The sequence below is a fragment of the Populus nigra genome, chromosome 6 (genome assembly GCF_951802175.1).
Source record: "Populus nigra chromosome 6, ddPopNigr1.1, whole genome shotgun sequence".
Taxonomy (NCBI): Eukaryota; Viridiplantae; Streptophyta; class Magnoliopsida; order Malpighiales; family Salicaceae; genus Populus; species Populus nigra.
In genome coordinates this window covers 20342662-20414750 of record NC_084857.1, presented here as the reverse complement: position 1 = coordinate 20414750, position 72089 = coordinate 20342662, and the positions used below count along the sequence as shown (strand labels likewise).

Here is a 72089-nt window from a genome sequence, read left to right as displayed (position 1 = left end):
TATTTTTTTGTAAACAAACTTTATAGTAAGAGAAATATATTTATTATTAAGAATATTAGACATCAAAACCAAATCACTAGGTGTGTGTGATTCAGGAATGAAAACTATTTCCAACTTTCTTTTTTATCATCAAGTTGAACAATTAGGACCTCAAGATGCTTCTCCTCTACTTTATAGGTTTTGGTTCTATGTTCAAAGGTACAAATGTATCATTCACATCATTCTTATTAATTTATATAAATTATCTCTACCTAAGTATGTAGCATTTACATCATACTGCCAAGTCTTATCAATATCAAATTATATGCATCTATATCTACCTCATCATAATAAATCTCATACATGTACTTTCTAACATAAAAAGATACTTTACAACATTGGGTTTTTTTTTCTCCTCCTTTAATTCATCCAATTTTATATGATTTGGGGTGTGGTTCTAATGATAATTTTAATTTATGAATTGTATGTTTGCCAATAATATTTTTATAACTATCATTATCAATGATCAAATCAAACATATTTTTATTTATGGTTCATCGGATATTAAATAACTTTTTAATTATAAATCCTCGACAATGTTTAGATTTAGCCAACATCTTCCTAAAAACTTAGTTACGTATCTCATCATCATCATTGTTATAACCCAATATATTTTGGTTCATTTGCTTTTAATTTAATTTTAATAGGGTTAAAATTTGAAATCAAAAGATGATTTTGATTAAAGATGTGATTTGTCAACTTGTGGGAAAACTAGGAACTACAGTGTATTTTTATCATTATCTTCTAATCTTCAGGATAATGATAGTTATCCATTTTTAAATTTGATTTTTAGGCCCCATTTGTTTTCTAGAAAGTAGTTTCCTTTTGGAAAGTGAATTCTGGAAAAGTGAATTCCTGAAAAGTGAATTATTTTCCGATGTTTGGTAGTGTAATGGAAAATAAGTTGGAAAATATTTTCCAGTGTTTGATTATGTTATGCAAAATGAGCTGGAAAATAACTTATTAATGTTTTATTTTTTTCAAGTTTATTAAAATAATGAGGAACAAATCTTACAAATTAAAACGTTGAATGAGAATAAATTGGAAAAAAATATAATTTCATAAATTATCTCAAATAAAATAATAATAATAATCAAAATAATAGAGATTAAATTTAAAAATTAAAAAACTGAAAGATGAAGAAATTAAAATAATAATAATTAACATTTCATAAATTATTTCAAATAAAATAAGTAATAATCAAAAGAATGAGTATCAAATTTGATAGATAAAAAATTTCAATTAAAAAATGACAAGGGAAAAGCAAATAAAAATTATAAAAATGAGGACTAAAATTAATATAAAAATTAAATTCTAAGGGATGAAATTGAAAAACAAATATTCAAAACAAAATATATATACCAATCAAAAGTTTGAGGACCAAATTTGATATAATCAGCAAATAATATGACATTTCTAAATTTTTCACAACTTCCGAAAAGTATTTTCCGCCCAAAATAAAAGGAAAATATTTTTCTAGAAATCAAACTAAATTTTCCTTTGATGGAAAACAAATATTCAAAACAAAATATATATACCAATCAAAAGTTTGAGGACCAAATTTGATATAATCAGCAAATAATATGACATTTCTAAATTTTTCACAACTTCCGAAAAGTATTTTCCGCCCAAAATAAAAGGAAAATATTTTCCTAGAAATCAAACTAAATTTTCCTTTGATGGAAAATGTTTTCCATTGACCAACTTTTCTAATAGAAAACAAACATAAGAAAGTTTGGAAAGTGGTTTTCTGAAAACCACTTTACGGAAAACAAACATAACTTTAATCAAATTTAAATTTTAAAAAAATGAGTTTGTTTTATTCCCCATATACTATGAGATTCCTGTATTATAAATACATATCCCGGTATATATATATATATATATATATATATATATATATATATATATATATATATATATACTAGCTTTGATACCCGCGCGATGTCGCGGGTCATTTTTTTTGCATAAAAAATATTAAAAAAAATAAAAATTTAAAAATATTGGGTTTTTCTGCAAAGTTATACCCAAAAATCTTGGGTTTGGCTGCAACGCCTGACCTAAGAGTAATATTTATAATATTAAAATAAAATTAAACTTGTATGACCCAAGTTTAAGTGAGCTTGGCTGTAACGCCGGACCCAAGAATACTGGATGTGGGTTTAGCTATAAGGTCGTGTCATAAAAGTGTGACAATTAAATAGATTAATTAAAAAAAACAAAGAACAAAAATTAACAGGAAGGAAAAAACTAATGAAGAAAAAGAAAAAAAATTGAATTAATTGGGTCAACCTTTTAAACCAGGTTATCCCGTAAAACCTGGGATTTGCGTCATGAAAGTTTGATAACTAAATAGAAAAAAAAATGACGGGTTTACCTAGAATTAACCGAGTTAACCCATCAAACCAAGTTAACCCGTCAAGCCCAGGATACGTGTAATGAAAGTATGAAAGTCTGATAATTAAATAGAAAGAAAATTAACTTTAACAAACTAAACTAAATGAAAAAAATAACTCGTCAAATCAGGTTAACCCATCAAACCCGAGATTCGTATCATGAAAATTTGATAACTAAATAAAAAAAAATTAACATTAACAAACTAAATCAAACAAAAAAATTCATAAAAAAAATTAAAACGAAAAAACAAAAGGAAAACACAATTATATAATATAATACAATATAATAATAATAATAATAATAATAATAATAATGAAAAAACGTGGGGAAAATTTCAAAAAATGAAAAAAAAAAGTGGGGAAAGCTAAAGCTAAAGCTAAATTCTCAACCAACTCAATATTGAAAAAATAAATTTAACAAAGATAATTTAAAAAAAAAACATATGGGGAAAAGACTGTAGCCAAACAAAAACCATGTAAGGGAAACACTGTAGTAATCCATAGTGTTTTTTTTAAAAAAAAAAGCTACAAAGCTAATATCTCAACCGGCTTAATATAAAAAAAAAAACTGACAAAGGCTATCTAAAAAAAAAACAAAGAAGTCAATTTTGGGTAAAAGAAATGAAAAACAAATGTACGAAAAAGGAAACAAAAGCGAAAAAAAACATGTGGGGAAAGCTACAGTGTTTTAAAGAAAAAGACAAAAAAACTAAATTTTCAACCAGCTTAATAGTAAAAAAATAAAATCGACAAAAATAATTCTGAAAAAAACAAAACAATAAAAAGAGAAAATATGTAAAAAATGACAATTTTGGAAAAAAGAAAAATAAAAAAAATATGGGGAAAGCTAAAGCTAGATTATCAGCCACCTCAATATTAAAAAAATAAATTCGATAAAGATAATTTTTAAAAAAAATATATGGGGAAACACTGCAGCAAAACAAAAACTATGTAGGGGAAACACTATAGCAATTCATATTGTTTTTTTTATAAAAAAAAATACAAAGCTAAATTCTCAACCAACTTAATATAAAAAAAATAAAATCTACAAAGACCATTTTGAAAAAAAAATAAAAAAGAAATAAAAAAAACATTGTATGAGAATATTATAGCAATCCACAATGTTTTAGAGAAAAAAATTACATAGTTAAATTTTCAACCAGCTCAATATTTAAAAAAATTAGCAAAGATAATTTTGAAACAAAACTTTTTTAAAAAAAAAAACAGAAACAAAAAAAAGAAGAAGAAATCAATTTTGGGTAAAAAAAAAGCAAAAAAAACATGTAAAAAAATCAAAAGCACAAAAAAAAAACTTCTGCTACAGTGAATATCCCACGCGTTTAAAATTTCTATGAGGCAAATGTAGATCAACTTATTAATATCGCAAAATGGATAATTTACCCGGTTGTGTTTAATGAATTTGTTTGTCAAAATAAATTTATAATAGAAATCGACACACACCTAAAATTTATTGAATAAAATAAACGAAAAAAATATCATGCAAGGCTGCACATATTAAAAATCTTATAAAAAAATTACAAAATCAAACTGGTTAAAATTTTTCTTTTTAAACTTCGACTTGAACACCAATATTAACCATTTCAGTGGTCAAAATTGATGTCAACGATGACTTTCTGTCTTTACGCTGAAATCTAGTGATGCTCTCTTTCTTTCTCACCTCTCACAAACCATGAACTAAAAAACAATAGAAATAAAATTGTATGCCAAAATTTAATTTTAAAAAATTTAAAGGACCAAAAAGATATGATTTGAAAAATTGAACTAAATTGAACTTTTCATGCCAAGTTTGAACCCACCACCTACTTTTGACACCTTTTCTACCTTGGTCCCCCATTTTTCAATATTGCCACTCATTAAGAAATAGGAAGCAATTGTCTTTCAATTTTGCAATCGAAGGGCTCCATCAAGGAGAAAAGGACTTTAGAGATCAAAACGAGAAAATAAAAAAAAAATCACCACCTCACGGCTAGGTTGCTTTCTCGACTTTGATTTGTTTTTTAAATTACATTGAGGTTTTAAACAATATCCATTAAACTTTTTTTATCAAACTCCATTAAGGGACTGAAAGGTATAATTTGAAAATTTGGAAGACTAAATTGAGATTTTCACTCTAATTTTTAACCCATCATCTATTTTTTAGTGTCTTTTTCATCTTGATGTCGCGAGTAAATTTTTTTGTATACAATATACCAAGAAAAAGCTAAGATCTAAAAATGTTAGAACTTTCTGCAAAGCTATATCCAAGAATCTTGGGTTTGGCTGTAATGTCTGACCTAAAAGTAATATTTATAATATTAATAATAACAATAAACTTGCGTAACCCAGTAGGTCTCGCTGCAATACCAAACTCAATAGCCTTGGATGCGGGTCTGTCTGCAAGGTCGTGTCATAAAAGTGTGATAATTACATAAATTAATTAAGAAGAAAAAAAATCAATAGAAAGAAAAAAAACTAATGAGGAAAAAAAATCTGAATTAACTAGGTTAACCCTTTAAACCAGGATAACCCGTCAAACCTTGGATTCGTGTCGTGAAAATTTGATAACTAAATAGAAAAAAAATAAACATTAACAACCTAAATTAAACGAAAAAAATTAATTAAAAATAAAAACAAAAACAAAAACAAACAAAAGATATAAGCCTGTTACTAATGAGGATAAAGGAAAAAAATCTGAATCAACTGAGTTAACCCGTCAAATCAGGTTAACCCGTCAAACCTGGGATTTGCGTCATGAAAGTTTGATAACTAAATAAAAAAAAAATCGATGGGTTAAACGAAAAAAAACTAACAAACTAAACTAAATAAAAAAAATTGATTAAAAAGGAAAAAAGCAAAAAACTATTTCGAGTTAACCGATCAAACCCGAGATCCGTGTCATGAAGTCTAATAACTAAATAAAAAAAAATTTCACATTAACAAACTAAATTAAATAAAAAAAATTAATTAAAAGAAAAAATCACAAAGAAAAAAGCAAAATAAACTCATAAAGGCATAAAAAACAAAAAATATAAAAACAGGAAAAAAATGAAAAAAAAACAGTTAAGAGTTTCACTGTGCACTGTGTGCACAGTGAAACACTGATGCATAAAAGGCGTGGGGAAAGTTACATAACCCGCGCGATGCCGCGAGTCAATTTTTTTTGCATAAAAAATATCAAAAAAAACCAAGATTTAAAAGTGTTAGTTTTTTCTGCAAAGCTATACCCAAGAGTCTAGGGTTTGACTCCAACGTCTGACCTAAGAGTAATATTTATAATATTAATAATAACATTAAACTTGCATGACTCAAGTTTAAGTGGGTCTGGCTGCAATACCAAACCCAATAACCTTGGATGTGGGTCTGGCTAAAGTCGTGTCATAAAAGTGTAATAATTAAATAGATTAATTAAAAAAAAAGAAAAAAAAACAAATAGAAAGAAAAAAACTAATGAAGAAAAATTAAAAAAAAAATCTGAATTAACTGGGTTAACTCTTCAAACCAGGTTAACCCGTCAAACCTGGGATCCGCGTCATGAAAGTTTGATAACTAAATAGAAAACATTGACGGGTTTACTTAGAATTAACGGGGTTAACCCGTCAAGTCTGGAATACGTGTCATGCAAGTCTGATAATTAAATAAAAAGAAATTTAACATTAACAAACTAAACTAAACGACATAAATTAATTAAAAAGAAAATCATAAATTCCGGGCTAACTCGTCAAATCAGGTTAACCCATCAAACACAGAAACCGTGTCATGAAAATCTAATAACTAAATAAAAAAAATTTCACATTAACAAAATAAATTAAAAAAAATTATTAAAAAAAATTAAAAAACAAGAAAGCAGTTACAGTATATAATATAATATAATAATAATATAATAATTATAATAATAATATAATATATTAATAATAAGGAAATAATAGGGAAAGTTAAAAAGCGTGGGAAATTACAGTACTTTTCCCACACACACTTTTCAAAGTATTACTTAATTAATTAATTAATAAAAAGAAACATTACAAGAAAACGAGAAGCACAATACAGGAAAAGGAGGAAAAAAAAAAAAAACCCCTACCAGCCCCCATCTTTACCATTGAAGCCGTCAACGCCAGCCAAAGAAAACACAAAACCCATTATCCCTCCACTGTAAAAAGGCCATTGTTGTTTTCAATTCCTACTCCTAAGCTTCCTCAAGAACCCGAACTTTCAAAAAAGGGTAAACAAATCCTCCCAGCACCTAGACAGAGACCGAAACGGGAAAACCTTCAAGCTGCTGGTGTGATAGATATGTTTCCCCAGCTCAAACTTTAATTCCTCTAGTTCTTTTGTCTGATATGGTATGATGGCATAGTACAATAATGCATGTTTTGGGTTTATGGGCTAGATCATTTATTAACAGGTTGGGCTTACGTTTGGACTTTTTTTGGTTGACTTTGTTTGTTTGGACTAAGTGTAATATTTGAACTAATGGGCTTTTGGGCTTTAATGGCATGTTTTATTTGTCAATTTCCTTTTTATTTTATTTTTTAAAAAGATTAATCAATTAGGGTTTTTTTCCATCAAAAGTTCACTTCTATGGCCAAAATAATAAAAAAATCATTGCTTTGCATAATTTAGCATAAAACAAATACCATGAGTAGCGTAGAAAAATATCATATTGTGTTTTAGCATAAAAAATATATATTGTTTTTGCATGTATTTTTTGAGCTTGATAATAAATTTATGAAGCGTATTAAAAGCTTAACCCAAATATAATAGTCCATTGAGACTACATATAAAATATGAAAAACTCATCTCTTTTGAAAGGATTCAAATCACACATTTGTCATTCTCGCGGGTCAAATGACCATTTTAAAAACTCAATTCAAAAGTATTCAAGAGAAGTGGATTCACGACGAGTATAAATCCTAAAATTTAGTGGCGTTAAAGTCAGAAATACCAACTCAATTCAAAATTTATTGATGCCAGAGTAAAAAAATATCAACCACATTATTCGTTGACGTTAAAGTCAGAAATATCATACCTTTTCTTCATATAATATTTATTAATGTCAAAGTTGGAAGTATTTGTAGTCGAATATTCACAGGCGTCAAAGTCAGGAATATTATAAACAGACCATCAAAAACAAAACAAAACAAACCCTTAACAATTTAAGATAAAATTAGCAATGCAGCTTACCTCAGGTAGAACGCTTAAGAGGTGATACTATTTTTCATTTTGCGTAATCAGTCTCGTACCATAGAACCTTTGTTGACTGGTTAGGGTTTCTAGTGACCATAATACTAGGTAGCGACTTCTTAAACAAGACTTTTTTCCTCTAAGAACAAGATGCTAGATATCTATTCTTTTCGCATTGAAAGTTGTAAAGGTCGCTACAATGTCGGGTGCGACAATAATAATAATCATCATCATCATCATAATTATACAAATCTTTTTCATCATCTCCATCAGGTTCGCACATCTCACCCTCATTTTCTAAAGGTTCTTGCTAATACTACCCTTTAATGATGTTGATCGATTTTTGTCTCTCAAGTTGTGATGGTCTATCTTGGTTAGACAAGGCCTTGCGGCCACTATAAATTGGTCCTGTTTGTTTTTGCGTTTCAAAAGTGCTTTTGAAAAAATTTGAAAATTTTTTATTTTTTTCTTTGCTTCAAATTAATATTTTTTGGTGTTTTTAGATCATTTTGATATGCTGATATCAAAAATAATTTAAAAAAAAACATCATTTTAAAGCATTTTCAAGTGAAAAGCACTTTGAAAAGTAACCACAACCACTCTCAAACACGCTCAAAGTTCATCTTCACCAATAACCTCTATATATAAAAATAGTTATCTAGGTGGATCTTCAAGAATTGGTATAGGGTTAGGCTTATCCCAAAATAAGTCTCTAATTACATTTATCTCCTCTTTGTAAAACCTATTTATACCTTTTATTATCTAAACTAAATAGTCCAAGCTATTTAATATTGTTGTCATTGTTAGCTCCAAATAATTTAGCTTATGCTTATGTGCCTGCACAACTCCCCGGATAGCCTCCACTTTTATGTTGTAGGGTGAATTGTTTCTATCATTTTCTTTCATAAAAAAAATAAAAATAAAAAACAACTTGATTTGATACTAATAAATATTGCATATAACATGAATAAAAAATAGGCATCTCAAGCTTTAAGGTTTCAACTCAAAGTCAAAACTATAGAGAAATGGAAAAAAAAATTGATATTTTCTATAAAAAATTATAATTCAATACTTTTATATAAAAATAGTCTACAATGTTGTTTAAATACAATAAAAATATTTTAATTTTGTAAAATTCTAATTAAATTAAAAGTTTTACTCTAAATAAAAAAAAATCCAGAGGGAAGAAATGGAGGCAGTGGCCCTTGTGTCACCCACGGTCAACTCAGCCTCCCTTGCCATCTAGCCGTTAGCCCTAAGTCAAAGAAAAAGAAGAAGAAGCAGGGGATAAAGTGAAGGGAATTTTTTCCTTTCTTTTTCCAAATAATTCACTATTTCCTTTCTTTAGTTATAAGCATAACTAACTTTTTATATAAATCTCTGAAACAAGTGTTTATCTTTAGAATTTCTATTTTCCTATAATTACTAGGTGGTGACTTCAATTTTACATGATATACATTTTGGTTCCTGTCGCGACGTCCATCGAGGTGCAAAAAATAATACACTCAAACATGTGGCTCTTCTACGGTAGTGATTTCACAATGCACTTTCTCACAAATCATTATGAATTGGAATAGTCATTTTTTAAAATTTTCAATTTGGTTCTCGAATATTTTCTTACAAAATTAAGCCTTTATAGCTCAAATTTGCACCTAATTGCATATTTTTTAAGGAGGAAGGGTTGAATTGAAAGTCAGAGGACCAAAGTGAAAAATACAGGTAAAATAGGTGGTAGATTTGGATTTCATACAAAAAGTTTACTTTAGTTCCCCGTCTTTTTCAGTGATTAGTCCTTTTAGTTTTCAGAAATTTGATTTTGGTACCGAATTTGATTTTCCTTATTTTCAATCATTTTTGTAAAAGGAGATAGAGAGACTAGTTGGATTCTGGCTTAGAGAGAAAAAAATCATCGTTTTCACCTATTTTGACCATTAAAATGGTTGAAATTGGTGTCAATGAGTTACACTTAGTAAGGGAAGTCTTATGGCGGTTGTTTTTAAGCATCGATATTGCCTAAAAATAGATCTAAGTCGAGGATGAGAAAACTTATTCAGTTTGATTTTACTATATGAGTTTTGTTTTTGGTTTATCGGGTTGCTAAATTGCTTTCTACATATTCTAGGACTGGTTTTTGGGTGTTTTTCCTTTTAAATGGGTTGAAAAAATTGGTTTGTTAGGTGGCTGGAGTCTAGGCTAAAAGATGACGTATTGTATCTGTATTTCAAAAGAAAAAAATAAAAATATCGTTCGCTCCTTAAAAAAAAGGCCTAGGTGCGCGGGTCTAGGTTTAAAGACCCACACGACTAGGCTATTCCTTCTAGAGGCCTAGTGCACTTGGCCATAGGCCAACCTTACTAGGCTTTTTTATCCTTTTTTTATATACAGAAAAATAAATTTAACACAACTAGTTTCATGACCCGAATTGCAAGTTCGACGAGTTAAACTACAACATCTAGTCTATTGTTTTTTTCTTTTTGTTTAATGCACTTTTGGTACCTCAATTGTTTTTTAATAAAAAAAAGAAATTTCACCCTTTTATTGTCAATGATATATTTTCTTAATTAACTTAAAATTAAAAAAAAAATACAATTTCACCCTTTGTTGCCAACAATTTGTTTTTGTTGTCTTAATCTCAAGCACCTGTCATGTTTTTTTTATTTTTAAAAAATATTTTATTAGAAAATATCGCATTCGCTTTATTGTCATGTAGATCTATTAAATGAAAACTAATTCATGGAATAAAATTTTATTGAATCCGATAGTGTGCATGACTTACATCGAGAGTTTAGTTGGTTGACTTAAGTTCACTTGGTTTTTTTAAGACAAAAATGGGTTTTTTTTTGCCAGTTTTGTCCTTCAACTTTGAATTAATTTGAGGTTTATGTTTCTATTTTGTTTTTTTCAAGACTATCCTGCAATTCTTACATGTCAACTGGAAAGACCTAAGTTGATTCAATATGTTTACTTCTCAATTTTAGATAAAAATCTCATCTAATATACTGCTGATTTTAAATTCATGAATAAAATATTTTTATTTAAAAAAAAAGACATGTTAGGAAACCTATATTTTTTAAGATTAATCATGTTTTGTTTTTTGCGTGGCGCGTGCCAATGAGCTAGCATAGGTGTCATTTTGGTGTTATTGAGTTTCATTTTATAAATGTAGTTTGACCTATGTGTTTTTTTTTTTTTTGGCCTAAGAAAGTAGATCTAACCTCTAGTTTTGGTTTCATGTTGATTTTGGTTTTTTGAGATGTTTTTATGGGTTTTGGTGGCCATGAACAAGTTTATCAAGGTATTTAAGGTGTTTTTGGTAAAAAAAAAAAGTTTTTGAAATATGTTGTCTGTCTTTTTTTGAAAAAAAAAATGGTTTGCCCTTTTAAAAAATAAATAAATAAGATAGACCCAAGTATGCAAGCTGGAAGGCCGACGTTCATAGGATGGGCTGGAAGGCCCACACGCCTAGCCTTTTTTTAAATGCTTAATCAGCTAGGCTCTTTTTTTTTCTTTCATATTTTATACTTGGTTTAAAAAAATCATTCAACTAAATTGAGTCTATTATCCAAGTAACAGTTTGACGGGTTAATCCACGGCATCCAGGGTTTTTTTTTTTGGCTTAATGCCCTTTTTACTCCTCACTTAAAAACAAAGACAATTTCATTTTTTGTTATTGATGATCTATTTTTTTTATTTAACTCAAATCTAAAAGAATACTATTTTATTTTTGTTGTCAATGATCTACATGTACTATATCGGCTCCATGTGTTTATCATGATTTTTTTACTTTTAAATAATATATTGTTTTGCACAAAAAAAAATCATGTGTTGTATTGTTATATAGTTAAATGAAAAATAATCTATAGGATAAAAAAAAATATTTAATCTGGTGACGTGTAGAACTTTCATTACGAGTTTGCTTGGTTGATATAAGTTTACTTTGTTTTTTAATTAATTATTGTTTTTTATCTCTTTTATTTTTTAATATTAAGTTAATTTAGAATTTAACTTTATATATATATCTCGCTAGAAGTTTAAGCATCCCAGCCCAAGTTAACTTAAGTGAATTAAATATTTTTTTATCAGTATTTATTAAAATATTATTTAATTCATAGATAAAATCAGTTAAAAAAAAATTACTATCAATATATTTTTTCTAATCCTAAAACATTTATCATGACCCGTGGTGTGGTTTAAAACTTCGCGATGAACAGTACAATGGGTCAGGACAAAAGTGTCATGTCGTGTTCGAGTGGGCCTCGGTTCCAATTTCTTATAACGAGGCCTCACCTTCTATCATTTTATCATGCGTACGTGGCGCAACGACTGCTCATGATTGAAACCCTTCCAGCAAAAATGGCCACTTCAATTTGGGACCCACGAATAGTGGGAGTGGGATTCAATAGAGTTGTACCTTGTAAGTGGTAAGAAGATATTCCTAACATAAAGATTCTCGTGGACTTCACTTTCGAGGTGCTCATGGGAAGGATTTATTGATTTTTAAAACATTTTATTTAAAAATATATAAAAACATTATTTTTTAAAAAAAATATTATTTTATTAAAACAAGCAAATAACATAAAATAAAAATTAAGCAAAAACTATTTTTTCAAAATTTTCGACTGCAAAAATAAATATGTAATTCAAATAATTTTAAAAAAATTATAATTTATAATTTTTTTAAACTCAAATTTTTATTATAATTTAAGATGATAAACAATTTTAAAGCAATGAAAAAGAAATAATTTATATATATATATATACACCAAAATACCAAAAAGAGTATGAAGGGTTATTGTTTTTTCTTTATTTTCTTAAACAGGTTAATTTTCATTATTTAAAATTATGTATATATAAAAGCATTTCAAACAGAAATTCTACAATGATAAGATGTAAATACTAATATTTATAATATATAAACAATAAAAGTAAAAAAAATGTGATTTTGTCTATATTTTATTTATTAGAAGTGAAAAAAAGTAGGTTTAGACAAATTAAATAAAATACAAGTCACATGCCTGAGATTTAAAACTTTATTATTTTCTGCAAATAACAGATTTAGCTGAAACAAAAAAAGTAGAATCACGAGCTCGCATTAATTGGATCTTCAAGCACAATCATAAAGACGTCTTAAGGAGATCAAACTTTATTTTGCTTTTAATTTTTTTATTAGATTTTATTTTTTTTATTTAATCTCTAATCATTTGATTTTAATTATTTTCTTTGTTGGATTTAATCTTCATTCTTATGATTGCAATTCCTTTTATTTTGAGTTCTCTTTTTTATTAATTTTTCTTTTTGTATTTCATTCCATATTGTTTAATTTCATTGAATTTTCATATCATATTTAACGCTTATTTTTATCATGCTTTTAAAACCTGACCTGAAGGTCAACCCCATCATATCTTGGGTCACGGTTCCGGTCGAATAACCAAGGTTACCGAGGTCAAATGGATTTTTTTATTGTACCGGAAGTAAAAATAACATTATTTTGATAAAAAAAATTAATAGTGAAAACAAAATCAATGGTTATTAACATGAATTTTCTCTAGCCAATTGCTTGATTTTTTATTCAACTAAAAAGTAAAAATGATATTATTTTAATAAAAAAAAACATAATGGAGAAAAACTTCAATTATAATCCTCTTTGTTTTTATTAATCTTTCTTTGTTTTGGATTCTTTTAAAAAACAAATTCAATTTCATCCCTTTCAATTTGATTTTTTTTTATTAAATATGGTAATCATTCTCTTGATTGTTGCTTCTTTTTTTATATATATCTTTTTCTTAGTTTTTTCTTTCAATTTTAACTCTCAACATTTTATTTCATTTCTTTTTTTTTTTAGATTTAGTTCTCATTTTTTTAATTACTTATTTTTTTTTTATCATTTTCTTTACTTGTTTTATTTTCTAAGTTTGTCCCTCAACATTTTATTTCATTTGTTTTTTATCCAATTTTAATTCTCATTCTTTTAATTGCTTTTTTTAATTCTTTTTATTTTTTATTCTATTTTTTTGATTAAGTCCCTCATTATTTTCTTTCATTAGTTTTTATACCAGAATTAGTTTTCATTGTTTTGGTTACTATTCTTCTTTTTTTAATTTTTTGATGGTTAAGAATTTTGTTCAAGATTTTTTTTTCTTCTGTATAGTTATTAGTTTCGAAGATTACCCCGATTTAACTTTGATTCTTTTTTAATTTTTTTAATTTCATCCTTTGACATTAGGATATTAGGCCTTGAGTTTTCTATTTTTTTCCCTTTACTTCTCTAAGGTTATCCCAGATAACAAATTAGTCAAGTTAACCCGAGTTCACTCAAGTTATCATTAGTGGAATATCTTTTTTATTTGAAAAAAATTGACTCGACCCGCAGCGTAGTGCAAGTAAAAAATTCTAGTAAGAATTACTAAAAGAGATTAGGGTTTTGCACAGTACACTCATATTGTGCACTGTGCACTCTAGTTTTTTTCATTTTGATTATCAAATATTTTTCTCTTTGATTGCATTCTTTTATGGCCAATTTAATGGTCAAATTCTTATAATTTTTTATGGACCAAAATAATTAAAAAATAGAGGATCAAAATATAAAAAACATAGTTGAATATAGTCTCTAGGTTTTAAAGAAAAGAGAGAAAGTCACTGAAAAATGATAAAAGAAAGAGTAAGTCATTGGTTAGTCATATTTTGATATCGAAAATATTATTCTTGGTGTCAACAGATTTTATTTAATAAGATAAGTTTCATTGAGATGGGTTTGTTACCTTTATTTTACTAAGGAGAAAAATCAATGTTGAGAGAGAATTTTTTTTCTTTCGGTTTGAATGTGTTTTTAGACATGTTTTTTTGGTGTTTTGAGTTAATTTATTAGTTTAGTGATGTCATAAGGATGTTTATTAAGTGTTTTAGGTGAAAATGAGTTGGAGACTATATTTTTAGGTTAAAAAACACCAACCTAATTTTCTGACCACCTATTCAATATTAAAAATCTGGACAAGTAAGCAACAAGTTGTTCGTCTTTATTAAAAAAATCAAAGGAGGACAAGATATCAGCACCCTTTTTGCCAACAAAAAAAAAAAAAGGTCAAGTGCACAAGCATAGCCTTGCATGCCTATTTATATGGCAATTTCTTTTAAAGAGCCAGATATGTTGGGCCACCTAGGCCCAAACGCTTAGTCTCTTTTTAAGCTTTAATATACTTTTTTTTATTTAAATATAAATTAATTAAATATATGTATGGGATGCTTGACCTATCAAGTATTTGATTTCCATGTAGATTAATTAAACATTTTTTTTTAATTTTTTAATAAAATATCATTTAATTTTTACCTGGTTTACGTATAAGACTACAAATGTTTTTTTATATATATATTAGTAGGCATTCTATATAACTGTTATTTGGAGATATGCTTGTCAAAGTATAATTCTAATCAACTAAAAAATAACCAAGTAAAATTAATGCTAAATTGGGGAAAACAATTCTAAATTTTCCTCTATACTAGTGGGGCTAAGAAAAAAAATACAATTATTAACATAAAGTTTTGTTTCCAAGTAACAAAAAAATAGAAATCCCTTTAATTCGCATTTTTAATTGTCAAGAATTACATAAACAATTTGAAATTTTCAAGATTTACATTGGAAAAATTACAAATACAGAGACCGAATTAAAATAAAGATAAAAAAATAATATTAACAATAATATATGCCAAATTTATATATAAAAAAACTAAATTAGCAATTGAAATTATTGTAGCACAAGAGATAAAATCATTGTGGATTATAATAGTGTTCTAGAGTGATTTCTTTTTTTTTTTAATTTTATTATCCTTTACTCCTTTTTTTTGTTACCTAAATTATTTTTATTTAATATTTTAATATTTCATTGATTTGAAATTGAGTTTGATAATTTTCTTCAGCTGCCTGGGCACGGGGATCTAACAGTCTTAAATATATTAAATAAGGAATAGTTTTAAAAAAACAAACTTATTAAACTCGGTTGAGTCTAGAACTCAGATCATAGATCTTGTTGATTAATCCACATCAATTTAATATATAGTTTAATATATAGATAACTTCTTATTTACAAAATAACATGTTGACATTAAACACTATTTAGTTAGGGTATTATTTTTACCGGTTTATAACGTTGACTTTTAATTTAATAAGTCATCCCAAATTAATCCTACATAAATTAATTTAAAATTTGAATTAAACAAGAGATCAGTTCACGAGACTTGAAGGCAGACCAACATAGCTGAGTTTTATGGCAATTCCTAAGATTTTCATGGGAAAACGCACATAAGTGATATATTATTCTTTTGTTTTTAAATACATTTGCATTGAAATTATTATAGTTTATTTTTATTAAAATTTTCTTTTGAAATTATGACTGATGTTTTTCTTACTACTGGAAACATGCTGATAGTACTTAAATATTTTCTTATTAAAAAAAATTAAATCTAGCAGGCATAATAGTGTAGGCTAGGGGTAAGTAAAAAAAAAATCGATTAAACTAAGAAAATCAGAAAAAATAATTAAAAAAAATAAACCGTGAAAAAAAACCGATTAGAATTTTGAAAAAATTGATCGGTTCGGTTCGGTTTTATAAGCTTGAAACCGAAAAAATCAAATCGAACCGAACCCGAACAAAAAAACCTGAGTCAAACCAAAAAAACCAAACCAAACCGAGAAAAACCTAACCAAACCGGTTTGAACCTTTTTTCCAAAATAACCGAACCAAAACCGGTCAGTTTGAATCAGTTTCGGTTCGGTTTTGGTTTTTTTAAAAAAACCGGTTTTGGTTACTTTTTTTTTATAAAAACCGAACCGAACCGAAAATGATCACCTAATTTATTTCTAGAAGATTCAATATATATATAAAAAAATATTTCTAATTTATTTCTAGTTTGAATCCAAATAGCACATTATTATATATATAAAAAACAGCACACCCCTAAATTATGAGACCAATCTCTCACCAAAGCATCTATTAGTAATAAGTAGCATTTTATTAGTTATTATTATTTTGAAGAAAAAGAAAAAAAAATAAAATTCATGATCCACTTTAAAAGTTTTCTTTTCTATTTGTATTTATTTTTTTTATTTTAAATGATCCAAAAAATTATTAATTATATATTATTAATTACCTTATAAACACCATAAAATTCCTTTATTTTTATGCATGCTTTAATGTTGTCAAAGACAATTATTCATAATAATACTAAATAGTTAATTCATATGAATTGTATCTCTCATAACTTGTTTTAGAGCTAAAAAGGATGGATGTTTTTATAAAAAATAAAAAAAATGAATTTTAACTACTGCCAAGATCACTGGCTTCAATATTAATATTTTTTTAAAATTATTTTGGTTTAAATTTAATTTTTTTATGTTTTAAAATTGTTTTAATGGGTTGATGTTTAAAAATAAAATAAAAATTAATTTAATATATTTTTAAATAAAATGTTTTTAAAATATAATCATTTCTCATTGATTGTGCTGACAGGTGGTACTGCTGGCAAGATCACCGGCTTCAAGAAAAAGAATCTGTGTTGAGCTGTGAAATTGTTGAATCGTAGCAGCAAGGATATCTGCTCTGCCGTCTATGCAGCAACTAGCCAGCCATATAGATGAATGACACGTAACCCTGGAAAAAAGTGATGTCCTTTTTTTCTTGTTTATTAGCTCCATTCTGCGTTGCCGTTTCATCCTTCGTTCATGCCTATCTTTTTATGTGTTTTTTGTTCTTTTCATGGTTTAGGAGGCCACTTGCTCGTGGAAAACATCAATGTCTACTTGCTGTTATCGTTTCTTGTCTTTTTTCTCCATTTAATCCGGATAGGAAAATTAAATCGTTCTTCTTTCTTGCTTTAAAAAATAAAAAGAAAAGATTATTTATCTTTTATTTTTGTTTATAGTATTAACTATGAACTAAAAGATAATGTGGTTTTACTGGATTTCTCCTCGTAAGGTATTATTCATTAGAATAGTGCTTTGTTTTTTTTTTCTTTTAATAAATATTTTTATGTTATTTTTTTAATTAAAATTTTTATAAATTTCATTATTCAACATTAGGTCCGATAAAGATGGTTGAGAATTGAATTTTATCATTTTTTTTTACTTTTTCTCTATGAGGTTATCTCAGTTTCAAGATCAAAGTCGCGGATTTGACAAGTTAACTTAGGTTAAATCATGTTATTTTTTATTTATTTTTTTGTATAAGGTTATCTTAGTCTTATGACCTGGGTCATGAGTTTGATATATTCAATCAAGTTGTTTTTCATGTTCTATTTTTAATTTATTTTTTTTTTAATCTCATCCTTCAAAATTGGATTAGTTAGGGATTGAAATTTGTAATTTATTTTGATTTGTTTTTTATAAGGTTATCTCGGTCTTATGATTCAAGTTGCAAGTTTGACATGTTAACTCAGGTCATTTTTTTAGGTTGTTTTTTAATTGATTTTTTATTCAATTTCATCTTTTAATAATGGGTTAATTGTGAATTAAGCTTAATAATTTATTTTGATTTTCTTTCTTTAGGATTATCATAGTCTCATAACTCGGGTCATGAATTTGACACGTTAACCCAGGTTGTTCAAGGTCAATTCAATATGTTGTTATTTTCATATTAAAAAGAATATCATCTTGAAATTTTGTTTAGTCAAAATTTATTTTCATAAGTTGTATAGGTTGTTTTTAGACTAATAAAGTCAACCAGATTACATTGAATAAACCCTCACAGAATTATTATTTTTCTGATAGAAAAAAAATATTAGCAACATTTAAATATTTTTTTATATTAAAATTTACCCGCAACATAATGCAGTTTAAACATCTATTTCTTAAGTAAAACCCATCTTATAAAAAAAAACTTGCAATTAGAATGAGATATTTTAGAAAAACAATGAATAAAAACTGATCATAAGACAAATATTGATTAATAAAATTCTCAATTGATGTTAAAAGTCAAATACGACTATTAAAAAAAAACAAATAATTGAAAGCATATACTTATGTAAATATTTGATATACATTATTAGTGCATATATAATCATATAAAAATCAGTTTGGCTCAGGATGATTCAGTACTTGACCAACCCAGCCAATAACATAAGTAGAGTTTTTAAAAAAATTAATATAAAGTCAGGGGCAGAGCTAGGATTATTTGTTAGGGATGACCAAAAATAATATAACAAGATATAATATTTGTTTTAATTTATTGTACATGAGTTATAAAAAAAACTTGCATGATTTAGTTTTATTCAAATAACTTATTACAAACATATAATGACCTTTATATAAGGTAAAAGGTTTGGAGCAATACCAAATTGAGTCAAAGCAATGAAGTTAATTTCATCTTCATGATGTATCCATCACTTTAATGTTGTTGGTATTTATACCTATCAAATATAAACATACAAAGTATATAAGAAACATTAGCTAAAGTGAAGCATTATTTATGTTTGATAAACTTTGAAATAAAATAAAACATAATAAAAAATGATTCTTACATATTTATTTTAATTGTACTCGTCGTTCTTTCATAGAATAGAAATCACCGATTATCATATCAATTATGAATCTTTCAGCAATTTCTTTTTCTATGTAGACAATCAAATAATTTGCAAGAAAATCATCCTCCATCCAATTACGAATTCTTGTTTTAACAATCTTCATCGCTGAGAAAGCTCGTTCAGTAGTTGCTGTCGAAACAAAAGGAGTCAAAATAAGCCGAATCAACCTGTCAACTAATGGATAAATTGTTGATTTTTCTGTTTCAACCAATACTTGACATAAATCAGCAATCGATGACATGCTCTATAACTTTGGATGATTGGGTATATCAAGCTCATAATACTGTAAATGAAGTCTCAAATGAATTTTTTCTTGGTCAGAAAAATCTTGAGGATAGAACTTGTCAACAAGTAAGCATACATCTTCAACATTGAATAATTTATAGCTATTTCTAGGATCTAAAGTTATGCTCAACTTAAGAAGCTCGATCGCCTGCTCATTGAATCTATTATTTAACTCTTACAATTGTTGATCAATGATTGCTATAAATATATCAACTCCGTAGTGATGTTCAACTGTTACTGATTTTTGTTTATGGTAAGATCGTCCCACACTAAAGAAGCATCCATATTAGGAACTTCAATGTTTTGATGCTTACAAAATGATGTCACTTCTTCTAAAAAAGTTTTCCAACCATCATCTCTTAACTTCTGAATTAAAGTCTTTGTGGTGGTCACTAAATGCATAGCATTTAAAATGTCTTGAGATTTTTGTTGCAGGGCTTGGCAAAGCACATCAGTAATTTCCATAACATCCTTCATTATATGTAAGATGAATGCAAAATCAAATGACATTAGCAACTTAAATGAAAAGGCCGCATCACATGAGAAAAAGAGACCAACGCCATAGAAAAAGAGATTATCTACTTTTATTTTGTTTTATTCTTTTTTTTTTCGTTTTTCTTTTTTAAGAAAAAGAGATTATCTACTTTTATTTTTCTAGAATATTGACTATAAACTAAAAAAGAAATATTAATTTCATGATTTGATTTGATTTGATTGATAATTAAACTTTTATTTTCTAAAAAAAAATATTAATTTCATGATTTGATTTGATTTGATTTGATTGAGAATTAAACTTTTATTTTCTAGAATATTTTTCTTACAATTTCATCCTTTAATAATGATTTGATTGAGAATTAAACTTCATGTTTTTTTTGTTTACTTTTCATTAGATTATCATGATTTCATGACATGAGAATAATGCTTAACGGATTAGCCCCGGTTAGCTCGGGTTGCTGTTTTGTGTCTTTTATTTAATTGATTTTTTTTCAATCATATCATTAAATATTGAATCGGTTGGGAATTGAGTTTCATAATCTATTTTGATTTGCTTTTTATAAGAATATCTTAGTCTTAAGATCAAGGTCACGAGTTTTGGCATTTTAACCCTAGTTAACTCATGTTGTTTTTTTTTCCTTTCTAAGAGGTTATGTAAACCTTCTGGGTGAAAAATCATAAATTGACTAGTTTTATGTAAAGCAAAAGGACTCATTAAGGGCAAAATGGTTATTTGCCACTAAAAAATAAAACAAATCAGCTCCCCTTTCCTTTTCTATGCTGCCGACTAGGCAGAAGCATAATGGAAAAAGAAAAAGAAGAAAAGGCAAGAAAGAAAGAGAGAAAAGTAAGGGAAAATGACATATAATTGAAGTGCTGTCGATAACTTGGTACCAACAAAAATAGAGGAAACTTTACCGATATTTTCAAAAAAAAATTCTATAATCTTAGACATATTATTCAATATTTGACAATGGTAAAGAAATGTTTGAAATTTTATGACATTATAATTTAAGGATGTTACAGGTTATATTGGTCTAATTACCTAAGTCACGAGTTTTTCAACATTGGACTTGCTTTTTATTAGGTTGTCCATGTCTAATGACCCGGCGTGAGTTAACTTAATTGACTCATTTTTTCTTTTCTTTTGGTCTTGTGACTTGGGTTGTAAGTTTGACATGTTAACCTAGGTCATTTTAGGTCCCTTTTAATTGATTTTTTTTCAATTTCATCCTATAACATTGGGTTGATTGAGAATTAGACTTAATAATTTATTTTTATTTGCTTTCTATAGGGTTATCATAGTCTCATAAATCGGGTTATAAATTCAACACGTTAACCCGGGTTGTCCAAAGTCAATTCAATATGTTCTTATTTTAATATTAAAAAAAGATATCATTTTGGAATTTTGTTTAGTTAAAATGTGTTTTCATAGGTTATATGAGTTGTTTTTGGATCAATAAAGTCAACCAGGTTACATCGGATAAACCTTCACACGATTTCATTTTTTTCTGCTAGGAAAAAAAATATTAGCAGCATTTGAATATTTTTTTTGCATTCAAGAAAATTTGAAGCGCGGGTCAAACATCTAGTTCTTAACTAAAGTCCATCTTATAAAAAACTTGCAATTAGAATGATGTATTTAAAAAAATTTAATAAAAACTTATGATAAGATAAATATTGATTAATAAAATTCTCAATTGATGTTGAAAGTCAAATACGACTATTTTTTTTATAAAAACAATTGAAAGCATGTACTTATGTAAACTAATGGATAGCATTTGATATACATTATTAGTCCAAATGATTCAGTACTCGGCTACCTCGGCTTATAATACATAAATACAATTTAAAAAAAAATCAATTTAAAGTTGACGATAAACCGATTAAAACTTTTTATTTTTATTTTTTAAAATAATATTTTTCTTATTAATTTTTTTAAATAAAATTAAAATATATAAATCTATATACACTATAATTAACATGTCTAACCCGTGACCCGAACCGGGTTTAATTACTTTAGATGGATATAATAACTTCATCTAAGCTAGACTTCTATCTCACTTCCTCCTCTTCTCTTCTCCCTGAGACAATTTTACACTCAAGAAACACATAACCGTATGGATAATTTATATGGGTTTTCTTCTTAATGACGGGTCAAATTTTGTAATTGCCCATAGAAAATGAAACCTTTTTCATTTTTCTGGTAAAACTCTTAATAATTAGGTAAGCGTGTTCTTTCACTTCAAAGAGATTTCATTTTCACGACCATAAAACTGACGTGGCTTCTTGAATTAGGTGGTGATAATCTTTATTCCGGGATTAACAGGCTGAGGACGTGTCATGATTAATGCGGACATTAATCAACTTTCGATAAGCATGAAAATTAATGAAGTAAAAGAACAGCCTCCTACTGCTGTCTTAATGTCGTGTGTGCATGGTTTAGGATTCCTTCATGCAATGCTTTCTCCTGTGTTAATTAGTCTATGATAGCTAGGTTAGGTCTAACAATGGAATAAAAGTCGGAAAAATACACCAAAAGGACTGACCCATCGCTATTAGGGTTCGGTAGCGTGCGCTGCCTCTCCCATGCATGGTCAAGATTAATAATAGAGTATACAATAAAAACAAAAACAAAACTATACTTAATTAATTCATAAAACAAGGATTGAAAACGACATCTTTTTAAAATTAATAATCTCTACGAAGATGCATTAGTGTGATGAAGAAAATTAATAAGCAACGTTACAAGAGAAATATTAGAAATGTATTTAACGAGTTAATGGAGTTAGAGTTCTCTAATTTGATCTTAATTTTCTTGAATAAATTTTCTAATTTTTTTATTGTGAATTCTAATATTTAACCTTCCAGGTTTGCGTTTTGATCATCATCATATTTTTTTAAAATAAAATAAATATTCTTTTTGTGTAATTAATTAATCATATTATGTAGTTTGGAAATCACCCTCTACATGTGTCTTGTCGCTTCCTCTTCATATCTTTTTTTTTAATTAATGTAGGCGTCTTATTCATATCCCGACTAATCTCACGAGCTTAAAAATTAATAATTATATAAATTTTTAATAATAATAAAAGAACTCGAACTCAGAAAATAAATTCAAAATTTAAGCAGGTAAACTACTCTCAAAATTTCCTTTTATCTCTATCATTATTACTAGCTAGTCCCTTTATCATTATTCCTAGTCCCTGCTAGAATTTTATACTACATCATATCATGAACATGAATTGCAATAGAAATCTATGAAAATAGAGATATAATAGTACCCTTCATCCCTATCTCCATGAATTTATCCTAAAAGTAAGTAATGTCAAGCAAAGTTAATGTAGAATATATAGAAGATTATTATTATTATTATTATTATTATTATTATAACACAATTCGGGTACGGAGATCCGTCAAATTGAAGGATACTTTTATCTACTTTCGTGATGAGTCGTCTATCCCGGTCTCAGCCTTTATAGACATAAAAATCATTTTTTTTTACCTACCCTCATTCAAATAAATGAAGGCTAGGCTTATGAACATAATTGCAATCCGTACTCGTGAAGCCTATCTATTTCATTCATAAAAATAAAAAAATTTCATTAATCAATAAATAAAGGTGTTGTGACAGTGATATCTAATTGTTTGTTTCATAATGTGATTGAGGATGATTTTATGAAAGTTTTTTTTTTAATTATTAATATATTAAAATGGTAATTTTGAAAAGAGAAAATATTCTTTATAAAAATACATTAAAAAACAAAAAAAATATTAATTTAATAAATTTTAAAACAATAATTTTAAAAAACAAGCTTAATGACTCAGAAACTGTTTGGGAACACGGTGCAAACCGCGTTCCCAAAAAATTTATTTTTTTACTAAAATTTAATATAGTTTGTATGTTTTGAATCGTTTTGATGTGCGAATATCAAAAATAATATTTAAAAAATAAAAAAATATCATTGACATGCATTTCGGCATGAAAAGTTATTTGAAAAGTAACTGCTACCACACTACCAAACATACTATTAATCGACATCAAAACAAAATAGTTATAATATTTATGAGAGATAATAGGAGTGTTTGAGAATGAATTTTAATTTGTTTTTTTTAATTTTTTAATTAATTATTTTAGTATTTTTGAATTATTATGATTGATGATTTTAAAAAGAAATTTTAAAATATAAAAAATATATATTATTTTAATATTTTTTAATAAAAAATAATTAAAAAAAAAAAAACCTTACTTTAACGTACCCTCGAAAACTGAATGGTGGCAGTAGAAGCAGTAAATTGGAATTCAAAATATATTAAAGTAGGTCCAAAAAAACAGAAAAGGCCAAAAAAACAAACGATAAGAGAAGAGTAATAAAGAAAATGGAAAATGAAACGGAAACTAGAAACAGGTACGTGGCAAATAACAAGCACTACAAGTCAAATCGTCCCTAGTACATCTTCTTCTTCTTCTTCTTCCTGGCTGTGAATGGACCCGCCAATCCATCCCTTTTTTACCATTCCCTTCTATTTATTTCCCTATAATCTCTCCTAAATTAAGAAGGAAAAATGAAAAACACTATCTTGTTCCCTCACCTCCACAAAACCATAATCCTTTTCTGAAGGTTGATTTTATAATGAGATATGGTGGGTTTAAGCATAGTTTTGGAGACCCCAAAGAGTGGCAGTGCCCTGCAAGTTATCAACAAAGTTACCATGATGATCAACAACAAACCTACTTCCCCTCCTAGTCTTTCTTCTCCTAGAAATCATTCTCCACGCTTCTCTTTTCCAGTCCCCACTTTTCTTGATCAGTGCTTCTTTTGTGGACAGAAACTCTTGCCTGGCAAGGATATCTACATGTACAAGTAAGTAATGCGCTGGATCTTACTGATGTGTTTATTAACCTTCAAGCCTTCATCTTTTCTTGTTTTTGTACAGAACCCAGATCTTTATATCGTTTTTTGATTTGAATATATTCTTGATTTGTGGAGTATAGAGGAGACAGGGGGTTTTGCAGTGTGGAGTGCAGGTGCAGGCAGATATTTTTGGATGAAGAAGAGACACTGAGGAAAGAGAACTGCTCATTTGCTGCAATGAAACCAACTGGTGCTTCTGCTTCTGCTTCTGCTAAAAGTACTTCTTCAACTGCTGCTTCCCGTCACCGCAAAGGCACAAGGAACCGAGAGGGTGGTTTTGCATACTGATGAAAGCCTTGACGATACAGGTCTTTTGTTTCCAGTTTTGCCCTTGCTGCTTTTTGTAATGACATTGCTGTCCCCTTGCTCCAACTGGGAAGCACAGGAGGGTATTTAACTATTTAATTATAAGTTCTTAGCCCCCACGTATCTATGGATGGAGCCCATGCGTTCCTTGCCCAAAAAGTAAGGACAGTAATGTATTTATGGCCATCTAAACGTGATTAATTGGTACACCGAGGTCATTGATTGTGGTTTTTGAATCAATTTTTCATAGTTTATTAATTACTTAGGTTAATTAGATTTTTCATTTTCTTCGGACAAAAACAAATATATATATATTAAAAAAAGATAAATAGATTTATCTTTTTAAAATTAATTTTTTTCAAGATCAGTTATGTAGTTGACCTGCTAAAACACAAATGACTCAACAATTCAATATATATCCCGATTAAAACTTGAGTGCTATATGATCGAGTTTTTTTTAATTATTTTTTAAAATGATTTTAGGTTTTTTTTAAAAAAGATATGGTTTTAAATGAAGAATTAAAAAAAATTGACTCCAATCAACTTACTAATTTATATGTTAAGCTCACTCATTATTGATGATATAGACATCAATAATTGTAAAATACGTGATTATCTTACTTACAACCACACCGGACACGAGTGATTGGTCTTGTTCAGAGTTTAAGATGTCTTTCGATTTCTTTCACAAGAGCTAGGATGAGAGAACAATGGAACTTGGTTAAAATGTTGGATTCTTCTGATATGCGCATTTTAGTATAGCTGTGGAGGGGATACGATGGATTACGCACTGAGAGGGGAACACATTTGTACTATTTGAGAACACTGGTGGATCAGGTCTTGAGTTTTCCGAAACACATGTACGCAGATAAAATGTTAAAATTAATTTGTTTTTAGGAGTTACAGGGTTTTTGTTAGATAGATCTAGGGTTTTTGTTAGATAGATCTAGAGTTATTTAAGGTTTATGTAAAGATTACTTGAAGATTGAATATTCTTTCCATCTTTGAATGTTTACTTCAAGGTTGGTTTATTGCAAACCACAAATCGTTCAAATGTTTAGTCTCTAACGGTAATCCACACAAACATCAGTGAAAAATCTCCTAAACTCTTTTAAACCTTCCTGATAAGTTGACCCAAATATAAATCACAATCCTAAATAAAATATGATTAAATAAATTAATTTATTATCAATTCAATGATTGATTGATTTATATTTGAAAATCAAGTAAAATGTCTAGCAGCTTGTCATGATCCCTCAAATATTAAAAAAGTCATGAGAGTTTTGACTTAACTTTTTAGTGACCAGTTTCTCAGTGTAATTATTATCCCTTCATCAACAATATTTTGATTTAGATATTATAGTATAGAGTGCGTCTTCTCTATCAAATCATGTTTGTTCTCAACACCATAGTCATTGATTATTTGAATAAGATTTGAAACTCTTTTCAAATCTCATTCCACATTGCATAAGGATTTCCAATCAATACTATTTGAGAACAAATGAAACATTTTTTCTAATTCACTAAGGGTGATGAATCATCTCTTGATTATTTAAATTCCTTCATATAGTTCATGTTGTACTCAATATCTGTCTATTTGTTACTCTTGATTAGGATAGTATGTAACAAGATCAAAATATAACACTTTTTATATAAGATAATTTAGATATCAAGTTTAAGGATCACTTACACCACCGTCACGCGAGCCTTTTCATAAACACATGTGATCTTCCCATATAGAATTCTCATGCAAGTCAGTTTAGTGTACATGTCATTTAACAAGCACCTACATATTAGTTCTAGGTATCCTTCATATCTCAGTTTATGAGAACAACTGCTTTATTTCGTGGAAAAAAGAATATAATATTTATCAGTCTCAACAGCTCTAATTAATGTCTAGTCTTAATAAAGCATTGACCAGGAACATTTAGGAATAATGCTTTGATGTAATAGGAATATCATAATTATAACAACTTTATAATTTTCTTTACAAAACATTTTTATCTCATGGACTTTGTCTTTACTCTAGATTCATTAATCGAATATTAGATTCATTAATAAAATATTTAATGAATATTAAAGATAAATAAGCTTTTACTAGTAAATTAAATATATATACAAGAAAAAAAATTCATCCCACGTGTAACCAACTGATTGGTTACACAGCATATATACTAACGATCTCCCACTTGCACTAAAGCTAATCAATTATGTATCAAATATCATATCACTCTACTTGATGATAATATTTTTACTGGGACAATGGTTTAGTAAGAAGATTTGCAAAATTCTCTTCACTAGGTACTCATTCTATCTTTACATCTTTTTTTTTCTAAGATTCTCTAATCAAATATAATTATTTAAGTACATCTTTGAATCATTAACGAGACATTGGTTCCTTTACTTGTGCAATGGCTCCATTGTTATCATAGTACAGGGCAACTAGATCAACAATGCTAGTAACCATACCTAGTTCAGTGATGAATTTCTTAATCCAAACAACCTTCTTTGTCCCCTCAGAAGTAAAAGGTATACTTAGCTTTAGTTGTGGAATCTACTTTGGTCTGTTATTTGAAACTTTTCTAACTTACAACACCATTACTTAGAGTAAAATATAACAAGATTGGATTTTATATTTTCAATATCTTATTGAAAACTAACATCTAAATAACCATGAATTACTAGTTCATCTCTTCTATAGATCAAAAAAATATTCTTCAGTATTTAAGAATATTTTTAACTATCTTTCAGCGACTCTCACTTGAATTAGATTGATATCTTCTTGTTATGCTCAAAGCATAAAATACATCTGGTCTTGTATGTCACACCTCGATTGACGTTGCGGTGGGGGCCAAAATATATCATGGAAAATTGAAGTCGCCACCTAGTAATTAAAGGACACTAAGGATCCTAAAATATACACTGGTTCCAAAGATTCAGGTAAGGGGTTGATTATGCTTTAGAAAAGAACGATGCCACCTTAAAGCATCATTTCTTACAAAAGTTTATCTTTACTATATGTTTTCTTCTCTATTTGTCTTTTTTTATTGCCATCAATTATCCTAATTATTATTTTTTATTATTTAAGAACATTGTGATATCAATCCCAAAAAATAAAAGACGCGTTGACTTGATTATTAAAATCTTGCATTGATTTTTTTTATTTTTTTATTAATAAAAATGATTTTGAAATCGTCACTAAAAGAAAAGACTTATCATAACAGACCACATTAAATAAGTATATTTTCAATCTAACGCCTGCACCCTAGGATTTTTCACTAAAAAAAGGCTTGAAATCTATTCCTGTTGGATGAAACTAAGAGAGTGTTTGGCAGTGTGGTTGCGGATGCTTTTCAAATAATTTTTTGTGCTAAAATGTATGCTAATGATGTTTTTTTTATTTTTTAAAAATTATTTTTGACATCAGCACATCAAAACGATCCAAAACATACAAACCATATTAAATTTTAACAAAAAAAAATTCAAATTTTTTGGGAACGCAGCCGCAGCCGCATCCGTGTTCCCAAACGTTCCTTAAGAAAAGGTTGATGTTATGTTTACTCAAGGTTTTAAAAAAAAAAAACCTTTCAAACCTTATCAATTCCTCATTAAATTATTTGAATTTGGTTGGGGGCTTAACAATTAAACAAATATCATCGCGGTAATGATCCATCAATCTTTCACTATTTTTTATGAAACACAAATGAAAAAGTTTTTCTTCAAAGTGGAAGAACTATTAAATCTGTGTAAAATCCGTTTATGCATAAAGAATATGCTAACCCTCATGGGTTGTATATGAAAACATGAAAATGAATGTTTTTTTTGTCAACACCTTAAGCCCAAGTTCATGGAATTATTAATCTTGTAGCAATTATATAAAAAATAGCAGGAATTTCACATGAATGTAGATTTGAAATTCTATTAATTTTATTAAAATAGAATATAAATATAAAAAGAATTCATAATCATCCTTTTAGTATCGATCTAAACCAGCCCATTGCGCATGAATTTAACATACAATGCCCCTGATTGATTACATATTTTTTTGTTGATTCTAACAAAAGTTAAGCTCTAGCACAAGCTCTGTTTAACACACATGTTGGATGTGCTACCTATCAAGTTGTTTGAGTAACAGCCATCTGAAGTACAAAAAAGAAAAAAGAAGATTCACAGTGTGAATCTCTCGAGCATAGATGCATCAGTTTCGCTCTAATGCCAAGTAAATATGAACCGAACAAGAAGACCCATCACATTCAAGATCAAATATCTTTATCTAATAACCATCTAGGTGGTGATCCAGTAGTAAAAATTTAGAACTAAGAGATTTGCTCTTTCTATGATCTCAGGTTCAAAGCTTTATGATTGCTTATATGATGGCTACTGGAGGTTTACATGGTCGTTAACTTCAAGGCCTGTAGGATTAGTTGAGGTGTGCGCAAGCTAACCTGAACACCTACGTTAAACTAAAAAAAAAAAAATCCTTATCTAACTATTGACCGTAATATTTTTGACACATAGTATAGACTCATTTGCCTGATGAGCCATACAAACACTTTAATTTGGCTAAATGTTTAGCAGCCAAAAGATTCTCAAGCAAATGAAACGTCACTCTGACTTCTGCAAATAATGAAGTATTATGTGCAATCTGTTCTAAATTTAACCTTTTTCATGCAAATGAAGTCAAATCACATCATATGCATTCAAGAAATTTATACGCAGGCTTTGAATGGTTTCATTTTATTGATTTAGATCATGTTTGTTTTCTAAAAAGTAATTTTTAAAAAATTAATTTTTAAATTTTTATGTGTTTGTTCGCTATTAGAAAAGTTGATCAATTTTCCAGTCAAAAAAAAATTTGACTTGGTTTCTAGGAAAGTGTTTTCCTGAAAAATTTGGGCGGAAAACATTTTCCGGAAGTTGTGAAAAATTTAAAAATATCATATTATTTGCTGATTATATCAAATTTGGTCCTCAAACTTTTGATTGCTATATGTATTTTTCAATTTCATCTCTTAAAATTTAATTTTTATATTAACTTTGATCCTCATTTTTATAATTGTTATTTGCTTTTCCCTTATCATTTTCTTATTGAAATTTTTTATCTATTAAATTTGATCCTCATTCTTTTGATTATTGCTTATTTTATTTGAAATAATTTATAAAATATTAATTATTATTATTTTAATTTCTTCATCTTTCATTTTTATTTTATTTTTTAGATTTGAGTTCTATTATTTTGATTATTATTTATTTTATTTGAGATAATTTATGAAATTATATTTTTTTTCAATTTCATCCTCATTCAACTTTTTAATTTGTAAGATTCGTTCCAAGTTAAGGGTTGAACGAGTTAACTTGAATTAATCTAAAATATTATTGTTTTAATATTTTTATTAAAAAAATTAAAATGATGTTGTCTTGATTTAAAGAAAAATCAAACAAGATTTTAATTGAAATAACTGAATTTTATATGAATTTACTGAATCAATCGTGTCTCACCTGATTTAATTTGGAAGCTAAACGGAGCTAGAAGCTACATCGGCAAATTACTAGGTTTGCTCACCAAAATTAATAACTTCGTCACGAACAACTATTATAGTCAATATCTAATTCTAATTGTGTGTAGTTGTGTGAGTGAAACATAGTTTATAGCTATGAAATAGTAAAATATTAACTAGCAGTAATGTCAAAAACGACGATGTAGTAGAAATAACACGGTAATTGTTGTCATAGATGACGAATTAGGTTTCAATTGGTAATCAGGATGGCAATATGACTATGGTTAATCTTATAAATATCAATAAAACAGAAAAGGAATTGAATCTGACAAAGCAAGAAATTGAATGAAAATAAAATTCAAATAAAATTTTAATTTCAAATAATATCAAATAAAATAAATAATAATTAAATGAACAAAGACTAGAGTATGTTTGTTTTGTTAGGTAACTTTTGTGTGTGTGGTTTAAAAAAAGGATGGCTAGGTGGATTTAGATACGTGTTTGGTAAAAATTGGTTGGATGAAGTTTATGTGCAGCAAAAAAACATATATAATTGTTTGTGTTTGGAAGTGTAGTTGTGGTTGCTTTTCAAAGTGTTTTTTACTTGTAAATGTATTAAAATAATTTTTTTATTTTTAAAAAATTATTTTTGATATCAGCGCATCAAGATGATTTAAAAACACAAAAAAAATATTAATATGAAGTAAAGAAAAAAATAAAATAAAATTTAAATTTTTTCAAAAGCGTTTTTAAAACGCAAAAACAAACAATTATGAAATTCAATTAAAAAACATATAAAAACTACTTTAAAAAAATTATATTTAAACTCAATTTTTTAATAAATTTTGCAATATAAAATATAGTTTGATTTATTACCCAATAGCTTACTATACTTGTTGCATCGTAAATGTAAAAGCAGTTGTACAGTCTAAATAAAAAAAAGTTTAGTAGCTGATTTAAAAGATTGAAGGGCCGATGTAAATTCCAAGAAAGAAAGAGAAAAGAAAGATAGAAAGAATATCGAGGAATTCAACTATGCGTCACAGAAGGTGATGACACCATTGTAGGTGAACGAGGAATTCAACTGTGGTGGGAAGAAGCAGACAATGGCCGCTAGGGCGGTGGTCGAGAATCCCAAAATTATTTTAACTCGATGAGGCAACGAGGGCGCTGGATGCATGCAGAGTCAGAGCGTATAGTACAAGAAGCATTAGATGGAGTTACTGTGAACAGAACGGCCGTTGTTAATGCTCATCGCCTGCCACAATTAAAGGTTCTTATGCCATTGCTGTAGTGAAGAATGGTGTGATTGCTAAGAAGGGAAAGTGAATACGTGATTTTAGATTATTTTTTTTTTTTGGGGGATTACAATTTAATAAGAATTTATTCTAGATGGATCATATGAATGGCTAAATAGATATATTTATTAATTAATAAGATAAATTTAGATTTTAAAAAAATCTAATTATATCAGATCAGATTAACAATTTAAATTATCATAACTTTTAATTTGATTATTAGATTGCATTTAAATTTTTACAGCAATTTCTGAAAGTTATTTTCTTGGATTTTAAAAATCCCATCCTAAAATTATAGTTTTGATAGTTTTTATGATTTTCTCTATTATTTTAGATTTCATGCTTCTTTTCTTTATAATTTTAGATTTTTAATTTGTTTCTTAGTTTAGATAAGGTTTTTTTTTATCTATTTCAAGCTTAGTAAAAATATCATTCACTTAGAAAATATAAAACCTGCAAACTTGAGTTTCATCTCATTAAAATTTTTGTGTTTTTTTTTTTTTGGTCGTTACTTTTAGCATCCGCAAAGCATGATGTGCTCATGAAAATCGCTGATGGGGCTTTATGCATCCTTAGTCGCACGAAATGGAAAACTTTCTGCTGTTGCGGATGCTCCTACTGGAGAGAGTTGCTTATTAAGACATTGAAACTCGTAACAGTACCAGTTTTTGGATATGAGAACAGGGCTGGATCCCATTTTTGTCAATGTTCTGCATCTCTGATTTACAATAATAATCTGAGTATTTTAGTTGGAGATTCATATAGTTTATGGCTACAATCTGCAATTCTTCCAGGGGGGAAAATATAAAAAATTGTAAATGATGTTCAATATATATTTATCTCAGTTTTTCAACTTAATTTTTTTTTAGTTATTATTAACAACTCTTTTTAATATTTATTTTTATTTTTAATTTTGATTTGTTTTATTAAATATAAGCATAATATGTTTTTAGCTCGCAGTAAAAATGTTTCTTACTTTTACAAAAACACGTTGGCAAAGAACACAACTCCCAGCACCGACAACATAGACGAGCATGCATGTACTAATGAACCACACTTGAATTAGGAAATTCAGGGTTGAGTAAGAAAACATTTAATCTTGAAACTCCCTTAAACTGTACCTATGCCGGCACCAGATACAGTCTCTAAAATAACCACAGAACATATAAAACGTTGCCTATACAGAATTAATAATATCATTATACTACTGTGCCCTGAGCCCTGAGCCCCTGACTATAGAAATCAACTTTTCCATATAATTTGCCAGCATAAAGTAACTTCAAGCCAAGGTTGATTTTGACACAATTTCATTACCATGGATTATACCTGGGCTGCCTGTCATAACATGGATAATGGATGGTTGCTGCAGAAAAGTTTGATCAACTGTACTCTTCAACATTTTGGCATTGGAAAGGGCACCTCACCTGACCAGAAGACTTGAGTTCCTCTTCAACTGCTGAAACGTTTTCTGATTCACTGTCCCCGACTTTGGAAACCTCAGAGGACGTTTTTCTCAGCAGCAGCAGCATCATCGTTGCTAAGTGCATGATTCCAAGCATCTTCTCATACTTTTATTATGTAATTTTACAACTGCTGCAACCCGAATAAAAGATGATTCTCAATGTCAGTGTGGAAGAACGTTCCACGTTCTGATTAAATGAAAGCTTTTTTTCTGGATATCACAGAGATTGTCTTTGACATTGAACGAAGAATTGGTAGCAACTCACTAGAAAATCGCTGTCTGGCCTGGAAGATCGATCATATAATTCATGGCCTGTTCTTGAATTCCCTCCATGTAAAGCTTGCAACTACAACCTAAAGCCATTATCCAGAATATCTATTCTAATATAAGGAACCCTTTTCTGTTAGGTACATCAATTTCCAGCGTTTAACTTTATGCTTCATCATCAGAATCTAGCACAACTCTGTCTCTCTTCACCCTCTTGGCATGAGGAAGGGCACCTCCATTCTCGCCATCAGATGCGGATTCCTCCTCAGACAAAGGACTACCAGACTGAGATGACAAAACCTTGTCTGATTCATTACCTTCATTGTCTCCAGACTCAGGTGATCCATTCTCAGCAGTAGCAGCAGCATGACAGGCAGGCTCGTGATTGGGTTCATCTTCTTCCGTAATAATCTTCCTTGAATCTATTATTTTGAAATCCCTGGAAGTACTACGCTTGGCATGCCTCAATAAATTGATTTTGCTCACCTTGCTCAGCTGGATTAGATATTTTTCACAATCTTCTATCTGGTAGATCAAGTCGGGGATGCACTTATTCTCCCTCTTGATCTTGTTGGCAGTACACTTGCTGTTAGCATTTTCTTGCTCCTGCAAGTCCCATAGAGCCCGTCAACAACCTTTCAAAAGACGACCACAATACAAAACTACATGTGATCAATGTGACAGGATGTGATTGGAAAAAAGATTGACTGTGTACTATAGGACTATACCCTTTGCATCTCTGCAACAAAGTTATAAAGTGGAACGGTTAGCTGCTTGCAAGTTAGTTCAACAAGCTTCTGGAAAGCAAGACTAGGTATGAGCTGCTTGCATCCCTTGGAAGCAATCCTGAGCCTTGACATCTGAGCTAAATGCTTGTAAAATTTTGCAGTCAATCTGAGCAAATGCTCTGCTTGAGGTTCTGCATATATTACAGCGAATGAAATACATAACAAAGACAGGCTAACAGATAATGAGATTAAGTTGTCTGTGTTAATGCATGCTCACCCTTGAGATTCATCGAAACAAAGCAAGACAGTACTTTCACCACCGCTTCAGCCCTTGAGTAAAGGTTGTTTTCGTACTCCAATCCTGTAATATGTTCTTCGTTCTGACTAAAATGAATGCTTTTTTGAGATACCAGAGTAAATATATTAAGTTTTTTGATGGCCCAATCCATATCAACAATAATTGCTTCGATTAGTTTCTGTATACAAGAAATTATGCTACTGCTCGTTGACTGGTTTATGATAGAGTGTGATCCAGACACCTCTTCTGCGTTACTTGTCTCTGATCCAGTGACTTTTAACAGCTCCTTGGCCATGTCTTGAGCTACAATTAAATCACTTGGTGGGGAGCTTAAAGAGATAGCAAGGGCAACCACACTTCTTGCAGCCTTGGAGTTCTTTATGACATTGCTTTTGCAGACATGAATACTCCAGGCTCCATGAGAGTTCCTCTGTTTGCGGGGCAGTTTTTCTCCAATCACCAATAGCATATCAGAGATAATCTGAGAACAAATTGTACATGAAACACTGTTGCTTGAGAACTTGATACAAATTAGATGAAAGCATAAGTTTCCTAAAATAGTGCATATAGAGGCACGATATATCACATTTACCTCAAGTTCATGAAAATACGATTGTGCAAGAAGCTCACTGAACAATGGCTTCAAAACTTTGACAACAAACAATTCTTTGATTCTTATATGCTGATCGTCAATCCTGGAGGCTTCTTCATATTTATCATCCAATTCAGGATACTCTAGTGTGGATACTGACACCAAATCCTCAAGCAACCCAGTCAAATGTGGGTTCTGCAAACTAATTGTGACCAATTCCTTCATGCATAATAAGGCTAGATGTAGATATCCTTTTCTATCTTCATCTTTTATTCTCTTTTCTTTTTTCTTTTCATCTGTCACCAACTTCTTTCCTGATTTGAGCAAAAAAATTAACTTCAGCAAAGGAGGTCCCATCAATTTAATTTCCCCATATATCAAAGTCCTCAAAGGATTTTCTTTCACCACAGTTTGGTAAGATTTTATGTGATGAAGGGAATGGTTCAAGATAAAAGCCATAATCTTATGGCATGTTACTGGCTTGCTCGATGACAACTGGCTATGGTGCTGGGATGCTGCAATAGTTTTAGAGCATTCAGTATTGCATAGCTTAAGTGCTGTTTGCATTAGCTGACAGAGGCTTGAAGTTGTCAAGTAAGGAATTCGTTCTTGAGTCAATCTATTGTTGCCAGGTTCAATATTACTAGCCATACCAGGAGCAGGAGCAGGAGCAGTAGCTCGCACATTCCCCCTTTTGATACCAGTGCTCAATCTTGTACACAAATCCTTTTCCAGTGACTCGTGAAGATTAACAAACCCAACAAGTTCCTTTTCGAGATCCACCTTCTCTATGTCTGTCGCTTTATTCAACCTGGTTGCGATAGTGTTCACTACTACTTCAAGGATGCCTGCTAAAATCAATGCACAGCATTTTCTTTTCTCCTCTTGAACAGATGTCGAGCTATCGCCCTGAATGCGACTCAGAAAGTCTAATCCAATATGAAAAGAGGAAAACCAAAAATCAGAATTTTCCTACTTCGACAGTAAAGCTACTATAGAAGTATAACAACATTGCCAAGTCCACCACAACTATAGGGACTTGATCTGAAACAAAGAAAATATAATGTTGGCCAAAAGCCTTAGAGACCTTCCAAATTTATCTTCTTTAGGAACTTCTGGATCTTTAACAAAGCATTGGAAAATGATTCACGAGAGAGATCACTTCCTAGCTGCAAAATTTAACATTGATGATGTTTTATTAATCATTACTCTCTACAATGATCTCATTTCAAGGAAATAGCTATAACTAGTTCTATTGAGAAAGGACTTACCTCATTTTCTTGAGAAAGGGAAAAACCAAAATATGACCTCGAAGAATCTGGACAATCAGCTTTACCATGTGGCTGAAGGAGTAAAATTGAAGAAACACAAGACATTAGAGCATCTAGAGGCTCTTCAATGACAACATTGCCACTCAGTGATTTAGTGCAACGACTTATTTCAAGTTGAACATCTGCATCCTGCTTATAACATGATTCGTGTCAGGTAAGGAACTCAATATCCGGTAACTTCAAATAATGAAGACCTATGAAGTCAGAGTCTATGAGTTTTCCTTCTCTGAACTTACATAACAAACCAAAAGCTTTATACAGGATAGAAGCTTACATATGGCATTCCACCTTAACATGATTCAAAATAAATCCGATATATACTGACAATAACTACCTCCTTGAAAAAACAACGAAAGTGGGGCAAGAGAAAATCAAGCACAGGTCCCCCACATGATGGGTCTGCCAAGACAAGCTTCAAAAGACCATGATACATGACTTCCTTGATTTCAGCCTGGAGACAGCAATCCAACTTTATTTAGAGGGGAATTTGACGAGAGTAAAATGAAATGAAAAGAAACATGATAGTGGGCACATGAAAATAACCTGTTGATAAAGACATCTCTGCAGCAAACCACGTAGCTCCTGGAAGAGACCTCCATCCAAGGTGCATGGTATTTCAGCATGTTGGCTGCAACTTGCTTGGCTTGATGAGTCTTGAAAAGAAAACGAGCCTTCTCTCTTGGCTTCCTTATCTGCAAGTATAAGATTGAAAATGGCATTTGTTGCAGAAAGGCGAACTGCATCTTCCCGTCTAAACATGGCCTTGCGGACAACCAAAATTGTGTAATCCTGCATTATTGGGAAACAAGAAAACTCAAACTTCAGGGAATTCAATAATGGTGGGTGTTAAATACAAAGCACCTAGAACATGTTCCAAACTTGTACACCTACAAATCCATATTTGGATTTCATGTTCGCAGATGGTTTGGTATGAATCAAAATATAGATATATTATTTCACATGTTTGCCCTAGTTTTTGTGATTGATTGTCTCTCCGCGGGAGAGAAACATAAAAAGTGCTTAATATGAGAAAATATTTACCCGAAGATCACGACTAAGTTTGATGAGAGGCACAAGAGCAGCAACAAGATGAGTGGCAACCTTGCCATGCATAAAAACAAAATAATCCAACAATTCCTTCAGACGGGAAGCGTGTTCCAGCATCAGATAAGGATAACTCTGGACTAGATGACCAAGCAGTCTGCAAGGAAAGCTTAATACCTTATTTTCCACAAAGCAGAAAAGTTTCCCATTAATCTGTATGTAGTTACCTGATGATTGGTATGTTCTTCTCTGGCTTCAAAGAAAGGATGCGAGATTTGCTTTGCTCAATAATCTGAAACACGTTACAAACTAATCACTCATATTGCATTACATTAATAAAATATTGGCTGATGCACAAATAACTAGAAAAAGCTGCTTGATTTTATATTAACTCGATCAGTGAAGAATCGAAATAGCTCATAAGTAATGAACTTAATATGAGATTGGAGGGAAGAAGTAGAATATATTTACAAACCAAAGTAAATTTTCAGTTTCTTTTTACAATCTTCTCAAGCAGAGTATTTTCATAGTAATAAAATCCGTTGGTCACAGTTGTAATAACCTCATTTCTTGCCATCTCATGGACCTCGAATAGAGTTTTCAGCATCTGAATACTAAGCTCCTCGATGCCCAATATAGCATTAGAATCCCAGAGCTCTCTAACATTTCCATCTTCCAATGACTCTAGCAATTGAAAACTGAACTGCACGATAGTAGGCACAATGTGCTCTCTTCCATAGTTGCTCTCATTAACCTATAGACAAAAAGGCAGCAATATGAAAATCAAAATATCTTATTTTTTAAGTACATCAACATGCACAGATTATGAATAGAGAGCAGAAGAAACTAACAGCTCTTAATAAAGCTTTTTCCGCTATTTGGACATTCTGCAGACACTCTTCCTTGAAATCATCTGGCAACCACTTACAGTTTCTGAATGATGAGAAATAAGATGAAAGTAAATTGTTGTTACAATGAACATATCAAGAGAGAACTACATGCTAGGCACAATAAATTACACAGATTGAGATGCATGGAAATCAATCGCCCAATTACGCAAGTCAATGGAGTTGATGTCGACAATCTATTGCACACTGTCCCTCTATCTATCATGCTAAGATCACCTGCCCATCAATGATAAAAATTCAAGCACCTGATGAACATCCTAGAACCTATAAGCACGAGCCTGTAAATTGTCTTGCTGCCCCACAGAGATGCAACAAGACAGCAATTAATCAGCATTTTTCCTTTGAGCTTGCACAATTTGATATACATTCGGCAAAGGAATAAAATCCACACCAAAACATTACAAAAAATCATTGGCATCTCTATTGAGCTTACACACTTTGCTATTTGTACAATAGAGATGTGTAAAATCAAGACCAAAATACCATGTAAGTTCAAATTACCAATATCTTAAAGAATTTAAGCTCCCTCATTTGCCAAGAACAACAGAAGTTGCTATATTTCACCAGAATCAAAATGCTACAGATGGTATTTGATATACATAAGTAGTATTAAACCAATACTCATAATCCAGGAGGTCCATGACGCTTGCAGAAGAGAAATAACCTTAGGAAATATCACACAACTTTCTTTCTTGACTGCCACAGATTAAAATACGAACCATCAAAACAATGCTGAAAATTTTGAAGGCGTTAAATTCTTACTTAGCGAACTTGTGATCACGATAAGCAGTCAGCAAAACAGTTTTCAGTATTCCCAATGAGCTCTCACTAAACCTTCTAACCCTGGCAACAGACAACAAAACAGAAATAGTAAAATGGTTAAGAGCCCTAAAATCCAACTTCACAAGCCCTATAACTTCTTTCCCCAGTGAAGGATCCTGCTTGACCGCAAAATTAACATGAAGCAAAACAGTCCCTTCAACTTGCCTAACAATCGAACTCCCTCTTTTCGGGCCCCCAAATTCAGACCCAAAAAACATAACAATCCCTTCAATCACCTCCCTCTTATTAAACCCTTTTGATGTTAAAACCAGTAATTGATAAACAAGCGAAGGCAAGTCCTGTAAATCCACTCTTCTCATTCCCTTAAACACCTTCTCCAAAAACTCCCTCCCTCTCACTTTATCAATAAAACCTATGAATTCCCTAACTAGAGAAACCATTTTCACCAACAACACCTTTGACCATTCACTCTCAATAACCCTGTCCAAAATCAAGCCTACAAATTCCCTCCCATTCTCATTAATCATCAAATTGAAACAAGCAGGAAGAATATCAAGCATCTGGGTGTCCTCAAAACTCACTAGTTTTGACAAATTAAGCACGATTGACTCGGAAACGGCCTCTAAATCTTTGATTGGGACATTATTCAAGACAGTACTGAAAAAATGGATGGTTTTGAGGGAATTCGAATCGCGGGGAATTTGAAAGGAGAGAAAGAGATTGATGTAATCAGCGAGAAGAGAAGAGAGGAGAGACGAGAGAGAAGGAGTGTGAGGAGAGAGGGAAATGAGAGAGAGAAGAGAGAGTGTGTATTGACAGATTGGAAGAGAAGGTGAAGGGGAGAGAGTGCGATTATGGAGGTAAGAGAGGAGTGTAGGGTGAGATGATGTGGAGAGGAGGTAGGGGTGGAGCTGGTTTTGATTTGCTAGGTTTATGATTTCGGCGTCTGTTAATTGTGGTGGCTGGTGTTTTGAGGTGGCCGTGGCCGTGGCGGTGGTGGTCATGGTGGCTGTGTTCTGTACACGGTTGTGGAGGTGAAGTTTCGTGGGAGTTTTGTTTCTCTGGAGATTGGGTTTTGGAGGGTTTGAATTTTTTCTTTCTTTTTTTCTTTTTTTTGCTTTGCGCGGGAAAACTTTGACAGGCAATTTCCAGGTTAATTATAACCTGAGTCTTCTATTTTTATAAAGTAAATAATTCAGTCCCTTTAGTTTCAAAAATAACTATTTAAATCTTTGCCTATTTTTACCATAGTTATAAAACTCGATGTAATTCAAAATTCAGGTCACGAGTTAGATAAATCAACCTAAATTAATCTGGATTAACATTACATTGCAAGATTTTAAAAAAAAAAAGTCAAATCAATATTGTTGTGAAGAAAAAAATATAAAACACAATTAAAATACATTCCATTCATGTTTTGATGAGTTTGATAAGTTAACTTTCATCTAATTCAATGTAAAACTTGGCCTGAAATCTAACGGCACTGAGTTGACCTGTAAAATCAATCAAGTTTAGGGTGTGTTTGGTATTGTGGTAGCGGTTGTGATTCTGGTTTGAAAAAAATTATTTTATAGAAAGTACTTTTAGTTGAAGTTGGTTTCGAAAAATATATGTTTAGTTAAAACTGTGGTTGAAATTGAAGTTGAACAAAAAGTAGTTTAATGTGTTTGGTTAAAAGAATGCTTTTCAAATTGAAGTTATAAAATAATTAAAAAAATATTTATTAATATTGATGGTTTTTAATTTAAATATTGTAGATTTAACTACTGTTATGACATCATGAAATAAATAATATTGATATAAAATATTTTTTATTGTTCCATTAAACTATGTGCAATTTCATAACGTACAAAATCTATCCAACAAGGAGTATATTTTCTCGCAACAACATCAGGTAAGATATCATCAAGAACAAAATTGAGGTGGAGATCAAATTCTACAAATACTACGTCATCAAGCAATCTACTTCTAATTTTTTTAATAAAACACAAAAATTAAATTAAAATTAATTTTTTTTTAACCAGGTCGGACCCGGCAAAAATAAAATTGGGATTGCCTTCTAATTTTTTAAATAAAACACAATTAAAAAAATAAATTTTGTTTTACTGAGTTAGACCCGGTTTAATGCATTTAACTTTGACCCGGACCCGGACTGGCCGGAACAGTGGAGAGTGACTCCACTGTTCACGTCAACAGTAGAGTTTTACTCTCCACTGTTCACTTAATTAAGTGAGCAGTGGAGAGTTTGCTCTCCACTATACAAAGAGACAGTAGGAAGAAGCATGAAAAAATTGTATCAGTTGAACTTACCGTTGCACCTCATATTTTGTGGGTCTCATGCGTCAAAATACAATCATTATTTATAACCAAACATTGTATTACTGAGGTTGACAAAAAAAACAGCAGATGCTGCAGACCCAAACGCCCTCTTAATAACATTGATTTTGACTATTAAATGGAAGATGAAAATTAAAAAAAAATGACATATATAAAATAAGTTATAATTTACTCTACTAAAATGATTAATCGCCTGAAAATAACCCCGACATGTGCTTATGTGTGTAGCATTATATTTTTTTTTGTAAAAGTACAGTGACAATTTTGAGTATTTTTCACCTTTTGTATGTAATTTTTTTATGTGGTCAAAAAATTAATTTATTATTTAAGAGAAAAAAATAAGAAAATTATGTCATTAGACTTTATCTATTTAGTTTTTATGTAAGTGAGCTGATGGCTACAAGAATATAAATTAATGAGTATTATACTATGTTATGATTAGGAAAAAAAATGTACATTTTATTGCATGTTGTTTTATTTCATATATTGAGGTATAGGTAATTTATCAAGGGTAAAATAGTAAAATAACAATGTAAAGGTATTCAAGTATATTAATAATCAAACATGTATTTAAAAGGTAAATAAATTATTTATTTTTTATTTGAGAATAGTTTATTATTTTATTTATCAAACAAAAAATAATTTAATAAAAAATAGAAAAATAATTCTTTTGTCTATGAAACAAATAATACTAAATTATGTGAAATTAACTCGGTTATTTTTATTTATTACTTGCATTAAGATGATATTGTATGACTTGAATACAATCTATAAAAAAAATATATATATTTAATTTTAATCCAATATAATAAATTTATGTCCCAGTATTAATATAATGCATATTTGCATTGGGTTCTAAATATAGTAAAAATTATATCCATGTATAACTTTTGTCACACTGATTAAAACTAATGAGCTTTTAAAAAAATATAATTCACAACATTACCTCTTTTGTCTATATTTTTATCTACAAAAACCCCAAAAATATTCATTTACTTTTTAATATAACATGAGAAAATAATTATTCATGAAAATAATATAATTTTCAGGAACTTCAATTCCTATTATAAAGAATTTTAAGCCGTGACATTAAAAAGTGTCAGCCCTACAATTAAGACGTCCAAACTCTGTAATCAAGAAGTCCAAGTATGCAATCATGAAGTTCAATCCTTTCCATCATGAACTTTCAGCCTTGTGATCATAAATTTCAAGCCCTATCACCAAGAAGTCTAAACCTTGTAATTAAGAAATTCAATCCTTGTCATCCAGAAAATGTCAGCCCTGCCACTAGGAAGTTGAAGCCCTGCCACTAAGAAATTCGAACCCTATAATTAAAAAGCGTCAACCCTGTCATCAGGAAATTCAGGCCCTGTAATTAAGACTGCTTCATTATGTTTCTTGCCATTTCCCATTACAATTGTAACCATTGATCCAGGCATGTTCTTTATTGAACTATTTTTTCCACTACTACTTCTGATGTTATGATATGCAAATCCATTTCCTAAATTGCATGGGGATAACCAAACAATGCCTGAAATGATGTCATTTTAATGGTTGAATGGTAACTGTAATTATACCACCATTAAGCTTGAGACAACCAATCATACCACCTACTAAGATTATACATTGTAATGCATCTTAGATAAGTCTTTAATGTAAACACCTAAAAGAATATATATATATATATATATATATATATATATATATATATATATATATATATATATATATATATAGAATTGATGACTCAGTTTTAGTTGTCGATTTCTTGATTGGCAGCGACGCAGTTTTTGCTGTCGATTTCTTGATCAGATCGGTAGCGACGCAATTTTTGTTTTTTTTAAAAAAATTAATTAACTTAAGGAGCTGGGAGGGAGGGGTAAAACCGGTTTTAGATAGACCAAAACAAGGATAAGAACACATTTAAACCAACCCCAAACAACCCACCTCATTTAATGGGGAGTATAAATACAAAGAGGAGAGAGAGGATGACCCATCCTCTTCCTAAAGTTGTCTCCAACAGCTGCATGTTGCTATTCCCTTCCTCTTTCCCAACAGAAACCTAAACCAAACCAAACCAAACCAGTAGAGAGTGCCTTGTGAACGTGTGAGGGAAAGATGAGACCTTGAGAGAAGATTGGACAGCTGCCTAAAAGGAAAGGAAAATGGGGCTAGAAAATGTGAGAGGAAGAAGGAGGAGGAGAACCAGCAGGAGAAGAAAAAGAATAGTGTCAAACCTTCCTCAAACTTAGTTAGATTCGAAAGGTATGGGTCATGAAACTCCCTTCCTCTTCTCTTTAAGACCCAAAACCGGAAATGAAGAAGAAGACCCTAAGAAAAATTGACCTAAGACCTAAGCTAGCTGTGAAGGAAACTGAAATTAACTAAGAGGATAAGGAAACAGAAATGAAATGAGGCCAAATTCCTAGAACATCTAACAAAGAAAAATGAATAAAATGGAAATAACAAATTATGATAGAGAGCTGGCCTTAACTATAGGGTTGGCCAGCATGCATATGTGTGTGTTCTGTTGGAATTATTAAAAGTATGTGTTGAAATTGATGGTTTCAATGTGTGTGTCCTGCTGGAAATTGTTGAAAGAGTATATGTTGAAATTGATGGTTTCAATGTGTGTGTGTGTTTTGCAGCGAAATTGTGATTCGTTGTCGAAACTATGTCGGCTGCATCGAATTAACATTCGCTGTCGAATTGGGTGTTCAATAGCGAAATTGTGATTCGCTGTCGAAACTGTGTCGTCCGCGGTGAATTGGCATTTGCTGCCGAATGGCGTGTTCTGCAGCGAATTTGTGATTCGTTGCCGAAACTGTGTCAGCTGCAGCTAATTAACATTTGCTGCCAAATTGGGTGTTCAGCAGCGAAATTATGATTCGTTACTGAAACTGTGTCGGCTGCAGCGAATTAACATTCACTATCGAAACTGAGTTGTCTGCAACCAAATTGTGATTTGCTGCCAAAGCTGTGTCGTCTGTAGCGAATTAACATTTGCTGCCAAATCATATGTTCTGCAGCGAAATTGTGATTCGCTGCCGAAACTGTGTTGTCCGCAGCGAATTGGCATTAGCTGTCGAATGGCGTGTTCTACAGCGAATTAACATTCGCTGCCGAATTGGGTGTTCAGCAGCGAAATTGTGATTCGCTGCCAAAATTGTGTCGGCTGCAGTGAATTAACATTCGCTGTCGAAACTGAGTTGTCTGCAACGAATTAACATTCGCTGCCGAATTGGGTGTTCAACAACAAAATTGTGATTCGCTGCCGAAACTGTGTTGGCTGCAGTGAATTAACATTCGCTACTGAAATTGGTTATCTGCAACGAACCAGTTTTGTTGTTGAATTAGCCGCTTGCATATAACCAGCTTTCGCTATCGAATTGGCAACCTGCAGCGAACTAGTTTTCACTGCCAATTTCTACAATAAGCCTCCTAGGGTAAAATGACTTAAATGCTAGTAACAATTTCATGGTATGATGATGTAAAATGGGGGACACTTGAATATGAACATATGAACTCTTGAAATAAGTGTGGTGACGAATGTGATTCAAAGATACCCATGTACTGATTTGTGACCATTGATGTTTTAGGTGGTGCGGTCGGGATTGGACCATCGTCAAGACCAGAACAACCTGTAGGTGGAGCAGGTAGATGACTTGCACCTTCCTTTTTCATACGTTGAATAATAAAATATTTTATCATGAATGTTACCATATTGTGTTAGAATAGATATTAGATTGTCGAACGCTTAAATGTTGACAAATTGTTAATTAGCTTTGGCAAATGGCATCCGAATGGATGAATGGGACGAACGATTGATTAGCTTCGGCTAATAGCATCCGAATGGATTATTGGGACAAATGAATGATTAGCTTCGGCTAATGGCATCCAAAGTGGATGACGGGGACGAACGATTGATTAGCTTTGGCTAATGGCATCCGAAGTGGATGACCAGGGTGAGTGAACGGTTAACCTCAACAAATGATGCCTTAAGAGGATAGCCAGGTTTAAAATTATGGTTGATTGCAAGAATTTGTGCATCTATATGTACTATAAGTTGTTTATACCAAGTACATGAAGAAACTATAAATGGTAATGCTTCATTTAACTGTCAGACCGTTTAATTATTATTATTATTATTATTATTATTATTATTATTATTATTATTATTATTATTATTAAGTAATTGCATTCTCTTAAATGTTTTATACTGCAGTAGGGACGTCACACCAATGAGATGTCTAGGAAACCCAATACACGGGAACCTACTTTTGCAAGAAATTATGTAAATGCATTCTAAATCACAAAATATTTTGTATGAATCAATGTACTGAACGTATAAATTTTATTAGATCCTTTTGTTTAAATTCGTAATGGCTATTAGTAGGATAGGAATGCAAACTCATGTCTATGTATGTATTTTTTAATATGAACTTCTAATCATGCAACCATAATATTATGTGTTTATGTAAGATTCACTTTTAATTGAAATGTTGATTGTATGGATCATATTTTGATGATGTGAGGGATCAGGTTCACCGATTACTGGCACCATGTGTGTCAGGTATATAAAACAAAGTATTGTTGTTTTGGGCTTGAAAAGCCGGGTTGTTACATTTAAGCATTGGTTGACCTGACCCTCTTAGTTTATCTATCCATCTAAAAATGATGAGATGAACTTAATAGTAACTTGACACTTAATAATTTGAATAGATGCCTCTATAACAAACTAGTAAAAATTATGTCTCTAGTAGTCATAATTGTTGCATGAAGTCCATGAAATTTGTAAATGTGATCCAATAATATCTTAGCAATTTGTTGAGCTGTGAAGGGATGTGTTATTGCCCAAAATGCCTATACTTATTGAATATGTCTATTATGACTAAGATAATATTTTTCCCTTTGACTTTGGTAACCCTTCAATAAAGTCTATCATGATATTCTTTCAAATACCTTATGAGATTGACAATGGTTGAAGTAATCCATGATAAGGACACTTTTCATTTTTACATGTTTACATATGTCACATTCTTGTACATATCTTTTTACCCAAGATTTTCCCCCCTAATAAGTGTCGCTAACCTGGTCAGACTATATTGGATTGATTATAGTTGTTAAACAACTAGTCAAAGTTCTTTTAGTTTTATCAGTTTTATCTTCACCTTTACTAAACAACATATTTGTTGTTGTATTCTTTTTACCTTTTATGTATTGGATTATATATCTCAATTATAGAAGTTCGGTTAATCCTTTCTTTTGAATTGGAGTGTGTATTTTTTGTTCCAGCAAAAATTTCAAACTTTCATAATCAATTTCAATAATAAACTAATCATGTTCAAAGTAATGCCTCCATCTATCCACTACCATTAGGATTGCCATATACTTTTTCATAAATGGACAATCCTAGATGTTTTGGACTCAAAGCTTTGCTAAAATAAGCTAATGGTCTTCTATTTTTACACAAAAAAACTCACAATCTATGAACACGAGCATTGGTTTCTAACTCAAAAGTTACATTGAAAGCAATAAAAGCCTTCTATGCATTCTCATTCCATCTGAACTTGTTTTTTCTTCAATAGCTCAATTAATGTTTTGTTAATTACTCTAAAACTTCTTATAAACTTCCTATAATAACCAGCAACCCTAAAAACCCTTTTGATTCGTTGCTTGAACTTGATGTTGGCCAACTCTTGATTGCTTTAATTTTTTTATAATCAATTGAAACTCCATCTAAGGAAATGATGTATCCCAAATACTCAACCTTCTATTCATAAAATGAACACATTATTCTTTTAATAAATAATTGGTTTCTCCTTAAAGCCTTCAATATTGCCCTTAAGAGTTGCAGGTGTAGATCTAATAAAGAGTTATAAACTAGTATATCATCAAAAAATACTAGCACAAATCTCATTAGAAAATGTTTCAGCACTGTATTTATTAATGCCTGAAATGTAGCAGGGATATTTGTTAAGTCGAATGACATTACTTTAAACTCATAATGATCATGATGTGTCTTAAAGGAAGTCTTCTATATATCCTTAGTTTCATACTTACTTGATGGTATCCTAATTTAAGGTTGAATTTTGAGAAAAATTATAAACTTTGTAATTCATCCAACAAATTATCAATTAGAGGAATAAGAAATTTATTTTTGATGATCATATTGTTAAGCTATTTGTAATCTATACAGAATCCCCAGGTGTTATCTTTCCTGTCACTCAAACATCGCGACGACCTTTTAAAAATTAATTTAATCTTAATGGAAAAAGAATAGATATCTGACATCTTGTTCTTTTAAGGGAAAATGTCTAGTTCAAGGAGTCACCACCTAATATTATGATCACTAGGAACCCTAACTAGTCAATAAAGATTCTTTGGTACGAGATTGGGTATGCAAAAGGGAAGATACTATCACCCCTTAAGCGTCCTACCTAAGGTAGGCTGCATTGCTGGTTTTGTTTTAAACTGCTAAAAATTTTTTTTTGTTATGTTCTTATGGTCTTCTTATAATATTCCTGACTCTAGCGTCAATGAATAAATGCCTATGAATATTTCCAACTCTGGCGTTGGTAAATATAGCGCAACCTAAAAGGTATGGTATTCCTAACTTTGACGCTAGTAAATAAATCCCTAAAATTCTGTATTAAAAGAAATAAAAACTATTTTTTTATTCTCTTTTTATTTATGTAGCCATGTCTCAAAACTTAAAAATAAAAGGGTCGGGTCACTAGTCCAAACCAATGACCCGGTGTGGCCACTGTTGCATGCTTGCGTGCATAACTCCTGTATGCATGCTACAGTGGCAAGGTAATTAATTTGGCAAAATAGGGAAGGAAGCTTACCTGGTGTGGGACTTTAGTTGCTGGAAACGAGGTCACGAGGTGATGATGAAGAACTCTTGCTGTTGAATGAAATTTACAGGGTGCCGCTATTATCGGCTGGAGGCTGGCTTTCGGTTGAGAGAAAAGGAGATGCTTATGGCATAGATGGAGGAAAATCCTCTACTGTAGTTGTTGTTTACAGTTATGGACTTGTTGAAGACACAGTGCTGGCATGAAGACATCGATGTTAGTGGCATTGAAGGCTAGCGGTCAGGCAACCTTCGAACAAACCACCTCTGTCTTTCCTCTTTTTTTTCTTTGTTCTGTCTTTCCCTCTAGTCTTTTGTTTTCTCTCTCTCTCTCTCTCTCTCTCTCTCTCTCTCTCTCTCTTCTGGTTTCGTTCTTGCTAGTGCTGAGGAGGGATGTCTGCAACCATGATTAAGGAGAAACAATCGTTGTTGCTCATGGTGGTTGCCGCTTAGGTCACTGAAGTTCGTGCTGCCACCACTGAGAAGAGAAGGCTGCTGCTGGAAGTGCAGGGGTATAACTGACGCCAATGGTTGTTGCTTTAGGAGAGAATGAAAGGAAAGAAGGGTTCCCTCTACTACTGTTGTTGTTACTAATCTTGGCTGCAAATAATGTTGAGGATAAAGCTCTCAGTTGGAGGCAACATTGTTAATGGCCGAGGATAGAGTCCTATTGTTGTCAACATGAATTAACTTTGTTGTCATATTTCTCATAAATAGGGAGCCAGCCATGAGGGGCAGGGATGGTGCTATGTAGAGAGGATGGTTTGCTAGAGATATTGCCGGTGCAGGATGGGCAACTGATGTAAGGGAGGAGACGCACGGTTGCCTCTGCATTGCTGCCAGAGGTGTAGGAGGTACACAGTGCTACGACAATAGGTTGCTTTTTGGTAGTTTTTTTTGTTTAGTTTCTTGCTTCCTCTCATGACTTTGAGGAAGAAGATGACAGGAAAAAGGGTTCCGGTTATGAGGAAAAAGCATTTTGCTCTCGAAGGGGGCAGCCTTAAGCCCGCTCTCTTCCAGGGTTTTTTTCCTCTCTTTTTTTAATCTCCTTGGGGTTTCTTGTGCCTCCTTCTCCAGTTCTCCTTTTGCATACACTGAGATCTATATTTATAGTGCAAGAGTCTCATCGCGTGTAGAAACAAAGTTTCAATCAAACTCATTCTCTTCTTTGAAATTTGAATTTGATTAAGAATCGAATTTGAAAGCGGATACCTATTATTATCTTGAAGACAAGCATAATCTTGAAGATAGGGATTATTTTGAAGATAAGGATAGAATGACAAAAGCATATTGTAGTCCCTAGTTTTCACCCAAGCTAATAAATCACGCTTTTCATCAAAATAATCTCTGATATTTTAATTTTACATTTTAAACCCCATAAAATTAAATTAAAAGCTAATAAGCCAAAATTAGGTTACAACATTTCTTATTGACTAACAAAATTGAAGAGGCACAAGGGTTGCAACTATATTGTATGATTCCATTTTATAATATTTCCTTGACCAATTTTTATATTTCTCCCTTGTGTATATAAGAGATCTTATAAAGTTTGATGTTTGTGGGTTTAAATCTAGGAATTAATGGAATTCTATGATCTAAAGTTCTAACTAATGGTGACTGTATAGATTTTGCAAGAGTTTCCTCAAATTCTTCTAAAAAAGTCTTCACGTCTTCATCTTATTTAGCTATTATTGGTTCATTAACCTTTTCTATTAAAAAGAATTGACCTATAAACCCATAAACTGCCTCTTTTAAACTTTTGTGTAGCTTGGTAGCTCCAATCATTTGTAACTTAGTAACTTCAATCATTCCTTTTAATTCTATCATTCTTTTTTTTTAAATGATAATTTCATCTTGATAAAATCAAACAAGATAGGAACGTACACTTTTAACCAATCCATACCAAGAACAACATTACACCTACCTAGTTCCAATACCCTTAAATCAGCTTGGAATTCATGACCCTACATAAACCAAGTTAGCTTTGGATAATGAGAATCACATCTCATAACACTTCCATTTGTTATTGTTATTACCAACACAGTAGCCTTAACTACAGTAGCTTTAATCTCCTTAACCACTACAACATCTAATAAGTGCTTCCACTGTCAATAAGAATAATTAAACTATTTTCCTAACAACAACTTTTATCCTAATGGTGTTATGGGCATAATAACTAACTAATGCATTCAATAATAACCCATGTTCATTTATTTTCTCATCTAACCTCATAATCTCATAGCTCTCTCATTTTGTTATTTTTAAGAATTCATTTTTTTTCATCTTTTAACCCATCCATTATATGAGTTCCCTTCATATTACATTAATGCCTAGGTATAAACTTATCTCAACATTTAAAACAATGGCCCAAACACCTTCTTTATTCATATAAAGTCTCAATGCGTTTTGGTCCTACTTTGTAATTTACCTTAGAAGGAATAAAAGGTTTTTTTGGCATATTATATGATGCTCTTCTTGTTCCAAAAGAAAATTTTGTTCTTGGTAGCACTAGCTTGGCCCTTTTTTACTAATGCATAATTTGATTCATCTTGTTATTTTGTATGCTTAAAAACTTGCATCAGTGTAGTAAGTTTTATAATTTTTATCATAAGTCTTATGTCATCCTTCAATCCACTAAAAAAACTTGAAATGTAATACGCTTTAGGTAACGTTATATTCAAAGCATTCATAATGGACTTCAATTCTAAAAATTTATCCATATATTTCTCTATATTTTTATCTTGCACTAGTTTGTTGAGTTCTTTCACCACATCCTCTCTGCTACCAAATCTCATACAAAGTTATTTACTAAATTCTTTTTAACCAACTAGATCCTCCCATCCAAATAAAAATCCTTCATACCACACCTCTACATTGTCTTCCAAGTATAAGAAAGCTATTTACTCCCATTATTGATCTATAATGAAATTCCATTTAAAGAATTTCCTACATTTCTTGAGTCAACCTTTTAAATTCTCTCCATTATAGCTTGACAATTCTACATTAGGCAAGGTTAAATTGTAACCTCCCATTTGGATTTCTTAACAACTTATACCTCTTCTCCTTTGATTGTTTATATAATGAGGAAGAGTTCCATCAATATATGTGTTAACTCTTCCCTTTCTGTCAAACCTCTATTATTCTTGATGATACCTTAAATAAACTTATGATAGATCATTTTTTCTTGTGCTTGATCCTCTATCATTGTATATAATTTCTCATATAAGTGTTGTATTTGCTAATCCACATTTTTGTTGTGCTCCTCCAAATTCTTGATCCTATTATTCTCCATCATTTTAGCCATGAATTGATTATATGATACCAAATTATTAAGCTTACTCATTAACATTAATGATTTAAGAAGAAGATTAAGGATGAGAAAAGAAGAAAATTAAGATAAAAGAGGTATATCAGAATTAACTATTAAAATAATGATTTTTTTTCCTTACTGCTCACATTTTCTAAACCAGTATTTATATACAACTTGTAACCTTTAACTGCTTAACCAACTATGACAATTATTAACAAACATCTAATACAACCAACTATGCACGTGGCTTTATTCTTTACTAGTTGTTTATTTGCTTCCCTACTGTTTATTTCTCATGTGGAAAATTCTACTTCAATTATTACTTCTTATTGAGTTCAATGCTTGCTTAATGGCTGGACGTAATAGGTCATTGACACTATCATACTTCAGTGCCCATCATCTCTCTCCAAGCCAAACCTTAGAGGTCGTTTGCTTTGCTAATGTGGCTGGACCTGAGGTGAAGGCAAACCGTAATTAAAAAGTGTTTGGTTATGTTTTAAACGTGGGTTGAAATTGATGGGACCTATCACCACTAGTGGCCGAACCTATGGTTACCAAAAAGTTGGATGTAGCTACTGCTAACCAGCAGCAACCTCAACTTTTGTCATCCACCGACACTCTCCACTCAAAAAAAAGCCATTGGATAATAATTACTCATTTTCCCAGCAAATCAATTCAAATGTTCGCTCATCCACTGTCAAAAAATTCGATGAAGCACTCGTTTCTTCCCATCTAGCAGATCCCTCCTCCCTCTCAGAAGTTTTTCCCTTCTGTTTTTTTACCCGAGACACCTTGCCAAGCTCCTGATCTTGTGAGGTTGCTGCAAAATTTAATTGCAGTCGTTTCTCCTCTCAGATGTATATATGTTTAGGTGTTGTGTATTGTTTTAGGTTAAAATATTATGAATATATTGTGCTGTGAAGATTATGAATTAAGCACAACAATTTTCTTGCATAGATGTCGGTATGGAACAAAAATTGGTTGTTGTGATAATAGGTTAATTAACCATCTATTTGTTTTAAAAAAATTTACATTGTTGTGTAGACAATACCGCTTTGCAAAATTTGATGTAGTGTTAATTCGAATAGTGTTGTTGCCATTTGAGTCCAAATCTATGCTGCTTCATGTGATATTGTTTGTATGACTTGATCCTACACAATGTCTGCTTATACTGATTTCTTTTAAGATTTGAGAACTGGGAGGCCATGGTTTATGAGAACGAATCCACAATTTCACTGTCTAACAGAAAACAAAAATGTTTAGAATCTGTTTGATATGTTTAGAATTTTAGATGATGAAAGAAATTGAGCTAACAGCTAATGTTTTTGAATTACCTTGATGAAGCACCATTGCAATTACCTCATGTATTATATGACAATAATATAAGACAATTGTTTGTTTCATCAATTACTATACACAAAAAGTATACTATAAGACAGCTATGTTTCATGAAGATGTGCAGTATTGATGTGTGATGTTTTTAAGACACAAGCATGTTATTGTATGGAAAGGCTAGAATTGTTATAGAATGGTAATCACTTGTAGGACATAGTATAAGTTCAAAACTTGCTACAGACAAACAGCTTTAAATTTAATTTTTTTCTAAAAAAAATTCAATATTTTTAGGAATACAGTTTGCACCGTATAAACGGTTACTAAACACATTAAACTACTTTTTGTTCAACCTCAATTTCAATCACAATTTTAACCAAACATATATTTTTCCAAACCAACCTCAACTAAAAGTGCTTTTTATAAAATAATTTTTTTTAAACCACAACCACAATAACAACCTCAATACCAAACACACAATTACCAACAACCTCCATTTCCATTAGAGATAGCTTTATTGCTACCTTGTTCTATACCTCCTTCTTCATTCAAACTAACAGCAACCTTATAGTTCCATCTCCTTCATAGTAGTTGAAACCACAACAACCTTTTTACCTTGACACGTAATAACATTGCCAAGCATACATGGCTAGAACCCAGCGACCATCAAATAGTCGAAATCACAATTTCCTTCCCCTCTCAAAAAACCTAAAACCATAACCCCTTTTAACTCAAAACCTATTAAAATCAATAAGTCTCCAGGCTACTAAATTTGCCTAGAAATAGCATAAATCGTACTTAAAACACCTTAGTAGCGATCATTGTTGGTTTCCACCTAAAAACCAAGTCGTTTATACCCTTTTATAGATTTTAGTAGTGGAGCGTGAAGTACACGCGCCACTAGTATAACACCTTTAATGCATCAGTTTCTGTAGCTTTTAAACATCTCTAACGACTCTCAAAGGTCGATTTCAAACTCAACACATTGATGTATTTGTTTTAAATGATTCATTGGATGTTTTGTTGATTTATGTTTTTGCCCACATGCGGTTAATTTTCTATGTGTGAATTTATATTTTCTCATACATGGTTAATTATCTATGTCTGAATTTGTTCTTATTGCTTTTGATTTGGATATATCAATAAATTTTTCTTTCTGTAACTCAAATTCTACTTAGGTTTACCGAGAAACTTGAATGTCGCACTAAGGGTAATCAAATTTGTATTGTAAATATTGATGTAACATGTTTTTGTATATTCATTGCCTTGTGTATTTGTATTTTTCTCCTAACTTAAATCAGTTTAAGAATCATAAATCCTAATTAGTTTTTTTTAGATGTTATATTAAAGGTAAACAAGTTGACTTTTAATTTGAATACCAATTTTTCATGTACTTTTATTTTCCTTAATCTTATATAGTTGAAACATTTCTCGTAACTTAAAATTGGTTAAGTTATTGTAAATTCTAATAAGGTTTTTCCTCGGATGTTGCTTTAAGAGTAATCAAATTAATCCTACATTTATGATTCTATTTTATGTTTTTATTTTTGACATGATAAATAATTTTAGGTTGGACTAACATGATCTTACATAAGCCCATTAAAAGTAGGAGGTGGCATCCCGGTCCAATTTGAATATAACAAGAACAATGGATCAAAGCCAATTAATATTAACCATCTTTCTGGGTCCAATGCCCTTATTCAAAAAGTAAGGAGTGTGTCTTGTTAGCAAGCTCGTGTCCCAAATTACTGCCCTAGATCTTAGCAGTATCATACCTTAAATAACCAAAACATATATATCAGTTTAGGTAAATCTAGCATGCATGTACAATAGATACTTTTTATCATTAAAAACAAACACGAAACAACTTACTTTAGATTGAATGTGGTAGGATGTTTTGGGCTTTCATCTTTCATTTAACATAACTAACCCCTTTTGCAGAACCTTTAAAGACCAGTTAAGGTTTCTAATTACTATAAAATTAGATGACGACTATTTTTTGTATTTTTACCCGTTTTACATATAGTTTATCGAGATATTCCATGCGACAACTTGTTACATATTATGCTTATATGGCATAATCAGATGATTCTTTAAATAACACTATAATTATTAATTTAAAGAGGAAATTATTTTAAATAAAAAAGTATTTCTATGCCAAGGAAGCCAGCCCCGCCCGCCTAGCCTCTAAAAAGGAAAACCTATGCGTTTTAGAAAGCCAAGCTCGTGTGCCTGGCATTTTTATTTTTTAAAAAAACAATTGAGCGCACAATTCATCACCCTTTCAACATGAAAAATTATAATTAATGACCAATCATCTGTTACTACAACGACCATCTTTAGTGGCTTGAAAATTAGGGTCATGTTTTCAGAGCCCTAACACTAGATTTTTAACTTATTTTGACATGAAAATACCAAAAAAAAAATCCTTAAAACTTTAACATCCCATTTTCCATCCTAAGAACACCTTCCTCCAATCAATCTAAAAACTGAAAATAAAATCAAACCTAAAAAACTTTACGAGCTCCAATCTGTATACCTTTTTTACGTGGTTAAAGAGCAAAACCACCTTCTTTGAACACAATTTTGTAAAAAAACACCAAGATCGTCTATTGGAAGGTGGTTGACCAAATTCTTTATCTCTCCTCTTTTTTTATGACTTTCTCATAATTTATTAACTAAAACGTGATGAAAATAGAGATTGAGAACAGAAATATAAACACCAAAACTACATGAACTAAATACATGAAAGTAAAAAAAAAAATATAGCGATTAAAAGGAAATTTCAGGTATAAAAAATGCACTGTTTTTACAATGCAATCCACTTTGTTTTATGTCTTAATGAATAGTACAAAACACCATGAATTTACCTCAAATCTTTTAGTTTTGTTCATAATATATGTACATGATATAAATGTGCATATCTCGAGTAATGTTTAGATCAAGTTTTAGGTTAACTTTGAGAATATCCATATCTTATTTATCATCCATCGAATTGATATTCATCGAGTTGAGAATCATTAATTTCAATACCAGAAAATTGATTCAAAAATTTAAAATAAAAATCAAATCAAGAAAAAATTACAGGGCATGAGTTTTTCACTGTAGTCATAGACATGTTATATTGTGGATTGCTATAGTGAAATTATCATTTTACCCTTTAGTTGAAAAAAATAGAAGCTTTAGTTATGGAGGTATTTTGGTTGTTTTCATATGCATATGGGTTATTAAAAGATTAAACAGAGGTATGATAGTTTTTCCAAAAAATTTTATATAATAAAAATACTCTTCTACCCTAAAGGTCAATAAAATTTAGAATTGTTGACCAAGGGTTTTTTTTTGTCTTTTCATAAACTTTAAAATAGTAAAAATACTTATTTACCCCCCAAGGTTAAAAACAATACCTAAGCTATTGACTAGGAGATTTTTTTTTTCCCTTCTTGGGTTACAATTAAAATATATTTTTACCCTTAGAAAAGACAAAAGATAAGTTTATGCATGTAGGGATGTTTTGGTCCTTTTACATTGGTTTATTTTTTTTATTTCCAAGGTAATTAGGGCATTTTAGTAATTTTACATTGGCTTTTTAATTCGGGAAAGTTGTTGGTGCGTGGGTGTTATTCATGCCCTTTGGTCGGCACATGCAATGCCACCTGGTATCCAAACCCTGTCTTCCGCCATGTCCTTAAAAGCAGCCCTACGTCCTCTTCCTCCTGGTGTGGCACCTGGCAACAATTGATAGATGGTTTGTTGCCAGTAGTCATTTTTTTTCTTTTTTTTTTCGCTCTCTCTTCCAAAGAAAGCACGTGTATGTCCTCTTTATTTTATTTTTTTCATTTTAGTCCTTATGCTTTTTATTGCTTATTATCGTCCTTGGCCTTTTTAGAAAAGTTTTTTATGTTTTCAATTAGTCTTTAAATTACAATTTGTCATATATTGTTTTTTTTTCCAATCCGTTCCTTATTCTTTTGATTTCTCATTTTCACAATTGGTTTTTTTGTTAAAGTTTTATTGGTTTTCAATTTCATCATTCAATCAAAGTTTATGTTGTCTTATTTTTTTCAATTTAACCCTCATTCTTTTGATTTCTCTTTCCTTTTGTTAAAGTTTTCTTGTTTTCAATTTAACCCTTTAATTTAAATATTTTTATGCCCTCAAATTTATTTTTATTTCAGTTTTCACCCTCAGTCTTTTAATCACAATTTTTTATGTGGTTGGTTTTTTCCCTATTACATCCTTCGGTGTTTGATTTGTTTAGGATTGAGCTTCATGGTTTTTTCACTTGTCATGCTTCCGATCTAGTGACACAAGTCACAAGTTTTAAGAGTTAATAGGTTAGAAATCCTTTTTTCCTCATTTTTTTTTATGATTTTATTATTCTACATTACAATTTTTTTTAAAAAAAATCTGGTTTTGTGGTTACTTTCAATTTCTTTTCTATCGATTTGTCTAAGTCTTATTACTTAGACCACATGTTTTGCAAGCCTTTTTTTTTATAAAAAATTATTTTGTTTTGTATTTAATTTTTATAGGTTTTGTATTTTATTCTTTATTTTATTTTATATAGATAAGTTTTGTTTTGGAAGAAAAATAATTATTTTGAAATAATATTTCTAATATATTCGGCCATGCATTTTTTTTTCCTTCTATTTTATTCACTCGGTTTCACATGTGTTTTTATTATCTTTTATTGATTTTAATAAACAAGTTTGGCAGACACAAAATGATAAATGTATCATTTTGTGAGATCAAATCTCTTGATCTATATCCATCTTTTAATTTTTTTAGTTTTTCTTTTAGTTATTGTTAATAAATTTTTTTTATTTAATACATAAACAATTATTAGATGTTTAGATAAACTTTTTAATTTATAGTTATAATATTTTTATGTAAAATTATATATCAAAATAATTTATATATATAAGTTTTTTATTTTTTAAAAAATTTATGAATCGCTATAGAGTATGGGTCAAAGGACAAGTAAAATAAATAAAATATGTAGGTGTAAATCGAAATAGTTGTGAAGGACAGCAAAGGAAAGGTCGATATTAAGGCCGGGTCAAGTGCCTGCACAAATCAAAGCAAATGGCATAGAAATGCGTGAGCTTCGGAATCATCGACGAACTCCAGACATATCCAAATCCAATCATCTCTGGAATATTGCTTCCTAATATATATATATATATATATATATATATATATATATAAAAGAAACAACCAATAACCAGCTGACACGATCGCTTTGCTATATTTCAATTTTTTTTTTTTTTTTTCTGGAAGTATATATATCCGTAGCAGCAAGAAATAAAATAAAGAAAAATAGAATATCGAAATCTGGCTGCATTCGTGGCATGACACGATCGTTAGGATATTTAGAACTTCGAGAATGAAAATAGCATTAAAGAAATAGTAGCAAGCTTTCCATGTCCATGACGCGCAAGTAAAGCGCGTGGAAGCACGTTCCGCAGTGGATTCCACTGGTGTTTTTTTAATGGTATTATCACACGTGGCTGGACTAATTTATATAGGGATGACAAAAATAAAAAATAATAATAACTGGCAGGTCGGTACGTTCACTGCCTAAAGAAACGCAAGTGAAGCTAAGGGATTGGAGTTTGGATAGACGCAACCAAAAACAAGATTGTCCGGTTGCTATAAGTTTCTTTCTAACTTGAAACCGCTGCAAAGTGCCAACGTCGCTCTCTCTGTTTTAACACACGACACAAAACCTCGTTAAGACTCCCAGGAAAAGAGAAAACAAGGTTGAGAAGATCTCAGAAGGAGAGAATGGAAGGAAGCAGGACTAAGGGAAGAACCACAATTGAAGTTGGAGCTGATGGGGTGGCTTTAATCACCATCATCAATCCTCCTGTTAATTCGCTCTCTTTTGACGGTATCACTAGCTCTTCTTTTTTTTTTTCTTTATTTGGTTCGAATTAAGTTAGATCTTGTATATTTAGTTCGTTTTATGTGGACCCTTTTGATATTCAAGCTTGATTTCTTGTTTTATGGTTGGGTGGTGGGCTAATTTTTATTTGTTGGATTAAGATTTTCTTTTTTATGAATCGGTGGTTGTTTTTGTTTCAGGAAACTGGATTCTGTTTACTACTTGGTCCATTTGATTTATCATTTCACATTTTAACTTCTGTTTATCAGTATAAATAAAAGATAATTTTAACAGGTTGGTGTGTAATTTGACAATTTAGGATGGCATGCTGCATCTTTTATGGGGTAAAGGGCCTCTATCCTCTTAATCTTGGTGTTGTGATTGTTTTTTCAAAGAATTAGGAGACTATCCTCGACGTTTATTATCTCACTGTGAAAAATATTTACGTGATTTGTGTAAAGCTACAAGTCTGTTAACTTGGTTCTGGTTTAAGCTAATGATTGGAAGCATTTGAAAATTCCTTTCGGGTTCCAGGTGTATTCTTATTCTTCTCAAATTTGTGATACAATTCGCATAATCTAGACTTGCTTGATGTTGCAGTTACTTATTTTTCAGTTAAACGATGTTCTTCAATGATAGTGATCAAATATGGAACTTATCCCTATTGCTTTCTGTCCAGTGTTGTACAGCTTGAAGGACAGTTTCGAGCAAGCTTTAAGAAGAGATGATGTGAAGGCAATTGTTATTACAGGTAACTATTTAAATATTTAGAGATTATTCATAAAAATTTCAAGGAGTTTGCATGACATTTCCAAGCATCAGAACTGAATGAGAATGTGAGATGCCAAGCTAACATCTCATGTTAATGATGCAGGTGCAAAGGGCAAGTTCTCTGGTGGCTTTGATATTTCTTCATTTGGAGGAGTTCAAGGGGGAAAATGTATGTTCAGTATTTTATATTTCTCATGCTCAAGATATTCTTACCTGTAACTCCAATAAAGTCCCCGTTATGTTTTCTCAGTGAATGAACCGAAGCCTGGTTTTATATCCGTGGAGATTCTCAGTGATACTGTAGAAGGTACTCTCTTGTTTATCCTTCTTCATTGCTGATGGCTTAAATGTCCTCAACAGAAGTTTTATCGACATATTTCAGCTATTTGAATAGTTGCTTTGCTTTCCAGCTGCAAAAAAGCCTTCGGTTGCTGCAATTGATGGCCTTGCCTTAGGTGGGGGACTAGAGGTTGCAATGGTATGTCTTGCTATATATTCTTAATTGTATCACTTTATAATTGATTTCTTCAGATTATCTGATATACTTGCTATGTCAGGCATGCCATGCACGTATCTCAACCTCTACTGCTCAATTAGGCCTGCCTGAACTTCAACTTGGCTTAATTCCTGGTTTTGGAGGTATGTCAGCGAGATGTTTACATTTCTTGTTTTTTGAAGGTCCCCAGAATGACAGCCTTTTTCTGTTTCTGACATCTCAATGTGCTCTTTGTAATTTCAATAAAATTAAAATTTCTGCATTGTCGTTTGCACTTTCCTGTAATGGACGGTGGTTTGCAATTTGGTTATTTTGATCAAGATGGTAACTGGTAAGGAAAATCTATAGATGACTTTTTTTTTTCTTGCATTGGTAATGTATCAGGTGGAAGGGATAGTAAAGCATAGTGCTCACTAAATTAGAATTGATGAGTATATAGAGCGAGTAATTGCTTTTGAAAGTTGTAAAATCTGCATGACATGACACCTTGGCAAATTTCAAAAGTTAAATGACAAATTTCAGCATAAGGATGTTCATTCTTGTAAAATCTAACAGCAGGTGTTTAAAGACAACATGTAGTAGGGAAATAAGAATGTTGAAATCATTTACTTTCTAGACAAATAGTGATAAATCAGTGATGATTTCGAGAGTGAGAAGTAGTTTTGATGGAGGACAAGGTGAAAGTCAGTTAAGATGATATGGTGTGTGAAGACATGGTAGCCATGAAATTGAGATAATGTGGCTCGTGATATGGTATTCTCATTGGAAGGGACAATGTTTGGTTTCCATCTTGTTGAGGCAAATGACCCAAAAAATGATTTCCATGGTCATGATATGAGAGCCTAATGACTATTCACAAAAACTAAATCAGAAATTTTGTCTCTTACATCATAGACTTGTCATTTATTTTTGCCGTTAAATATGCAAAAAGAAAGAAGAAGAAGAGGGTTTGTGTACAAGTAGCTCATTTAGCTCATCTTTTATCATTCTAAGTGAGTAAAACCTGTTAAAGAACTTGTTGATTAACAGTTGTAAACGCAAAATTGAAGGATGAAACTCCTCATATCCTTTAATTAAGATTATAGGAATAATGGTTGCATTCTTTGGTGTTTATTGTAATTGTTTTAATTAAAAGAAAAGCTAAAATGTGTTCATTGTAGATATGCCTTTGTTTATTGTGGATTGTAATAATAAAATGATGATCTTGCCCTTGAAAAAACTCTTAGAATGTTGCCTTTTTAGGGGTAAAATGGTTTGTAAATTTGTCATTTGATAATTGTTCAGGGGTTTTATTATCTTTTTATCATGTTTATGCACGGTAAAATGACTTTGCTACTCTTAAAAGCAAAAAATCATTTAACTCTGGTCAAAGGTCTTTTCAGGCATTTCACATTTTGATATACAATAAAATTACAAATTTAACCTTGAAGTTAAAAATTTTAAGCCATTGTCATAGAGGGTATATTTGTATTTTCATATTGTTTTTTTTTTTTTTTTGGTAATTGTTGGGTTTGTTAGGAGTGATAAAGTAATTTACCATTTAATTATTATTTTTTTGTTGAAAAAGCTATTGTGGGTTTATCGTCGGTGGCCCTTTCTCTCTGTTTTTTTAATTATTATATCTCTCTCCAACCCCCATGAAACTAAATTCGTCCTTGATTTTTGTTGGTGTTTCAGAATCCATCTTTTCAGTTTTGATTTTTTTTATTTCAGTCATTTCTTTTTTGTTAAAATTTTATTTGTTTTCAATTTAGCCCTTCAATTCTAATTTGTGTATATGATATTTTTTATTCAGTCCTTTTACTTTTGATTTTTTATTTTTTTCCTTGACTCTTTTTTTATAGTTTTTAATTTTATCATTCAAATCAAATTTATGATTTTTTTTTTAATAGTAATAATATTTATTTCAGTTTAGTCCTTCTTCTTTTGATTTCTTATTTGTTTTCTTTGCCCTTTTATCAAAGTTTTTATGGTTTTTAATTTTATTCTTCAAATCAAGTTTATGGTTTTTGTTATTCCAATAACAACAATAATAATGGTAGTTGTAGTAGTTGTAATAATAACAACAGTGATAGTAATAATGATAATGATACTAACAATATTATTAATAATACTACTAATAGTGATGATAATGTTAATAATGGTGGTAATAATAATAGTTTATTATTATTATTATTATTATTATTATTATTATTATTATTATTATGGTGATAGTATTAATAGTAATAGCAATGACGAAACCAATAATAATGCTGATAATAATTATAGTAGTAGTAGTAGTTTTTTATGACAATAATAGTTGCAATAATAATAATAATAATAATAATAATAACAGTAATAATTGTGATAGTAATATTAATAACACTATTAATAGTAATGGCAATGGTAATAATAATAGTGGCTGTAATAATAATAACAAATGATAATATTAGTAGGATTGTAATAATGATAATGATAGTAATAATACTACTAATTGTGATAATAATAATGATAATAGTGGTGATAATAATAATAATAATAATAATAATAATAGTTTATAATAATAATAATAATATTTTATTATGATGGTTGTAGTGGTTATGATATCAATAATGACGGTGGTGATGATGATGATGATGATGATAGTGATAACAATAATTATTTATAGTAGTAATGATAATGGATAGTATTAATGCTAATAGGGCTAATAATAATAATATTGGTTGTCATGTGATAATAGTCGTGGCAATAATAATAATAATAATAATAATAATAATAATAATAATAATGGTGGTGGTGGTGCTAATAATAGTGCTAATAATTGTAACAATAATAACGATACTAATAATAATACGATTAACAATAATAATAGCAGTAGTAATAGTTTGTTATAATAATAGTAGTGGTGGTTATAACTGTAATAATAATAATGATTATAGTGATAAGAAAAAAAAATAATGGTAATATTATTGATGGTAGTAATGATAATAGTTATAACAATATTATTAACAATAACAATAATAATAATAATAATAATGGTAATAATGATAGTGATAGTGATCACGATAATAATACTTACTAATAATGATGATGAAAATAATACTTATTGATAATAATAGTAATAGTGATGGATGTAATGATAGTGATAGTAGTAGTAATGATAATGATAATGATAATGATAATTATAATAGTAATGATTCATCATTCAAGATTAGATTTGCTAGGAATTGAGTTTCACTACTTTTCCATGTGTAGTATTTCCGATCTAATAACCCGGATTACGGGTTTGAAAAGTTTACTTGGCTTGACATCCTTTTTTATTTTGTGCCTTATTGTTTTTTTTCCTGATTTTATTATTTAACATTATTTTTTTAAAATAAAAAAAGGTCATCCAAGGTTCCTTTAAACCTATTAAATAAACCAATTTACATTGAATTTGTTCTTATATAGTTTAATTGGAAGCTTGCGATAGGCAAAGATCCAAGTTAAGGGCTTTAAAAGATTGATCTTCTTGCACGGGTTTAATAGCATTGCAAAAAAAAAATCACTGTGCTCTTAATGTTTTTTATTTATTTTATATTTTTAAAAAAGTGGTTTGGCCTGCAGCGGAGTAGAGCAAATGAACTAGTGTTTGCCTATTTGCTGTCAATTCTTCCTTTAAGAAAGATACAGTATACTTCTTGGATTTCACACATGGTTATTGATTGGACTCATTTTCCTCAAAAAAGGGATTTCTTTTCTTACTTCCAATCTCATATATCTGATTGGCTCAGGAACACAGAGACTTCCACGTCTTGTAGGTATCTCAAAGGCCCTTGAAATGATGCTGGTATGTTGTAGCTAGGTCTTCTAGTTGCTTGATCCATGTGATTTCTATAGTTTCACAACTGTATAATATCTAACTAATCCTCCCCTCCCCTCCCCTCCCCTCCCTGCTCATATAGACATCAAAACCAGTTAAAGGTGAGGAAGCTCATGCTCTGGGTCTCGTGGATGCTGTTGTTTCACCAAATGAGTTGGTAAGCACTGCACGTCAGTGGGCCCTGGATATCTTGGAGTGTAGGAGACCATGGATTGCTAGTCTTTACAAGACCGAAAAATTAGATTCCTTTGGTGAGGCAAGGGAAATATTCAAGTTTGCAAGAGAACAAGTCCGGAAACGAGCCCCCAATCTAACACATCCTATAGTTTGCATTGATGTTATTGAACACGGCATAGTTTCTGGTCCACGTGATGGACTCTACAAGGTCCCTTACCGGTCCTCATTTTTTTTTCTTTTTACTCTAATTATAGCCAGTTAAACCGCGTGATAAGTTGTCTGATGTTGGCAGGAGCTTGAAAGTTTCCAAGAACTTGTGCGTTCTGACACCTGCAAGAGCTTGATCCACATCTTCTTTGCTCAGCGAGGAACAACCAAGGTGCTAGTGCAATTTTACTCGTGGAATTGTTGGTTATTCATCTGCAATTTTCAGTAGATATAATATGGCTTCTACCAGCTATATTAATATGGTTTTGCCACCATTGATATTCTAGCAAGATATACGCGGTCAAGTTTGCTAAGTCATCTTGTTGTAAAGTGTTTTGTGGATGCTCTTTTTAATCCTTGAAGTAAACAAGTAGGTTCATTCATTCTGATTGAAGCCATGAGTTTCAATAGAGAGGTTTGGTTTCTTGTTAGTAAGTTCTTTCTTTGAGTGTGCACCAAAGTTAGTTCTCAAGAATTGATGTGAAAAGAAATTGGCGCAAATGAATTTTTAGAGCTCTCAATACAAGTAATGTGACTCTCTGGAATCTGAATTTGTGGAAGATATTTGTCTGTTGTTCACGTTTGGTCTGGGCACTTTAACACTCCACATGCTTTCACTTCAAAATCTTGAGCAGCTCTTGATTTTGAACAGGTTCCAGGAATTACTGATCTGGGCTTGGTACCTAGACGAGTGAAGAAGGTTGCTGTGCTTGGTGGAGGATTGATGGGTTCAGGGATAGCAACGGCATTAGTTCTCAGTAATTATCCAGTGATCCTGAAAGAAGTAAATAACCAATTCTTGCAGGCTGGAATTGGTAGAGTCAGAGGTGGGGCTTGAGATCCGCTTTTAATCTTGTCATCTTGTAACCTAGCTCTCCTTTGGTTTTACTTAATGAAGTTTTATGGTTGTGACAAGCTATTCTATTTTCATGCAGCCAATCTCCAAAGTCGTGTCAAGAAAGGAAGAATGACACAAGAAAAGTTTGAAAAAACCATGTCTCTTCTCAAGGGCGCCCTTGATTATGAAAGCTTTAAAGACGTGGACATGGTCATAGAGGTATACTTGTTCATTTGATTTAACTCTCTTTTGGTGCCATTGAATTTTATATCCTGAAATTAAACAACTTTATTTTGATTATTTGTTCTTGATGCTTGACACAGGCTGTGATTGAAAATGTTTCTTTGAAGCAACAAATTTTTTCTGATCTAGAAAAATATTGCCCACCTCATTGTATACTTGCCAGTAACACCTCCACTGTTGACTTGAACTTGATTGGAAAGCAGACCAAGTCACAAGATAGGATTATTGGAGCCCATTTCTTTAGGTAATATCTGGTGTAGAGCTATCTTCTATGATTTGTTAATGAATTGTGTTCTGACCTTTTGTATTTGGCTTAACCAATCCTTTGTGCTTCTGATTCAGTCCGGCTCATGTTATGCCACTTTTGGAAATTGTTCGTACCAAGCAGACATCTCCTCAGGTAATTGTGGATTTGCTAGATGTTGGGAAGAAAATCAGGAAGACTCCAGTTGTGGTTGGAAATTGCACAGGCTTTGCTGTCAACAGGATGTTCTTTCCATACACCCAAGCTGCTCTTTTACTTGTTGAACATGGAGCAGATCTTTATCAGATCGATAAGGTGATCACCAAATTTGGAATGCCAATGGGCCCTTTCAGGTAACTAATTTGTTGGGAAAACGTAACCATTTTTCCCTTGTTGCTGGAGAAAATATATTTCAGTTCATCTTGGTATTATTGCTTCATAAAATGTATAATTTATAATTTTTCACATTTTGAGCTCCAATTCTTTCACTTGTTCATGCAGGTTGGTTGACCTGGTTGGGTTTGGTGTTGCAATTGCAACTGGCACGCAATTTGTTGTGAATTTCCCTGAGAGAACCTATAAATCAATGCTTATCCCACTAATGCAAGAGGATAAGAGAGCTGGTATGTTTCCTACCTGGTTAATCAATTAGTTTCCTCCAGATGAAACATGAATAGAATGTAAAACTTTAGCTGCAGAAGTTTAGAAGCATGTATTGACTTTTTAATAGGATTTTCTAAATGACTGTTTGTCTCTGAAGCAATTCCATAATTACCATTTAAATTACAGGTGAAACTACTCGTAAAGGATTCTATTTGTATGATGATAGGCGTAAAGCTAAGCCAGATCCTGAATTAAGGAAATACATTGAGAAAGCAAGAAACATTTCTGGTGTTGCCAATGACCCCAAGGTATTATCTCTCCTTTTCTCACTTACTGCTTGTAGTTTTAGTTGTCTTTCTCGTTCCACCTTTATGAATCCTAACCTCAAATAACAAAAAGCATATGCTCGTGGATCTATCTCTTGTTCATTCTGGGTCATTAATCTTTTTGTTACAGCTTGCAAAATTGCCAGAGAAGGACATTGTAGAGATGATATTTTTCCCAGTGGTGAATGAGGCCTGCCGAGTCTTTGCCGAAGGAATTGCAGTCAAAGCTGCAGACCTTGACATTTCATCTCTAATGGGAATGGGTTTTCCACCTTACAGGTCTGGTTTTTTACAGAGTGAAAGGGTTTCTTTCCATGTTCTAGGCTCTTGCTTTAATCAATTTGTTTTATTTGGATCAGGGGGGGGATTATGTTCTGGGCTGATTCTCTTGGATCCAAGTACATTTATTCAAGATTGGAGGAATGGTCGAAGACATATGGAGAATTCTTTAAGCCCTGTGCCTTCTTGGCTGAACGAGCTGCAAAGGGTGCTCCTCTGGTGAGAGACCTGAATTTGTGAAAAATGCATATTACATGATTAGAAAGCACGACGAGTACATGAATTATAACATATCATGCATTGGTTTATCATCTGTTTTGCCCTTAAGATTGCCTAGGACTCGTTGCTGAGAACTTATGCTGTAGAAACACCTTCATGCCAGATGAATTATACCTGAATTATAACATATTTCTCTCCCAACATTTCTGAAACCATACCCGCCAGTTCAGAAGCAGGTTTATTTTTAATAACTGAAACAAGTAAAAACCAAGCAACAAGTTTGTACTCTCGATGGATCTGTTACACGACTATAAATTGCTCTCGACAAGTCAGCTGTGTCGTGGCTCAGTGAAGCAAGTGCCCATTTGCTAACCAACTACAACATTTATAGCTGATTGCATGGCTGTACTTGCGAATCAATACTGGATCTCAAATGATGTTTGATCTGTTTTGTTGCAGAGTTCTCCGGTGGACCAAGCAAAGTCTCGACTGTAAGATCTTACTTGCCAGATGCATTGCCAGCTATTGGAAATTCTTTTCTGGATGCTTTCCTTTCCGCCGTCGTGCTAGTTAGAGCGCTCAGTATATGAGCAAAATAATATACGTGTGATGAAATGACTATGCTAAGTTGACAAAATGTGAGAGCATAGACAATAATATTTATAATCAGGCGAATAAATACAAATTAAATTCTTAAAGCAAAGATTATTTTACTTGCGTGGGAATGATGACCATAATTGATCTTCAGAGATATATAAACAGTAAGCAGTGTGGTGAATCTGAACGTTGATTTGCCTCTATGCAGCTGATGGGGCTAATGGAAATTGAATAGTTTCAAGCATTGGTTAGTGATTTTTATTTTTTCCCTCACCTGTGTGCATGTGATCTCTGAGGTTCTGGTAATGAACCTTGATTTGCCACATTTTTGGCTGTTTAGAGCATAAAATATGAATGGTTATCTGTGTAGAAAATAATGTTTTGGTAACATTATTTATGGAGACAGCCATGCGCGTTTGGGAGTGATTTTTTTTCAAAATATTTTTTATTATAAAATATATTAAAATAATATATTTTTTAAAATTATTCTAAAAATCAACACATTAAAACAATTTAAAATATATAAAAAGTAAGAATTACCATACAAAAACAGTTGTTTTTACAAAAAGTGCGGAAAAAATCAGTCATGTTCCTCAAGTTTTGAATTATTCTTGTTATTTTTAATTTTTATGCTTCCTTTCAAAACATTCTTGTTCTCCCTGCCCCCTCATTATTTAAATGGGCTAAACAAGTTGATTAGATTTATTAAATTATTTTTTATTTATAATGTGTTTGTTTACGCGACAATTTCTGTTTTTAAAACAAACCGATTAATATTGAAACACGGTTTTGTGAATGTGGAACTTATTGAAAGTGCTTTGTTGGATGTTTTTCACTGAGTTGCAATCTCAGGCTCTTGTTCTCCCGACATCCTCTTTTGTTCCTTCCTCAGATATTATTAGGTTACACCTTCTCCACCCCTCTCCTCTGTGTTCTCGTAAATTGGTTAGTTATTTAAGTTCAATTATGTTATTATAATGTATTAAAATAATATAACAAAAAATACTATGTTTTTTTTGCCATTTAATTTACAACATTAATTTCAATTACAGTTTTAACCAAACACGTTCAGCATGTTCCCGGTAGAATAACAATTTCAACGACAGGTTAACCAAGTATCTATTTAAATTAAATTAATTATAATTAAAAGTAATTTTTCTATTTTTTTTTTTTATCTCAACCGTGAAATCTACCGCAGAAACAAAAACATAATATGGTTTTTGTTTTTTAAACAGATTAGAGAACGGAAAGCAACGTTTGCTGCTCAGTTGAGAGCTCTTGAGTTATAGATAGATAGAAGTTGCTTATGTGGGGGAATGGAAAGCATGACACCCACCAAAATTCTCATACCGATCCCAGCTGCCACTCCTAGCTTGGTAGCCGAGAACGGAAGTCAACCCTAAATCATCTTTTGATCCCTAGTACCTGCTGATTTGTAGTCTAGTTCGGGCGGGTACTGATTTAAAAAAAATATATATATAAAAAAATAAAACTAGAAATTAGTCTAGGTTTACTAAAGTTTATTTTTCAATTTACAACCTCAGTTTTTAGCGGAAAATTGAAAATTAAATTTGATAAATTTTTAACCTAGATTAAAAAATTACCTTGTTCATGTAAAGAAAAATTATTTTGCCACAATTAAATTAAAAAAAAAACTCGCGTTTATTTTTCAACTTGTTGCTTAAGTTTACAGCTAAAAAAAAAACATATTATAGTCTCATTTAACTAAAGATAATGAATCATTCTTGGATTGCAAGCTAATGGACCTAAATTGATAATCAACTAACATAGTCCAATAATGAAATAAACTACTAAACAATGTTTAATGAGTCAGAACAAATACAAATTAAAAATAATTATTCAAAAATAAATAAATAGAATAGAATAGAATACTAAAAATAAAGTCTTCATGATAAGATTCCTTCATGTAGCTTGAATCTTTAATTTTCGTACATTCTTAATAAATTTCAGTCTTAACTTTAAAAACGTCATTCTTTCTCGTTTAGATGTATTACTAGGCTTATCATGCATAGTTGGAAAGTTTAAGATATCTATAATATATAAGATTTTTTTATATAGTCTCGTATTTTTTTTCTTTTTTTTTATTGTCCTCTCTCTAAAAATTAAAATGTTTTTATCAAACTTGTTATTTTTTTAAATCTTGTTTCAACAAAAATAAAACACTCAAACTCTTTTAAATGTGTTTAATATTGTGGTGTAAAAATACCTAGGAAAGCATTAAAAAACACTTTAAAAATCAGGTTATAACTAGGGATGAAAATTCAATCCGAATCCGATGAATATTGACTCGACCTAAATAAGTAAGAATTTTTAGACTTGATGAATAATGAGTAAAGTATAAATATTGTCAGACTCGACTCAAAAGTCGTTTGAACCTAACTTGAAATATATATTTATATTATATAAATAAATTTATAGAATATTTAGATTTTTTAATACAATATAACATGAGCAATGTTTATCATTTAATCTATATATATTGACACTTCAAATATATACTAACTATTTTAATATTTTATTAATTAACAAATAATAGTAGATAATGAATACTTATTTTATAAATATCTAAATTTTTTATTTAATAAATTAAAAATATCAAAAAAAAAAAAAAAAACTGTCCAAACCACATTATTATCGGTGTGATCGAACGTAGCCGAACCAGAACAGCAGGAATTAATTGGGGATTGGGATGGTTTCTGGACTCCACGGAACCCATCTCCCACCTTTCATTTTTGGAAGTCGAGCTTTTAATTAAGTTAAGGCTGCACAGCGCCTCGCACAAGTAACCTCACGCATGCTTATCAATAATTAAAAAGAAAAAAAATATAAACTTTATATATATATATATATATATATATATATATATATGCATGACCGATGCACAATTGCTGCTAAATACAGAGGTTTTAACTTGAGATTTTTAAATAAAAAGAACATTTAATAATTAATATCAGTCGAATTGCAACTCATTAAAGAATGATCATAACTATTAAGATTTTGTCGCTGCTTTCTGCTGGATTGTCATCCGAATTAATATTGTTCTAATTAAATACAGTATGTAGCAGCAATTGTGCATCGGTCATGCATATATATATATATATATATATATATATATATATATATATATATATATGTCATCAATTTGCAACTATGCCCTGACCCAAAGATGTTGAATCAATGGATATGTGGTCACAATTATATTTCTCATCTCCACAGGAGTTTGGATTTTTTTTTTAGTATGTGTTTGATATTAGGGTTGTTTTATAGTTAAAATTTATATAAAAAAAATCTTAAATTGTATTTTTTTTAACAGCAAGAGTTTGGAATAAAAATATGATATGTACTGACTAATCAAACACTTTTAAATTTATAATTGAAGCAAAACACATATAGTTGAAGCAAAAACATAAAATTTTTCTTCATGTTTTATCCATTGATCCTCGTTAAGATGATAAAGAACTCGAAAGTGTTTTTTGCTTGATATTATGGTAGTAGTTGTTTTTGAAAGTGCTGTTCACTTAGAAATGCATTAAAATAATTTTTTTATTTTTTAAAATTAATTTTTTATATCAGAACATTAAAACAATATAAAAATACACACAAAAAAAATCAATTTAAAACAAAATAATAAAATAAAAATATTTTTTTTTCAAACAACGTGCTCGGACCAGGACACGAAAACACGGTTTATGGGTCCAAGGCCATGTAGGGAACACATCGAGCCCATTTTGAACGGAAGTTATCTCCTATACCTCTTGTATCAATCAGCATTGTATTGTTATTTTCCAGAGTGATCAAGTAGAGCTAAAAAAACCCATCACGTCTACTCCATTCTGGTTGTCAATTGCCGCAGATACTGATGGCACTTTGTGGACCTGTAATTGCGTCGTTCACGCCCATAATTAATCCTTATCTTTATCTAGGCAACAACACGAGTGGTGGCGGTGGCGGTGGGTGGTGGTGGAGGAGACTAGAGAGCTGCCTTGTCATGCTCCTTCCTGTTCATGCAAATAAACAAATCACCTCTCTACATCCATTAGCATGACCGTGCGTCTGCGCCCTGAAAGCATAAACGGTCCCCTGAAAGTCTAAAAAATAACACCGAAAATC

The 72089-nt window shown here is 30.7% G+C and overlaps 3 protein-coding genes across 4 annotated transcripts; 2 read left to right on the top strand and 1 right to left on the bottom strand.

Annotated features, from left to right (window-relative positions):
* Positions 1-24407: 24407 nt before the first annotated feature.
* Positions 24408-25419, top strand: LOC133696991 (FCS-Like Zinc finger 15-like). Its single transcript, XM_062119303.1, has 2 exons — positions 24408-24826; positions 24958-25419. The coding sequence occupies exons 1-2, from the start codon at positions 24603-24605 to the stop codon at positions 25163-25165; spliced, it is 432 nt and encodes a 143-aa protein (XP_061975287.1). The 5' UTR covers positions 24408-24602; the 3' UTR covers positions 25166-25419.
* Positions 25420-33020: 7601 nt separating this feature from the next.
* LOC133696630 (uncharacterized) lies at positions 33021-40460 on the bottom strand. 2 transcript variants are annotated; one of them, XM_062118866.1, is made up of 13 exons: positions 39372-40459; positions 38553-38634; positions 38264-38455; positions 37929-37993; positions 37699-37858; positions 37201-37446; positions 36992-37108; positions 36598-36786; positions 36414-36495; positions 35327-36255; positions 34714-35215; positions 34437-34627; positions 33021-34314 (listed from the first exon to the last, which is right to left on the bottom strand). In XM_062118866.1, the coding sequence occupies exons 1-13, from the start codon at positions 40394-40396 to the stop codon at positions 33874-33876; spliced, it is 4221 nt and encodes a 1406-aa protein (XP_061974850.1). In that variant the 5' UTR covers positions 40397-40459; the 3' UTR covers positions 33021-33873. The 2 variants fall into 2 exon arrangements, with proteins under 2 accessions (XP_061974850.1, XP_061974851.1); XM_062118867.1 differs by having other exon boundaries at positions 34125-34343; positions 39372-40460.
* An 18355-nt stretch (positions 40461-58815) lies between these two features.
* On the top strand, positions 58816-68064 carry LOC133697181 (glyoxysomal fatty acid beta-oxidation multifunctional protein MFP-a-like). The gene is made up of 18 exons (XM_062119585.1): positions 58816-59123; positions 59797-59868; positions 59992-60057; positions 60139-60195; positions 60299-60366; positions 60446-60527; positions 64137-64192; positions 64308-64610; positions 64695-64781; positions 65262-65436; positions 65545-65666; positions 65771-65934; positions 66033-66287; positions 66436-66557; positions 66724-66845; positions 66994-67142; positions 67223-67361; positions 67821-68064. The coding sequence occupies exons 1-18, from the start codon at positions 59018-59020 to the stop codon at positions 67854-67856; spliced, it is 2181 nt and encodes a 726-aa protein (XP_061975569.1). The 5' UTR covers positions 58816-59017; the 3' UTR covers positions 67857-68064.
* The last annotated feature ends 4025 nt before the right edge of the window (positions 68065-72089 follow it).

Excerpts from the sequence above, each read along its gene's own strand:
- LOC133696991 (XM_062119303.1), top strand. The coding sequence starts at position 24,603 with ATGGTGGGTTTAAGCATAGTTTTGGAGACCCCAAAGAGTGGCAGTGCC. Across the intron at positions 24,827-24,957 it reads AAGGATATCTACATGTACAA|AGGAGACAGGGGGTTTTGCA; the intron begins GTAAGTAATGCG and ends TGTGGAGTATAG.
- LOC133696630 (XM_062118866.1), bottom strand. The coding sequence starts at position 40,396 with ATGACCACCACCGCCACGGCCACGGCCACCTCAAAACACCAGCCACCA. Across the intron at positions 37,994-38,263 it reads ATGAGATGGCAAGAAATGAG|ATTATTGAGCAAAGCAAATC; the intron begins GTTATTACAACT and ends AACGTGTTTCAG. Across the intron at positions 37,859-37,928 it reads AAGAACATACCAATCATCAG|ACTGCTTGGTCATCTAGTCC; the intron begins GTAACTACATAC and ends CTTTCCTTGCAG.
- LOC133697181 (XM_062119585.1), top strand. The coding sequence starts at position 59,018 with ATGGAAGGAAGCAGGACTAAGGGAAGAACCACAATTGAAGTTGGAGCT. Across the intron at positions 60,196-60,298 it reads TCTCAGTGATACTGTAGAAG|CTGCAAAAAAGCCTTCGGTT; the intron begins GTACTCTCTTGT and ends TTTGCTTTCCAG. Across the intron at positions 60,528-64,136 it reads CTTAATTCCTGGTTTTGGAG|GAACACAGAGACTTCCACGT; the intron begins GTATGTCAGCGA and ends TGATTGGCTCAG.